Genomic DNA, 72,089 nt, shown 5'->3' with positions numbered 1-72,089 from the left:
AGCATAAGAGTTATGGAGAAGGAATGTACACGTGACTACTGTGGGGTCTGCTACTCCTTCATTGTGGCCAATAGCAAGTAGTCTCCCTGTTTCTCCCGCATTCCCAGCTTTTGGGTAGTTTTTCTTGAAATGCCCTACCTCGCCACAGCCATAACAGGCCTGGCTTACTCCCGACCCGGGGACCTGAGAAATGGGTTTGGGTTGAGATTTGCAAAACTGGGCGGTATGGCTCTTCCGGTCGCAATTAGTGCAGTGCAATTCACGGCAGGAGCCGTTATGATGGAAGGGGCACTTGGGCAGGTTTCCAGCATAGGATTTTGCTGGTACAGGGGTAGCAGAAGTAGTGGCGGCATGGACAGCCACAGTTTGTTGGTTTTTGGAGGAGGATTGAGTTGACTTGCCTTTCTTTCGGTCCCCCCGCTTCCTCTTGTTGTCGGATGTCTTGGTCGGTGCAGTGGCAGTTGCTGTTGTTGTTGATGGAGTGGAAGGAACTTCATGATCAATCAACCTGTGGGCCAATTCCTTGGCGCTGTCAAAGGTCGCAGGGTGTGATGATAGAACGTTCCCTCGATACGGGGGCACTAAACCCCAGATGTAACGTTCAATTTTCTTGCTTTCAAAAGGGATCATGTTGGGACATAGGGTTACCAGGTCGCAAAACTTGACTGTATAAGTCACTATGTTTGTCCCTTTCATCTTGAGGTTCCAGAGTTCCTCCTCGAGTTTCTGAACCTCACCCCTAGGACAGTGCTCCCTTCTCAGAAGGTCCTTCAGTGTATCCCAACCCATGGCGTTGGCTGTTACCAAAGAGAGTGAATTGACATGGCCATTCCACCATGTCAGGGCCCTTTCAATGAAGGTGGCAGCAGCGAACTTGATCTTGCTTTCCTCGGGGCACGAGCACATTTCGAAGATGGCTTCAGTTGTTTCGATCCATTGGGGCAGAGCAAGGATCCCTCCGGTCCCATTAAAGAATGCTGGTTTGCAGTTCATGAAGTCCTTATAGGTGTGCCCCTGCGTACGTGCGTGGATTTCACCATGTCTAGATTTGGTGCCCATTTCGGCTCCACTTGCATCGCCAGAATTCATTTGGGCCATAGCTGCAGTCACAGGTGCGGTTACAACTATTTGAAACAACATCGGATCGAACTGCAGAGGAGGAGGTGGTGGAGGTGGAGTTTGAGTCACAGGTCTGCCTCGGTTCGGGCGCTTGTGGGGAGGCATCTTTTACTGAAAGTTTATAGAGATGATGACAACAGTAAGAATCAATTGCAAACATGATGAGAGCGTTTCATGGACTAAATCAACATAGTCCAACTATCAGATAGAGTCATAGCAACATAGTAGGTAACTGCATATATTACTTGTATTAATGATGTAATATGAGTTCGGAAAAGAGACCTAACAGTAGGTCTTACATCAAACCATAAGGGAAAATGTTGGCAATCTAGGAGTCTAGGTAAGGTACTCTTAGAGTGAGAAATGTTTACAGACAAGTGCTCTACCAAGCATAGAAAAGAAAAGGCTATTCCTTAAATAAAAGAGGGAGATAAGTTGACATCTTCTACTGGCGACGAGTATCCCTTGGGCGAACCCTAAGATCAGCCAGTTGGCATACAACTTCTTGAAGACTTCGTTCCTGTGCTCTCTGATGCGCTTGGAGTTCCCTGACTTCGGCTCGGGATGCAACTAGCTGTTGCTGCAGAGCCTCATTGGTCCTCCTAGTCCTATCCATGGCTTCTTCCAGCTGGCAGATACGAACAATGTTAAGGTTAGAGTTGGCATCAATTTCCACAACTCTGCCGATAGTTGCATGACCTTGCTCGATGTTCCTAGAAATCCTCCAGACCATGACGGGTAGGGCTCGATCAGCCGAGCCACCCTCGCTTATGTTGTAAAAGCTTCGGTCTCCGTTGAAAGGTAAGGGCTGACCCTGTTCATCGCTCCATCGATCCAATGTTTTTGCCCACATGGGAGTGGGACCTTGGAATGTTGGACGGGGGTTGGGGTTTGGAGCTACAGGGGGTAGGTTGTTGACTTCTGGTTCGGAGTTGGAGCTATCCGAAAAACCTCCTGCACGATGATCATCCAAAGGGACTCGAGCCATCCTCCAATGCCTTGGTTTGGATAGCGGATCGTCGGGATGGTGGAAGCCAGCCATGCTATCTACACGAGAATGGGGAAAGAAAAGTTAATAAACGTACTAATCTAGGATACTTATAAGATGATCGTTGTTAGTCGACCCAATACTTGCATAATGCATACCAATTACATGTAACCGAGATAGGATAGACCTTCGAATAAGTGATCCTAACTCTAAATCCACAACCAAACAAGGAACATGAAATAAAGCAAAGATCACAGATTCTAAGTCTATAGCGTCTTAATCACATGTAACCGTAGGGTATCCACTTAGCAACTATTGTCCTACACGCAACGACCCTTTTAGTTCTCACATATGAAGTCATAGAATTGCAGAATACTCCTATAGTATTCTCGTTCTAACGTTCTTGTGGTAGTGTGGGTAAGTTTTTAGACTTTTTGCAACACCACAACCATTCTTAGGAACATGCTAGTCACTCCTAGGAAAATGTAGTTGATCAGGCTACATTCACCCAGACTTGACTATATGTCTCTAAGCCTAATTGTGCTGTTCAACAATCTTAATACTTTTGTTATGTTCTAGTATGATACTGATCCTTTGTATTAATGGATGTATATATATACTTAGTTAAATATTTTATTATTTAAAAGTATATATTCTTGTCACACCCCAAAACCGAGAACGACGGAATACGTTCTGGGGTGGAGGACATCATGTACAGTATCATAACAATGCATAATAGTAAAAAGAAGCAACAACTGTAAGGTCAAACCTTGAAATATGATGATGTTTGAAATATATCTTTCAGCATCAGCGTATATCTCAGTATCAGCATCAGCATCTCAGCAGTTCAGTGTGTTTAGTTTATTCAGTGCATTGTAATAGATTTTGTATTTATCTTGTTTCCATAGTTAGCGTAAATTAGTTAGCTGGCATATCCCTGATTTATAGGGATTGACTAGAATAGCAGTATATAATCTTTTGTATAGGTTTGTGAAAGGGTACGCCTTTCACAAACCCTAATAGCTGCTTTGTGCACACGATAATCTCTTTGTGAGATTATCTTTCTTAGTGAAAGTTTTTCTTCGTGAATTCTTCTTATTCTTATTTACTGTTATTGTTTGATAAATTGATTGATCAAAAGGCTTTTTAATTGGTATCAGAGCAGGTTTCTTTTATCAAACAAATGGCTTCATCTTCTTCTTCGTCAAACTCATCAAATCATCCTTCCGCTAAAATTCCTCCTTTTGATGAAACAAAAATTTGCCATGTGGAAAATAAAGGCTCTATATGCTTTGGAGTCAGTGGATGAAGACATGTTGGACATCGTCGAAAAAGGTCCATACGTCCCAATGTATCAGCCTCTGAAAAACAACGTTCCTGATGGTTCTATGAAGAAAACACCTAGAGAAAACTGGACGGCAGATGACAAAAGAAAAAATGGTCTAGATGTTCGTGCTCGTGCTGCAATCAGCTACGCTTTGCCATACAATATTTTCGGGCTGGTTCAAAATTGCATCTTAGCAAAAGAGATGATGGATACTCTGACTGTATCTTTTGAAGGCACTGAAGAAGTCAAGGCTACTCAAATAAATGATCTTAACAGAAGGTATGAACATTTTTTTGCAAAGAAAGGTGAAACTTTGACTCAAACCTTTAACAGATTCAATACTCTCGTTAATGACCTACGAAGATTAGATCAGTTGAAGCATAGAACTGTTCTAATGCAGAAGTTTTTGGATTCTCTGGGTGCAGGTTGGGAGAACCATGTTGATGTGCTGAAAAATAGTGAGAAGATCAACACTATGGACCTTCAAAGTCTCTATGGAAATCTTCGATACTATGAGGAATCCAAGCTTCAAAGAAAGGAGCTTGTGACAACCCGAAATTTCCATTTGTACGAACAATATCTATTCAATAGAAGCCAGTCCAGTTTTAGTATTTTCAGACTTTTCCGAACAAGTTTGTGTACATTAGGGTTTACGTTTAAGGAGATATCAGGAGAGTGGATGCTCCTAGGTTTGTGAAATTTGAACATTCCAAGTTTCATAATGTTATAGTCCAATTTCTCGAATAAAAATATTTTCTGCCAAAATATTTCAGGACTATAAATAGATTTCTGAATTAAATTAATTCATTATTCACAATTCCAACTAGAGAAAAGCCATTTTCTCTCTGACGGATCTTCGGGTTTTCATCCCAGATTGTGAGTCTACTTTCCTAGATGTGTTTTAATACTTGTTATATGCATAATAACATTATTTACATGTCCAAAATACAAGATCCGGGAGCTTACGGCCCAAGAACGTTCTTGGGGTGTAAACTCCAAAACAAGGCCTAAAAGCTACCTAGTCTCATTTCCATGTTAGGTATCTAGTTAGGGACTTTATGTATGAACATTAGAGACTAGAAATCAATCAAGATCATCTAGTTTTAGGAGTTTACGGCCAATGATATGCTCTTGGGCCGTAAACACCTTTTTCAAGGGCTAAGAGTGCCCTAAACACCCCTAAGGCTTTAAGACAATTACCCTTTAATACTTATGACTTGAATGGGGAGTAAATTACATCAAAATCATCCCTTAAAGGGTGTTTACGGCCAAGGAACATCTCTTGGGCCGTAAACTCCAAGTGAAGGCACAAATGTGTGCCTAATGTCCCCTTTAGCCTTAAACAAAAACCTAGAAGCTATCCTTTATGTGCAAGGGACTTAAAAGAATTAAAACCAACACCCCATAGGAGTTTACGGCCGTAAACTCTAGGGGATATGGTATTTAGGCCGTAAAGTCCTCTATGGAGCATTCCAGGGCCTTAAACTACTTCAAGGATTATTCCACAAGTGCTAGGCTTATTCTAGGATTAATATAGCACCTTAAAACACCCAAAACCACCAAGTGTGGAGTTCACGGCCGTAAACTCAAGGGTTTACGACTGCAAACTCCAAAGGTGGGGTTTGTTGGGTGGTGAACTCTTATTCAAGGTCTTTTGGTACATTAAACCCTTTTGCCTTGTCCCGTATCGACTTAGATGCAACCCTTAGGACCTATAACATTTATACAAAGTGTTTTCATGTTCCTGAGTGTCCCAACTTATTTTATTAAGTTATTATTTGGCTAATTAGTTATATATATGCTTATTATATGATAACTAGGCTCGTGCGTGTAAGCAAGTCTCCGTTTGCCACCTGGCACGGTATCCGACACTACAATCCAATCAGCTCACCACAAGTGAGTTCATACCCCTTTAATCAACCTTTGAAATGATTTTAAATGTTTTAAATAATTTATGGGGGGATACAAGTTAAATACTTCTAGTTATTGCTTCAATCACATGTGATTGCATTTAATCACATGTGATTAATAACTAGGAAACCAATGATTTTATCACTGTTCAAACTGTTTATCAAACTGTTTTACTTCAAAATGTTTTACAAACTCTTTTACTTTTCAAACTTATTTACAACTGTGATTCAAACAAATGTTCCTTATACTTAAACTGTTTTATCAAACTTATGCCTTCAAATTGTTTTATAGATTGACATCAAGTCGATCTTTTCTTGAAATAATATTTATGTTTCAAATGTCTTATAAAAACTTATTTAAACTTTGTTTTACTTCTTATAAATTGCATGCCCATATATGTATAGATGTATAAATAATGTTTAAAGGGCTTAGGAAGGCCATCCGCCCTATTTCCTTTTTCTCGATTTGGATGTGGTCTGGTGGGATTTCGGGTGACCATCCGAAGGTCGTTTCAATATTAATTATATATCAAATATACATCTATAGACATAAAAGTACTTCCATATTCATACGTACTAGACACATCATTAGTAAGTTACCATCGGGGTAACACAGGATCATACTATTACAACTGCTAGATCAATGAGTCAGTTCATTCATGAGTCCATATACAACTATACTAGGAAGAGAACACATACAACTATACTATGAGAACATATACAACTATACTATGAGAACATATACAACTATACTATGAGAACATATACAACTATACTAGGAGGAGAACATATACAACTATACTAGAACTAGAAACATTACATTACATATACGAGAATACGTTAACAATTGTGATCCACTGTATCGGAGCATGCCTTAAATGTCATGTCCCGAGTTGTAGCCAGAATTCTCTTGGAGGGAGAGCGTGAGTTTGCGTATAGATCTATGCTGGATTGACAATCCTACACCTTGCTGCTAGCTACAGCCGGACCTGCAGGTCTGCGGGTGCCAAACGTCATTTCGTTATTACGACCATTCATTATGTCGTTGTTACTAGTCGATAGTATGGTGCAATTTATCACATAATGCCTTAATATAAATCCGGTTTAAGGTAGTTAGTACAACAGTAGTTCCTATAATACAAAACTACAGTACTACAATGATTTACCCATTACATATTTTTAGTGATAACCTCACTTAAACATTAATGTACAAACTATATTTTGTTAAATGATAGTTACACTTGGGAAATTACACACTTTTACAACAAACGAGCATACAAAACAGTTAAGCCTTGGTAGAAGGCTACTTTAATAGAAAATATAGGTTTTTCTGAGAGATTCAAACTTTTACAAACACTTACATACATTTTACAACTTATACTTGCGACAGGTTCAAACGTTTTTAATAACAAACATCGACACTAAAACACTTACGAACTCACCAGCTTAATGCTGATAAACTCTTTCAAAATAACTTGTATTCTCAGGTCATCAGTAGACAGGTACCGATGCCAGCTTTTGAGAAGATGGAGCGCATTCAAGACTCATCATATTATTTTGATTCACATTATATTTTTGGTGTCTAAAACTGTACATAACACGCTTGTATTAAAATTATTTATTTAATGCAATGGATGGTGTTGTTTGCTTATTTACATTTAGTGTGTTGTGATACTGTACATGACGTCCTCCGCCCCAGAACGTTTCCTCCGTTCTTGGTTTTGGGGTGTGACAGAGCTGATGAAAGATTCTCAGCGTGAATCATCTGTAGCTTTGTTCTCAAACAAAAAGCTAGTGTCAGATTCAGACACTGAAAGCCATTCAGACACTGATTCCTCTAAAACTGACACTGATGATCTTGAAAAGGTTGTGGCTAGTGCAGCTTTGATTGTGAAGACTTTTGAGAAATCAGGCCGAAGCTTCTCAAAGTTTCAGAAGAAGATGGGTGGAAAGTTTTCAAAAAGATCAGAAGCCGATAAAAAGCATGGTACTGATAAGAAAGGGAAAGCTCAGTGCTTTAACTGTGGAAGTACTGATCATTTTGCAAAAGAATGTAAACAAAGATCCCAAGGCTCGGATGAATACTGGAAGCAGAAGTACAACAAGCTGATTGAGAAACTGAAAGCAGAGAACTTGGAACATAAAGTTCTTGTTGCTGAAGAAGAAAAATGGAAGACTGATGAGGAGTCATCAGATGATGAAGTCAAGTGTCTAATGGTAAAGATAGAAGACACGGATGTCCCTGAAAAAGGCACAAGTACATTTGATGCTGATATGTATGATGCAATGGAAAATTTAAGGAAGCACAACACTGACTCTCCTTCAATGTATCAGGTTAAAAACTTTGTTTCCTATTCAATGAATGAAAAAAATTAAAATGTTTGAGTATTTGGGTGTTATTAATTCTAAGAAGAATCAAACAATAAGGGATTTGCAAAATCAACTTGATCTTCTTAAAACTGAAATATCCATGAAAAATAACATTATTGATTCCACTCAGGAAAATCTTAGAATCACTAGTTTGTCAAACTCATCTCTGTCTGCTGAAATTGATAATGTTAAAGATCTTTTGATAAAAGAACAAACTGTGCTTCATACTTGGGCCAAATCTCACAAAAATGCTAATTATATTATTTCTGCTCAAATTCCACATTAATGTGAGAAAATTCTTGGGGTGATTTTGCAGAAGCTGAAAAAGTTTTTAAATCACAGGAAAAAGAATCTGAATTTTATTCCATGAATGAGATGAAAAACAATTTCAAAAATAAGTTTGTCAGTAACTCTTTTATTAATCAGAGTCTAATTGATGAATACTGTGTTACTAACTCTAATGGTGTTACTGAGTGTAATGTTGAAATTACCGGAATTGATCCAACCTCTTACCCTACACACCTTGTAAGACCAACTCCTCTCACTGAAAATATTATTGCCTTCCCTATCTCAAATGGAGTGTTTCATGCTGTTCATGAACAACTTAAGCATTTTCCTAATTGCAATGCATTTGTGAATAAGTCCAAATCAGACATTGATGATAGCTCATCATCTATCAGTGATCATAATTTGTCTGACACTGAATTCAGTTGTGATTCAATGATAAACAAAAGGACACAAAGCTCTCTTGGTGAATCTTACAAGTCGAAATGTGTTAAGTCCAAAAATTTGCTCACCAAGAAGAACTTTGGTACTAGAGTTTGTTACAGATGTGGTGATACATCTCATAAGATCAGTGAATGTTCATTTGATAAATTATCTTTAAGAGCCGATAATATTAAAGTTAGAAATGAAAAATGGACTCTTAAGTCAAATTCTTTAAACTGTCTTCCTAAGGAGTGTTATAATCTATTATCAAATAACTTTGTGAATGACCCATCCTCGAATGGGTCAGTGTGTTCTAACTAGTTTCTCAGCACTGCAGGGTCAGGAGCATCTTTGGTACTTAGATAGTGGTTGCTCAAGACATATGACAGGATCCAAGTCTCTCCTGGAAGATTATGTCAAGAAAACTGGTCCTGCAGTTACATACGGAGACAATGGAAAGGGGTTCACTAAAGGATATGGAAATATCAAGTGCAATAACGTAGTTTTTCAAAACGTTTCATATGTAAGGGGTCTCAAATACAATCTAATCTCAATCAGTCAATTGTGTGATGCTGACTATGAAGTTCACTTTACAAAGAAGGAAGGAAAAGTTGTCAACACTGACAAGAACATAGTACTTTCAACGAGTAGAAAAGACGATATATATGTTCTTGATATGTTCTCTTGTGACAAGGCGCTGATGCAATGCTTCTTTACAAAGTCTCAAACCAATCTCAGCTGGATTTGGCACAAAAGGTTTTCTCATCTGAACTTCAAGAATCTATCCAAGATATCCAATCAAGATCTAGTTAGAGGTCTCCCAAAATTCAGCGTTGTTAAAGACAAGATGTGCTCAGCTTGTGAACAAGGAAAACAAACCAAGTCATCTTTCAAACCCAAGTCATGTTCCGGTATATCTGTTCCTCTTCATTTACTCCACATGGACTTGTTTGGACCTATTCCTGTCTGTTCTCTAGGTGGAAACAAGTATACACTAGTGGTTGTGGACGAGTTCACTCGATTTACATGGGTGGTTTTTCTTAAGAAGTAGAGTCATGCTGCAAAAGAAATCATTTCACTGATTCGTAAAAATGAGACACTGACAGGTCTCAAAGTTAAGCAACTAAGAAGTGATCATGGTACTGAGTTCCAGAATTCAACTCTTGAAGAATTTTGTGATCATAAAGGCATTGGGCAAAACTTCTCAGCTCCTCGTACTCCTCAACAAAATGGAGTTGCTGAACGAAGAAATAGAATGCTGATTGAGGCAGGAAGGACCTTAATGATTCATGTTGGTCTTCCTATGTCGTTTTGGGCTGAAGCTGTCAATACAGCGTGCTTTACTCAGAATCGATCTCTAATTCACAGGACTCACAAGAAGACACCATATGAAATGCTGAAAAGTCGAAAGCCAGACGTATCCTTCTTTCACGTGTTGGGATGTATTTGTTATATTCTAAATCAGCGTGACCCAAGATCTAAATTTGAACCTAAGGCTGACAAAGGTATTTTTGTCGGGTACTCATCTATTTCAAAGGCTTTTCGTGTTTTTCATGTGAACAGGCAATGCATTGAAGAATCCATTCATGTGAAGTTTGATGAGGAATCATACACTGATGAAAAAGTCACTCATTCTTCCTCTATTTTTAAAGAGCTTCTCTCTTGCCCATTTGACGAAGTTCCTCTTGCTGAAGATGAAGCTGATATTTCTGATTCTATCGTTCCAGTTCCAAGTTCCTTGAATCATGATACTGCAGCCAGATCATCAAATAATTCGTCAGGTGCTGATGAAACCCTTGAAGCTGAAGACTCTCCTGCAACTAATGATTCGTCAGTGTCAAATTCTCTGGAATCAGCATCAGTTTCTGAACATCGATATCACCCTGTTGGTCAAATTATTGGGAATATTCATGATGGTGTCCGAACCAGATCTCGTGTATCTAATAACTTTTGCATGTATGTTAATTTCGTTTCAATGATCTTACCAGACAAGATACACTCAACTCTTCAAGATGCTGACTGGATTAAAGCCATGCAAGAAGAACTGAATGAGTTTGAAAGACACAAGGTTTGGACTCTTGTTCCAAGACCTTCCGGAAAGACCATCACTGGAACTCGCTGGGTCTATCGCAACAAGGTTGATAAAGATGGAATCATTACTCGCAACAAAGCAAGGCTTGTCGCTCAAGGGTTTACTCAAATTGAATCCATCGACTACGGGGAAACCTTTGCTCCAGTTGCTCGCATTGAAGCAATCAGACTGTTTCTCGCATACGCATCCTACATGAATTTCATTGTTTATCAGATGGATGTAAAAACAACATTTCTTCATGGTGTATTAGAAGAAGAAGTATTCCTTAATCAGCCCCTGGCTTCGTTGACAAAGATCACCCGGATTATGTGTACCGTTTAGACAAAGCCGTTTATGGACTGAAGCAAGCACCCAGGGCCTGGTATGAGACGCTGACAACATATCTTGTTGAAAATGGATACAGACGAGGAGCAATCGACAATACTCTCTTCATCAAAAACAAAGGCTCAGACATGATTCTTGTTCAAATCTATGTCGATGACATCATTTTTGGTTCTCCAAATGAGATCCTGAGCAAGGAATTTGCAGAGATCATGTCTCAAAGGTTCGAAATGAGCATGATGGGGAAGATGACCTTTTTCTTAGGTCTTGAAGTTCAGCAACAAAGATCAGGTATTTCTATCTACCAAAGTAAATATATTTCTGACCTGCTAGTTAAGTATTCTCTCAGTGACTGCAAACCAGCCTCTACTCCAGTGTCCAAGACTGATAAGATACACGCTGATCCAACTGGCATTGATGTCAATCACTCGTTGTATCGAGGAATGATTGGATCTCTTTTGTATCTCACGGCAAGTCGTCCAGACATCATGTTTGGAACCATTCTCTGTGCTCGTTTCCAAGCTAATCCCAAGGAATCTCATCTCATGGCAGTCAAACGTATTTTTCGATACTTGAAAGGGACTCAGAACTTAGCACTGTGGTATCCTCGCGACTCAGCATTTGAACTTTTTGGATACACTGATTCAGACTATGCAGGATGCAACTTAGACAAAAAGAGTACGTCAGGAGGATGTCATTTCCTTGGAAATCGTCTCATCAGCTGGTCTAGCAAGAAGCAAACATCAGTAGCCATCTCGACTGTAGAAGCTGAATATGTTGCAGCTGGGAGATGTTGTGCTCAGCTCTTATGGATTCAAAATCAGCTTCTAGACTATGGGATCAAGTTCTCAAAGACTCCCATTTATTGTGATAACACCAGTGCCATTCAAATCACACAAAATCCTGTTCAGCACTCAAAGACGAAGCATATCGAAATCAGACATCACTTCATCAGAGATAATGTTGAGAAGGGAAAGGTTGTTCTTGAACATGTCAAGACTTCAGAGCAACTTGCTGATATCTTCACCAAGGCACTGGATTCTCAAACAACTGCTTACATTATTGGAGAACTTGGAATGATTACTTTGTAATTAATTTTGCTGATTAATTTCGCTAATGTTTGGTATTGTCTTATAAGCTAATGTACATTGTGCTGATGATGACATGCTGGTGATATTTGCATACTGAATACTTGGTTTGATCTCCTATCCTTCTCTCCTCTTCAACTCTTCTAAACTAAAGTTGAATGATTCACTGTATTAAACCAACCTAACTCAAGGAAATTCCATTTTACTTTAATATGTCAATTAACGACGTAAACTAATATTTGCTCCTTCTACTAGCTTAGAATGAAGTGGTTTGAGGAACCTCATGAAAAGCTTTATCAAAGGCATGCTTTTTCTTTTCGTTTATGAGAATTATTCTCATACTACGAATTTAGACAAGATTGACCATCCTAATAACTAATCATTTTAGAGGTTTTTAAGTAGTATATTTTATTGGATAAGATTATAAACATCATTCAATATCAATTTCCATTATAGTTTGTTTTACTAATCCTTAGAAAATAATTACCCTAATTAAATTATTTAAGAAGACTAGGATCCATATTTAGCTTCATGATGTGTCAAGGGATGCCGTAAACACACAATAAAGTTATTTAGGTAGGTAAAGACCTTTGCCAATTGTTAGGTGTGTTAAGCCCAACAAATAAAGGGGTACAAAATGACTCCAAAAACACTACTACTTTGCATTAAAAATATAATACAAGGTAAGCAAGGTCAATCCACAAAGACACATAACAAATGATTATACCTTTTTGCGCAAGGTACAATAATAGTCACAGAAAGAGGGGGGGGGTTATGTGTAATGATTTAAATAAGAAACTAAAGTTATGAGTAAATGATCGATTAAATGAAATAAATTCAAGATTTGTGAGAACTTCAACTGTATTCAAGACAATTTAGCAATGCGATTCCATGGATGAGATGATATTACTTCAAAGTTATAATAATATGGTTGTTGTTGGACAACGCGTGACCACCACCTCTGTGACAACCCAAAATTTTCATTGTATAATTTCTACAGTTAAACACTTCAAATAATGTTCAAAAGCATTCCAATACAATTTTGGCCGGATTTAAACCCATTTGATGTTTTATTTTTATTTATTTTTTTGTCAAATGATTTAAATAAAAGGAAGTGACGTAGTTAGCGACATGTAAAAAACCGAACAACCCGACACCTTAGCTAGGTGTTTACGGCCAAACAAGGGAGTTTGGGCCGTAAACACCCTTCTCCCCAAGAACTCATGCATATAGCATGAGTTTACACCTTTGTCCTCATTTTCCCACTTCCCACTCAAGAACACTAGCTTTTTCTCTCAAGTATCATCACCTTCTTCTTCCAAATCCACCAAAAATGTAAGTTTTTCTTCCTAGATTCTTTCCTACAACACTTAATCTAGTGTTTATACTTCTTTTCATCCACGGATTTCTAATTTTTACATAGATCTTCAAAGGATCTTCAAATCACCAAGAACACCAAGAATACATTTGTGTTTTTGGGTCCTAAAACACCTATACAAGCTTCGTATAAGTAAGTAAACTCTCCCTAACTAGTTATTTACTTGGTGTGCTTGTTAAATCCGTGGAATGAACCTCATAAACCCCAAGAACATGTGTTGACGGTTTGAGGATCTCCCAAAACCGTAAACACCCCAAAGGGTGTTTTGGTGCCCCTAACTCCTTCCCTAGCATGTTTAATGGACTAGAAACTTGTAGGAATGAGCTTAGAACTACAAAACACGAAAGGAATGATGTGGCCAAGGGTTTACAGCCGTAAACTCTAGGGTTTACGACCGTAAACTCCCAAGGAGTGGTCCAAGGACCGCAAACTCCAAGGGAGTACCCTTTTAAACCATAATCACTTCTTAAGCCCTTGATTTGATCTTAGAACCCCTCCTTGTGATGCATGAGACCTTTAAACACCCAAAACAACCATTCCCATGAGTTTACGGCTGTAAACTCATGGGGGAAATGGTCTCTCAACCGTAAACACACCATAGGGTGACCATTTGAAGTGTAAACTCCATAGTGAGGCCATACACTCCTTAGATGCGACCCTTAGCACTCCTTGCACTTGAAGCAAAGTGTTTTCATGCATTAGAGGGTCAATACTTACTTAATTGGTGATAAAATGACTAATTAGGCACCATTATGTGTCACTACATGTTTCATAGGATCTGTGTGTGTGTTTAAGTCCTCACTTGACACCTAGCATCCTACCCGGCATTTTCATCCACTCTACTCACTGCAGGCGAGTTCATACCACTTTATTAACCTTTCAAATGTTTTAAAATGCTTTTATGGGGGGGGGGGAATACAAGTTGAATCCAACAAATTATAGTATCAATCACATGTGATTTGTAACTTGCAATCAAAAAGGACTGCTATACTTTTAACCGCTTTGCCATCAAAACTGTTTTAAATGTTTATCAAACTCATTTTTCATGTTAAAATTGTTATAAAAACTATTTCCAAACTCTTTTTAAACTTCTTATGTTCCCAAATTATATCTACACCAATATATTTATATAAGTAAGACTTGAAGGACTTAGGACTGATAGCTCGCCTTATTTCTGGTTCTTGTTTGATTGTGGTCTTAGGGTATATTGTTATCTGTCCGACTGTCGTTGAATTCTTAGTTATATATTGTATATATTTGTGTTGGATATGAACGTCTTCACTCAGTTTAATACCTTTGTGTATCAAAGACAGGCTACAACATGCTATTTAACTATAATAGGTATAGTTAAGGTTTATCGCTCCTTACTACCATTACTATGATACTTACCATAGTTAGTACTATTACGTGTCTCTACATATCAAGTACTATATAAGAAGAATACTATATACTATACAAGAGAACACTAAATACATGATACTGAGAAGTACAATATACACTAATACAAGAGAACATACTAAAACAAAATGTGACACACTATTCCTCTATACGGCACTTCACTACGCCTTTGTCGTGTAACCATAGTCTCCTGGAGGGAGAGCGGGCACTACGTGTATAGATCTATACAGGTGAGACACTCCCACATCCCGACTGCTAGCTACAGTCGGAGCCGACTAGGCCTAGGGATGACAAAATGTTACCACACTACGTGTGACCTGGAGGGTCATTAGACATCTGTTCGCCTATCCGCATGGTTGCATATGAGTTCACATTCGGATCCCTAAATTAACAAATTAAGAAATAAAGGTAACACAGACTCCCCGAGGTGTATTCTATTTATATCACTACCTAGAGTCTGCAGTTTATTTTTCCCTTCAGCCGGCCGTAACACTGTTGGAATAAAACATTATCTTCTAATTTACTTTACATGAATGAAGTCTAAAACTATATTTTTATAACTAATAGTCTATTTGGGAGAACTTTTACACACTCAAAGGATCAAACCTACAAATAACCAAGTCTTGGCAAAAGACTACTTTTACTGGAAAATATAGGATTTTCTAGAGATTCATACTATTTTCAAACTCGATAACAACTTTTATATTACACGATTGAAAACACTTTTATACAATCAATGACACTAAATGCTTATGAACTCACCAGCTTTATGATGATACTCGTTTTCAAAATAACTTGTGTTCTCAGGTCATCAGTAGACAGGTACAAATGCAGCTTTTGAGAAGACGGAGCACATACAAGACTCCACTTTATTTTGATTATACTTTTTGGTGTCTAATAATCTGTACAAAACACGCTTGTATTACAATTACTATATTAATGCAATGGATGTTGTTGAAAAGCCTTTTGATCAATCAATTTATCAAACAATAACAGTAAATAAGAATAAGAAGAATTCACGAAGAAAAACTTTCACTAAGAAAGATAATCTCACAAAGAGATTATCGTGTGCACAAAGCAGCTATTAGGGTTTGTGAAAGGCGTACCCTTTCATAAACCTATACAAAAGATTATATACTGCTATTCTAGTCAATCCCTATAAATCAGGGATATGCCAGCTAACTAATTCACGCTAACTATGGAAACAAGATAAATACAAAATCTGTTACAATGCACTGAATAAACTAAACACACTGAACTGCTAAGATGCTGATGTTGATACTGAGATATACGCTGATGCTGAAAGATATATTTCAAACATCATCATATTTCAAGGTTTGACCTTACAGTTGTTGCTTCTTTTTACTATTATGCATTGTTATGATATTGTACATGACGTCCTCCACCCCAGAACGTATTCCGCCGTTCTCGGTTTTGGGGTGTGACAAGAATATATACTTTTAAATAATAAAATATTTAACTAAGTATATATATATATATATATATATATATATATATATATATATATATATACATCCATTAATACAAAGGATCAGTATCATACTAGAACATAACAAAAGTATTAAGATTGTTGAACAGCACAATTAGGCTTAGAGACATATAGTCAAGTCTAAGTGAATGTAGCCTGATCAACTACATTTTCCTAGGAGTGACTAGCATGTTCGTAAGAATGTTTGTGGTGTTGCAAAAAGTCTAAAAACTTACGGTTTAGGGAACTCCCAAAACCGTAAACATCCCAAAGGGTGTTTTGGTGCCCCTAACTCCTTCCCTAGCATGTTTAATGGACTAGAAACTTGTAGGAATGAGCTTAGAACTACAAAACACGAAAGGAATGATGTGGCCAAGGGTTTACAGCCATAAACTCTAGGGTTTACGACCGTAAACTCCCAAGGAGTGGTCCGAGGACCGCAAACTCCAAGGGAGTACCCTTTTGAACCATAATCACTTCTTAAGCCCTTGATTTGATCTTAGAACCCCTCCTTGTGATGCATGAAACCTTTAAACACCCAAAACAACCATTCCCATGAGTTTACGGCCGTAAACTCATGGGGGAAATGGTCTCTCAACCGTAAACACACCATAGGGTGACCATTTGAAGTGTAAACTCCATAGTGAGGCCATACACTCCTTAGATGCGACCCTTAGCACTCCTTGCACTTTAAGCAAAGTGTTTTCATGCATTAGAGGGTCAATACTTACTTAGTTGGTGATAAAATGACTAATTAGGCACCATTATGTGTCACTACATGTTTCATAGGATCCGTGTGTGTGTTTAAGTCCTCACTTGACACCTAGCATCCTACCCGGCATTTTCATCCACTCTACTCACTGCAGGCGAGTTCATACCCCTTTATTAACCTTTCAAATGTTTTTAAATGCTTTTATGGGGGGAATACAAGTTGAATCCAACAAATTATAGTATCAATCACATGTGATTTGTAACTTGCAATCAAAAAGGACTTCTATACTTTTAACCGCTTTGCCATGAAAACTGCTTTAAATGTTTATCAAACTCATTTTTCGTGTAAAAATGTTATAAAAACTATTTCCAAACTCTTTTTAAACTTCTTATGTTCCCAAATTATATCTACATCAATATATTTATATAAGTAAGACTTGAAGGACTTAGGACTGATAGCTCGCCTTATTTCTGGTTCTTGTTTGATTGTGGTCTTAGGGTATATTGTTATCTGTCCGACTGTCGTTGAATTCTTAGTTATATATTGTATATATTTGTGTTGGATATGAATGTCTTCACTCAGTTTAATAGCTTTGTGTATCAAAGACAAGCTACAACATGCTATTTAACTATAATAGGTATAGTTAAGGTTTACCGCTCCTTACTACCATTACTATGATACTTACCATAGTTAGTACTATTACGAGTCTCTACATATCAAGTACTATATAAGAAGAATACTATATACTATACAAGAGAACACTAAATACATGATACTGAGAAGTACACTATACACTAATACAAGAGAACATACTAAAACAGAATGTGACACACTATTCCTCTATACGGCACTTCACTACGCCTTTGTCGTGTAACCATAGTCTCCTGGAGGGAGAGCGGGCACTACGTGTATAGATCTATACAGGTGAGACACTCCCACATCCCGACTGCTAGCTACAGTCCGAGCCGACTAGGCCTACGGATGACAAAATGTTACCACACTATGTGTGACCTGGAGGGTCATTAGACATCCGTTCGCCTATCCGCATGGTTACATATGAGTTGACATTCGGATCCCTAAATTAACAAATTAAGAAATAAAGGTAAGACAGATCCCCGAGGTGTATTATATATTTATCACTACCTAGAGTCTGCAGTTTATTTTTCCATTCAGCTGGCAGTAACACTGCTGGAATAAAACATTATCTTCTCATTTACTTTACATGAATGAAGTCTAAAACTATATTTTTATAACTAATAGTCTCTTTGGGAAAACTTTTACACACTCAAAGGATCAAACCTACAAATAACCAAGTCTTGGCAGAAGACTACTTTTACTGGAAAATATAGGATTTTCTAGAGATTCATACTATTTTCAAACTCGATAGAAATTTTATATTACACGATTGAAAACACTTTTATACAAGCAATGGCACTAAATGCTTATGAACTCACCAGCTTTATGCTGATACTCGTTTTCAAAATAACTTGTGTTCTCAGGTCATCAGTAGACAGGTACAGATGTAGCTTTTGAGAAGACGGAGCACACACAAGACTCCTCTTTATTTTGATTATACTTTTTGGTGTCTAATAATCTGTACAAAACACGCTTGTATTACAATTACTATATTAATGCAATGGATGTTGTTGAAAAGCCTTTTGATCAATCAATTTATCAAACAATAACAGTAAATAAGAATAAGAAGAATTCACGAAGAAAAACTTTCACTAAGAAAGATAATCTCACAAAGAGATTATCGTGTGCACAAAGCAGCTATTAGGGTTTGTGAAAGGCGTACCCTTTCACAAACCTATACAAAAGATTATATACTGCTATTCTAGTCAATCCCTATAAATCAGGGATATGCCAGCTAACTAATTTACGCTAACTATCGAAACAAGATAAATACAAAATCTGTTACAATGCACTGAATAAACTAAACACACTGAACTGCTGAGATGCTGATGTTGATACTGAGATATACGCTGATGCTGAAAGATATATTTCAAACATCATCATATTTCAAGGTTTGACCTTACAGTTGTTGCTTCTTTTTACTATTATGCATTGTTATGATATTGTACATGACGTCCTCCACCCCAGAACGTATTCTGCCGTTCTCGGTTTTGGGGTGTGACAAGAATATATACTTTTAAATAATAAAATATTTAACTAAGTATATATATATATATATATATATATATATATATGTATACATCCATTAATACAAAGGATCAGTATCATACTAGAACATAACAAAAGTATTAAGATTGTTGAACAGCACAATTAGGCTTAGAGACATATAGTCAAGTCTGGGTGAATGTAGCCTGATCAACTACATTTTCCTAGGAGTGACTAGCATGTTCCTAAGAATGGTTGTGGTGTTGCAAAAAGTCTAAAAACTTACCCACACTACCACAAGAACGTTAGAACGAGAATACTATAGGAGTATTCTGCAATTCTATGACTTACATATGTGAGAAATAAAAGGGTCGTTGCGTGTAGGACAATAGTTGCTAAGTGGATACCCTACGGTTACATGTGATTAAGACGCTATAGACTTAGAATCTGTGATCTTTGCTTTATTTCATGTTCCTTGTTTGGTTGTGGATTTAGAGATAGGATCACTTATTCGAAGGTCTATCCTATCTTGGTTACATGTAATTGGTATGCATTATGCAAGTATTGGGTCAACTAACAACGATCATCTTATAATTATCCTAGATTAGTACGTTTATTAACTTTTCTTTCCCCATTCTCGTGTAGATAGCTTGGCTGGCTTCCACCATCTCGACGATCCGCTATCCAAACCAAGGCATTGGAGGATGGCTCGAGTCCCTTTGGATGATCATCGTGCAAGAGGTTTTTCGGATAGCTCCTGCTCCAAACCAGAAGTCAACAACCTACCCCCTGTAGCTCCAAACCCCAACCCCCGTCCAGCATTCCCCGCAAGCGCCCAAACCGAGGCAGACCTATGACTCAAACTCCACCTCCACCACCTCCTCCTCTGCAGTTCGATCCGATGTTGTTTCAAATAGTTGTAACCGCACCTGTGACTGCAGCTATGGCCCAAATGAATTCTGGCGATGCAAGTGGAGCCGAAATAGGCACCAAATCTAAACATGGTGAAATCCACGCACGTACGCAGGGGCACACCTATAAGGACTTCATGAACTGCAAACCAGCATTCTTTAATGGGACCGGAGGGATCCTTGCTCTGCCCCAATGGATCAAAACAACTGAAGCTGTCTTCGAAATATGCTCGTGCCCTGAGGAAAGCAAGATCAAGTTCGCTGCTGCCACCTTCATTGAAAGGGCCCTGACATGGTGGAATAGCCATGTCAATTCACTCTCTTTGGTAACAGCCAACGCCATGGGTTGGGATACACTGAAGGACCTTCTGAGAAGGGAGCACTGTCCTAGGGGTGAGGTTCAGAAACTCGAGGAGGAACTCTAGAACCTCAAGATGAAAGGGACAAACATAGTGACTTATACAGCCAAGTTTTGCGACCTGGTAACCCTATGTCCCAACATGATCCCTTCTGAAAGCAAGAAAATTGAACGTTACATCTGGGGTTTAGTGCCCCTGTATCGAGGGAACGTTCTATCATCACACCCTGCGACCTTTGACAGCGCCAAGGAATTGGCTCTACAGTCAATGATGAAAACATGATCCCTTCGGTGTCTCTCTCATTTGGATCATTATCAGCATTATCATCATCAACAACATTATCATCAGCATCATCATCATCATCAGTATCTCCCCCTTTTTGAGCATCATCAGTTTGGGGGCTAGGGGAAGGAGTATGTAAGAGAACTTCCTTTAGCTGATGAACATCAGCCTCAATGCGTAGAAGACGCTGACTCATGTCCCGAGTCAGTGTCATAAATTCATTAAATGATGAGGCCGGAATTTGAAGGAATGAAGTACCTGGAGCTGCTTGTGAGCGTGGAGGCATCCCCGGAGAAGATTGGTCCCCCTGGGGTGGATTCTCCCCCTGTGAGCGATGCTCCCCCTGAGATGGGTGCTCCCCCTGAATCAGTGAATCCTTTTGAGTTGAGGGAACTTTCTCAGTAACAGAGACGACATGATGAGAAAGTTGAGGAGAGAAATGATCACCATCATGTGGTTCATCCTCTTGACCGGCATGATCTTCATGGTTACCATCAGCTCCTTCATCAGTATCAGCGGTGAGTGAAGGAACAGTGTATGGATTTGCAATCCATTCTCTCATCCTATCAGAGATTCCAATGTCAGTATCCAGTGGATAATCTTGATACATTCGAATTGACATGCGAGGGCATTGGATGGGATTTCTAGAGTGTGAGAAGTAATCTGCAGCAAAAAATTATCGAGCACAAGGGCAATCCAGCGTGGTAAGGGAACGTGATCAGCGCGTACATTTACATGAAGAAGCTGAACAAGTTGATCAAAGAATAAGGCCCTATAATCAAGTCTTTTATTGAGAAGAAGTGAGCAGACGACTTGTTGCTCATAAGAGCTCAGTTGATCACCACTTCGAGACTTGTGACCCACACATTTGCACAGAGCACCGGTGAAGAATTTCCATCCCGGGGTCATACATTGGCGCAGAATAAGAGCTGATCGAGCACCAGCCTTTGAGTGATCATATCCCAGTTGATCGAATAGACGTCGACATTGTTCAATAGAAGGAAGTTCAGAGAATGGTTCAAAGATAGGTAACCTGAGTGCAGCACTGAGGAGTTCTGCGGTAATAAAGACAGAATGTCTTCCACGGCCAATGGTCCCGGTGATGACATTGTTTTCATCATTGACTGTTGCGGTGTAATAGAACTCATAGACTTGTTCAGGGAAGAACTCTGATGGAATGTCACTGATGGCGTATCGTAGGCGGCAGGAGGCTAAGAAGTTAACAAAATCATCAAGTCCAAGACCTCGATGAACATCTGGAATATCAGGGTTGAAAACAATGTTGGTGGCTTTGATGTATATTGGGAGAGGATGAGAGTTTGGGGCAGGGATTACCCTTTGTGAAGTAGAGGAGAAAGTGAACAAAGAAGCTGCCATTAGAGAGTTTTTAGGGTTCTGGGGTTTTGAATATAAGTGAAGGAAGTTTAGATTGAGGAAGGAAAGTTTGAAATTAGGGTGGAAAGAGGTTTAAATATGGAATTAAACGGGCCTTTAAAAAGGTAATGTTTATCTTCTTCAAAAATAACGACGTATCGTAACAACCTGTCAGATCAAAAAAATAGCCGTTGGGTAAAAGAGCCGTTGACTGAAGATGAAACGTCAATCAGTGTTTGCGGAAGCGCTGACATCAGTGTCATAAAAGTTACATGCTGAAGATAATTCTCCGTCAATTCAAGGTACAACTTGCTTGATTAGGGCTGGCAAGGAGATTGGTACGTGTGATAGATACTAGTTTCATTATCTAACCATCGGCACAGAGTGTTGTGTCTTTATCAGTGAGTGGTTTATCTTACTGAATCATTAGACACTGAATGAGAAGAAGGTAAGGAAAGGATTGTTGCGTGTGATAAACCTTGGTGTTTTGGTCTAACCATCGGCAAAGATTTTTAGATTCTCATCAGTGTATGTGTTGTCACACTGAATCACGGAATCAGTGTAAGATTGGTAAGAAGAGATAGTTGCGTGTGATAGATCTTGGTGTTTTGATCTATCCATCGGCAAAGATTTTTAGATTCTCATCAGTGTGTGTTTTGTCACACTGAATCACGGAATCAGTGTAAGATTGGTAAGAAGAGATAGTTGCGTGTGATTGATCTTGGTGTTTTGATCTAACCATCGGCAAAGAGTTTCAAGTTGTTATCAGTGTATGGTTTAATACAGTGAATCATTCAACTTTAGTTTAGAAGAGTTAAAGAGGAGAGAAGGATAGGAGATCAAACCAAGTATTCAGTATGCAAATATCACCAGCATATCATCATCAGCACAATGTACATTAGCTTATAAGACAATACCAAACATTAGCGAAATTAATCAGCAAAATTAATTACAAAGTAATCATTCCAAGTTCTCCAATAATGTAAGCAGTTGTTTGAGAATCCAGTTCCTTGGTGAAGATATCAGCAAGTTGCTCTGAAGTCTTGACATGTTCAAGAACAACCTTTCCCTTCTCAACATTATCTCTAATGAAGTGATGTCTGATTTCGATATGCTTCGTCTTTGAGTGCTGAACAGGATTTTGTGTGATTTGAATGGCACTGGTGTTATCACAATAAATGGGAGTCTTTGAGAACTTGATCCCATAGTCTAGAAGCTGATTTTGAATCCATAAGAGTTGAGCACAACATCTCCCAGCTGCAACATATTCAGCTTCTACAGTCGAGATGGCTACTGATGTTTGCTTCTTGCTAGACCAGCTGATGAGACGATTTCCAAGGAAATGACATCCTCCTGACGTACTCTTTTTGTCTAAGTTGCATCCTGCATAGTCTGAATCAGTGTATCCAAAAAGTTCAAATGCTGAGTCGCGAGGATACCACAGTGCTAAGTTCTGAGTCCCTTTCAAGTATCGAAAAATACGTTTGACTGCCATGAGATGAGATTCCTTGGGATTAGCTTGGAAACGAGCACAGAGAATGGTTCCAAACATGATGTCTGGACGACTTGCCGTGAGATACAAAAGAGATCCAATCATTCCTCGATACAGCGAGTGATTGACATCAGTGCCAGTTGGATCAGCGTGTATCTTATCAGTTTTGGACACTGGAGTAGAGGCTGGTTTGCAGTCACTGAGAGAATACTTAACTAGCAGGTCAGAAATATATTTACTTTGGCAGATAGAAATACCTGATCTTTGTTGTTGAACTTCAAGACCTAAGAAAAAGGTCATCTTCCCCATCATGCTCATTTCGAACCTTTGAGACATGATCTCTGCAAATTCCTTGCTCAGGATCTCATTTGGAGAACCAAAAATGATGTCATCGACATAGATTTGAACAAGAATCATGTCTGAGCCTTTGTTTTTGATGAAGAGAGTATTGTCGATTGCTCCTCGTCTGTATCCATTTTCAACAAGATATGTTGTCAGCGTCTCATACCAGGCCCTGGGTGCTTGCTTCAGTCCATAAACGGCTTTGTCTAAACGGTACACATAATCCGGGTGATCTTTGTCAACGAAGCCAGGGGGCTGATTAAGGAATACTTCTTCTTCTAATACACCATGAAGAAATGTTGTTTTTACATCCATCTGATAAACAATGAAATTCATGTAGGATGCGTATGCGAGAAACAGTCTGATTGCTTCAATGCGAGCAACTGGAGCAAAGGTTTCCCCGTAGTCGATGGATTCAATTTGAGTAAACCCTTGAGCGACAAGCCTTGCTTTGTTGCGAGTAATGATTCCATCTTTATCAACCTTGTTGCGATAGACCCAGCGAGTTCCAGTGATGGTCTTTCCGGAAGGTCTTGGAACAAGAGTCCAAACCTTGTGTCTTTCAAACTCATTCAGTTCTTCTTGCATGGCTTTAATCCAGTCAGCATCTTGAAGAGCTGAGTGTATCTTGTCTGGTAAGATCATTGAAATGAAATTAACATACATGCAAAAGTTATTAGATACACGAGATCTGGTTCGGACACCATCATGAATATTCCCAATAATTTGACCAACAGGGTGATATCGATGTTCAGAAACTGATGCTGATTCCAGAGAATTTGACACTGACGAATCATCAGTTGCAGGAGAGTCTTCAGCTTCAAGGGTTTCATCAGCACCTGACGAATTATTTGATGATCTGGCTGCAGTATCATGATTCAAGGAACTTGGAACTGGAACGATAGAATCAGAAATATCAGCTTCATCTTCAGCAAGAGGAACTTCGTCAAATGGGCAAGAGAGAAGCTCTTTAAAAATAGAGGAAGAATGAGTGACTTTTTCATCAGTGTATGATTCCTCATCAAACTTCACATGAATGGATTCTTCAATGCATTGCCTGTTCACATGAAAAACACGAAAAGCCTTTGAAATAGATGAGTACCCGACAAAAATACCTTTGTCAGCCTTAGGTTCAAATTTAGATCTTGGGTCACGCTGATTTAGAATATAACAAATACATCCAAACACGTGAAAGAAGGATACGTCTGGCTTTCGACTTTTCAGCATTTCATATGGTGTCTTCTTGTGAGTCCTGTGAATTAGAGATCGATTCTGAGTAAAGCACGCTGTATTGACAGCTTCAGCCCAAAACGACATAGGAAGACCAGCATGAATCATTAAGGTCCTTCCTGCCTCAATCAGCATTCTATTTCTTCGTTCAGCAACTCCATTTTGTTGAGGAGTACGAGGAGCTGAGAAGTTTTGCCCAATGCCTTTATGATCACAAAATTCTTCAAGAGTTGAATTCCGGAACTCAGTACCATGATCACTTCTTAGTTGCTTAACTTTGAGACCTGTCAGTGTCTCATTTTTACGAATCAGTGAAATGATTTCTTTTGCAGCATGACTCTACTTCTTAAGAAAAACCACCCATGTAAATCGAGTGAACTCGTCCACAACCACTAGTGTATACTTGTTTCCACCTAGAGAACGGACAAGAATAGGTCCAAACAAGTCCATGTGGAGTAAATGAAGAGGAACAGATATACCGGAACATGACTTGGGTTTGAAAGATGACTTGGTTTGGTTTCCTTGTTCACAAGCTGAGCACATCTTGTCTTTAACAACGCTGAATTTTGGGAGACCTCTAACTAGATCTTGATTGGATATCTTGGATAGATTCTTGAAGTTCAGATGAGAAAACCTTTTGTGCCAAATCCAGCTGAGATTGGTTTGAGACTTTGTAAAGAAGCATTGCATCAGCGCCTTGTCACAAGAGAACATATCAAGAACATATATATCATCTTTTCTACTCGCTAAAAGTACTATGTTCTTGTCAGTGTTGACAACTTTTCCTTCCTTCTTTGTAAAGTGAACTTCATAGTCAGCATCACACAATTGACTGATTGAGATTAGATTGTATTTGAGACCCCTTACATATGAAACGTTTTGAAAAACTACGTTATTGCACTTGATATTTCCAGATCCTTTAGTGAACCCCTTTCCATTGTCTCCGTATGTAACTGCAGGACCAGTTTTCTTGACATAATCTTCCAGGAGAGACTTGGATCCTGTCATATGTCTTGAGCAACCACTATCTAAGTACCAAAGATGCTCCTGACCCTGCAGTGCTGAGAAACTAGTTAGAACACACTGACCCATTCGAGGATGGGTCATTCACAAAGTTATTTGATAATAGATTATAACACTCCTTAGGAAGACAGTTTAAAGAATTTGACTTAAGAGTCCATTTTTCATTTCTAACTTTAATATTATCGGCTCTTAAAGATAATTTATCAAATGAACATTCACTGATCTTATGAGATGTATCACCACATCTGTAACAAACTCTAGTACCAAAGTTCTTCTTGGTGAGCAAATTTTTGGACTTAACACATTTCGACTTGTAAGATTCACCAAGAGAGCTTTGTGTCCTTTTGTTTATCATTGAATCACAACTGAATTCAATGTCAGACAAATTATGATCACTGATAGATGATGAGCTATCATCAATGTCTGATTTGGACTTATTCACAAATGCATTGCAATTAGGAAAATGCTTAAGTTGTTCATGAACAGCATGAAACACTCCATTTGAGATAGGGAAGGCAATAATATTTTCAGTGAGAGGAGTTGGTCTTACAAGGTGTGTAGGGCAAGAGGTTGGATCAATTCCGGTAATTTCAACATTACACTCAGTAACACCATTAGAGTTAGTAACACAGTATTCATCAATTAGACTCTGATTAATAAAAGAGTTACTGACAAACTTATTTTTGAAATTGTTTTTCATCTCATTCATGGAATAAAATTCAGATTCTTTTTCCTGTGATTTAAAAACTTTTTCAGCTTCTGCAAAATCACCCCAAGAATTTTCTCACATTAATGTGGAATTTGAGCAGAAATAATATAATTAGCATTTTTGTGAGATTTGGCCCAAGTATGAAGCACAGTTTGTTCTTTTATCAAAAGATCTTTAACATTATCAATTTCAGCAGACAGAGATGAGTTTGACAAACTAGTGATTCTAAGATTTTCCTGAGTGGAATCAATAATGTTATTTTTCATGGATATTTCAGTTTTAAGAAGATCAAGTTGATTTTGCAAATCCCTTATTGTTTGATTCTTCTTAGAATTAATAACACCCAAATACTCAAACATTTTAATTTTTTTCATTCATTGAATAGGAAACAAAGTTTTTAACCTGATACATTGAAGGAGAGTCAGTGTTGTGCTTCCTTAAATTTTCCATTGCATCATACATATCAGCATCAAATGTACTTGTGCCTTTTTCAGGGACATCCGTGTCTTCTATCTTTACCATTAGACACTTGACTTCATCATCTGATGACTCCTCATCAGTCTTCCATTTTTCTTCTTCAGCAACAAGAACTTTATGTTCCAAGTTCTCTGCTTTCAGTTTCTCAATCAGCTTGTTGTACTTCTGCTTCCAGTATTCATCCGAGCCTTGGGATCTTTGTTTACATTCTTTTGCAAAATGATCAGTACTTCCACAGTTAAAGCACTGAGCTTTCCCTTTCTTATCAGTACCATGCTTTTTATCGGCTTCTGATCTTTTTGAAAACTTTCCACCCATCTTCTTCTGAAACTTTGAGAAGCTTCGGCCTGATTTCTCAAAAGTCTTCACAATCAAAGCTGCACTAGCCACAACCTTTTCAAGATCATCAGTGTCAGTTTTAGAGGAATCAGTGTCTGAATGGCTTTCAGTGTCTGAATCTGACACTAGCTTTTTGTTTGAGAACAAAGCTACAGATGATTCACGCTGAGAATCTTTCATCAGCTCTGTCACACCCCAAAACCAAGAACGGAGGAAACGTTCTGGGGCGGAGGACGTCATGTACAGTATCACAACACACTAAATGTAAATAAGCAAACAACACCATCCATTGCATTAAATAAATAATTTTAATACAAGCGTGTTATGTACAGTTTTAGACACCAAAAATATAATGTGAATCAAAATAATATGATGAGTCTTGAATGCGCTCCATCTTCTCAAAAGCTGGCATCGGTACCTGTCTACTGATGACCTGAGAATACAAGTTATTTTGAAAGAGTTTATCAGCATTAAGCTGGTGAGTTCGTAAGTGTTTTAGTGTCGATGTTTGTTATTAAAAACGTTTGAACCTGTCGCAAGTATAAGTTGTAAAATGTATGTAAGTGTTTGTAAAAGTTTGAATCTCTCAGAAAAACCTATATTTTCTATTAAAGTAGCCTTCTACCAAGGCTTAACTGTTTTGTATGCTCGTTTGTTGTAAAAGTGTGTAATTTCCCAAGTGTAACTATCATTTAACAAAATATAGTTTGTACATTAATGTTTAAGTGAGGTTATCACTAAAAATATGTAATGGGTAAATCATTGTAGTACTGTAGTTTTGTATTATAGGAACTACTGTTGTACTAACTACCTTAAACCGGATTTATATTAAGGCATTATGTGATAAATTGCACCATACTATCGACTAGTAACAACGACATAATGAATGGTCGTAATAACGAAATGACGTTTGGCACCCGCAGACCTGCAGGTCCGGCTGTAGCTAGCAGCAAGGTGTAGGATTGTCAATCCAGCATAGATCTATACGCAAACTCACGCTCTCCCTCCAAGAGAATTCTGGCTACAACTCGGGACATGACATTTAAGGCATGCTCCGATACAGTGGATCACAATTGTTAACGTATTCTCGTATATGTAATGTAATGTTTCTAGTTCTAGTATAGTTGTATATGTTCTCCTCCTAGTATAGTTGTATATGTTCTCATAGTATAGTTGTATATGTTCTCATAGTATAGTTGTATATGTTCTCATAGTATAGTTGTATGTGTTCTCTTCCTAGTATAGTTGTATATGGACTCATGAATGAACTGACTCATTGATCTAGCAGTTGTAATAGTATGATCCTGTGTTACCCCGATGGTAACTTACTAATGATGTGTCTAGTACGTATGAATATGGAAGTACTTTTATGTCTATAGATGTATATTTGATATATAATTAATATTGAAACGACCTTCGGATGGTCACCCGAAATCCCACCAGACCACATCCAAATCGAGAAAAAGGAAATAGGGCGGATGGCCTTCCTAAGCCCTTTAAACATTATTTATACATCTATACATATATGGGCATGCAATTTATAAGAAGTAAAACAAAGTTTAAATAAGTTTTTATAAGACATTTGAAACATAAATATTATTTCAAGAAAAGATCGACTTGATGTCAATCTATAAAACAATTTGAAGGCATAAGTTTGATAAAACAGTTTAAGTATAAGGAACATTTGTTTGAATCACAGTTGTAAATAAGTTTGAAAAGTAAAAGAGTTTGTAAAACATTTTGAAGTAAAACAGTTTGATAAACAGTTTGAACAGTGATAAAATCATTGGTTTCCTAGTTATTAATCACATGTGATTAAATGCAATCACATGTGATTGAAGCAATAACTAGAAGTATTTAACTTGTATCCCCCCATAAATTATTTAAAACATTTAAAATCATTTCAAAGGTTGATTAAAGGGGTATGAACTCACTTGTGGTGAGCTGATTGGATTGTAGTGTCGGATACCGTGCCAGGTGGCAAACGGAGACTTGCTTACACGCACGAGCCTAGTTATCATATAATAAGCATATATATAACTAATTAGCCAAATAATAACTTAATAAAATAAGTTGGGACACTCAGGAACATGAAAACACTTTGTATAAATGTTATAGGTCCTAAGGGTTGCATCTAAGTCGATACGGGACAAGGCAAAAGGGTTTAATGTACCAAAAGACCTTGAATAAGAGTTCACCACCCAACAAACCCCACCTTTGGAGTTTGCAGTCGTAAACCCTTGAGTTTACGGCCGTGAACTCCACACTTGGTGGTTTTGGGTGTTTTAAGGTGCTATATTAATCCTAGAATAAGCCTAGCACTTGTGGAATAATCCTTGAAGTAGTTTAAGGCCCTGGAATGCTCCATAGAGGACTTTACGGCCTAAAGACCATATCCCCTAGAGTTTACGGCCGTAAACTCCTATGGGGTGTTGGTTTTAATTCTTTTAAGTCCCTTGCACATAAAGGATAGCTTCTAGGTTTTTGTTTAAGGCTAAAGGGGACATTAGGCACACATTTGTGCCTTCACTTGGAGTTTACGGCCCAAGAGATGTTCATTGGCCGTAAACTCCCTTTAAGGGATGATTTTGATGTAATTTACTCCCCATTCAAGTCATAAGTATTAAAGGGTAATTGTCTTAAAGCCTTAGGGGTGTTTAGGGCACTCTTAGCCCTTGAAAAAGGTGTTTACGGCCCAAGAGCATATCATTGGCCGTAAACTCCTAAAACTAGATGATCTTGATTGATTTCTAGTCTCTAATGTTCATACATAAAGTCCCTAACTAGATACCTAACATGGAAATGAGACTAGGTATCTTTTAGGCCTTGTTTTGGAGTTTACACCCCAAGAACGTTCTTGGGCCGTAAGCTCCTGGATCTTGTATTTTGGACATGTAAATAATGTTATTAAGCATATAACAAGTATTAAAACACATCTAGGAAAGTAGACTCACAATCTGGGATGAAAACCCGAAGATCCGTCAGAGAGAAAATGGCTTTTCTCTAGTTGGAATTGTGAATAATGAATTAATTTAATTCAGAAATCTATTTATAGTCCTGAAATATTTTGGCAGAAAATATTTTTATTCGAGAAATTGGACTATAACATTATGAAACTTGGAATGTTCAAATTTCACAAACCTAGGAGCATCCACTCTCCTGATATCTCCTTAAACGTAAACCCTAATGTACACAAACTTGTTCGGAAAAGTCTGAAAATACTAAAACTGGACTGGCTTCTATTGAATAGATATTGTTCGTACAAATGGAAATTTCGGGTTGTCACAAGCTCCTTTCTTTGAAGCTTGGATTCCTCATAGTATCGAAGATTTCCATAGAGACTTTGAAGGTCCATAGTGTTGATCTTCTCACTATTTTTCAGCACATCAACATGGTTCTCCCAACCTGCACCCAGAGAATCCAAAAACTTCTGCATTAGAACAGTTCTATGCTTCAACTGATCTAATCTTCGTAGGTCATTAACGAGAGTATTGAATCTGTTAAAGGTTTGAGTCAAAGTTTCACCTTTCTTTGCAAAAAAATGTTCATACCTTCTGTTAAGATCATTTATTTGAGTAGCCTTGACTTCTTCAGTGCCTTCAAAAGATACAGTCAGAGTATCCATCATCTCTTTTGCTAAGATGCAATTTTGAACCAGCCCGAAAATATTGTATGGCAAAGCGTAGCTGATTGTAGCACGAGCACGAACATCTAGACCATTTTTTCTTTTGTCATCTGTCGTCCAGTTTTCTCTAGGTGTTTTCTTCATAGCACCATCAGGAACGTTGTTTTTCAGAGGCTGATACATTGGGACGTATGGACCTTTTTCGACGATGTCCAACATGTCTTCATCCACTGACTCCAAAGCATACAGAGCCTTTATTTTCCACATGGCAAAATTTGTTTCATCAAAAGGAGGAATTTTAGCGGAAGGATGATTTGATGAGTTTGACGAAGAAGAAGATGAAGCCATTTGTTTGATAAAAGAAACCTGCTCTGATACCAATTAAAAAGCCTTTTGATCAATCAATTTATCAAACAATAACAGTAAATAAGAATAAGAAGAATTCACGAAGAAAAACTTTCACTAAGAAAGATAATCTCACAAAGAGATTATCGTGTGCACAAAGCAGCTATTAGGGTTTGTGAAAGGCGTACCCTTTCACAAACCTATACAAAAGATTATATACTGCTATTCTAGTCAATCCCTATAAATCAGGGATATGCCAGCTAACTAATTTACGCTAACTATGGAAACAAGATAAATACAAAATCTATTACAATGCACTGAATAAACTAAACACACTGAACTGCTGAGATGCTGATGTTGATACTGAGATATACGCTGATGCTGAAAGATATATTTCAAACATCATCATATTTCAAGGTTTGACCTTACAGTTGTTGCTTCTTTTTACTATTATGCATTGTTATGATACTGTACATGACGTCCTCCACCCCAGAACGTATTCCGTCGTTCTCGGTTTTGGGGTGTGACAAGAATATATACTTTTAAATAATAAAATATTCCAAAGTATATATATACTTTGGAATCTCAGCAGTTCGCTGAAAACACATTTTTCTGTTTTTATCGAGATAGAACATCCCGTGTTCAGGAACTGAGATAAATTTATGTTGAACTGGGTCAACACTGATAGGAAGAGAGTTGTTAATCCCACCAGCGCCAAAGTCCAGAACCAACACATCTTCACAATCAACTTGAAATCTGGTTCTTCGAGTTCTAGGAACAGATGACCTTTGGCCTTGATATTGTGGTCGTTCTTTAGGAACAAGGTCCAAACGCTGAACTTTCTTGATCAGCAGATGAAGAGCACAAGTCAGTTCTGAAGAGTGAGTTGAGGTTTGCTTGGATGCTAATTCAAGTGATTCCATCCATTCAGTATATCCATATTTGATCAGCTCATCTCTCTTGACAACTTCAGTGTATGAATGTTGTGGACCTTGACGAGTAATCAGCAACGTAAGAATTTTCTCGCTGCGTGGTTTGGAAGCTTTAACTTTGATGATTTTATCACCACACACTCGTCGTCTAAGAACATCTTCAAACCTCTTTCGATCAATCCTGTCAAGAACACTATCAGACTTAGGCTTACTGCTGCTAGGAGGAGGCTGAGAAGATTGAGATTTGGACTGAAATTCCAAGAATTTCTGCATCTGAGCTTCAAAAGATCCTTTGGCCTGAAGTTTATGCTGAATGAGTGATTCATCAGCTTGAGCAATGTTCTTTAGAAGTTGAGCTTGATTGGCATCATCAAGAATTTGTTTAACTTGATCACGAGACATGTTTCATTCAGTCGCCAAGTTTGATATACTGACAATGGACTTGGGTTTCTTGCAAGACAAAGAAGTATCAGTGTGTGAATGAGCCAAGTCAGTATCTGCTACCTTGCACTTGCGAGATAGAGGATGAGAATCTTCACTAGCAACGTCTGAATCTTCTCCTTGGACCGGAATAATGGGATCAACAGTGGGATCAACGATTTTCATGTCTGGCCTTTGAGATTCATTTGCAAGATCATCTGAATCTTCATCTTGGACTGGAATAAAGGGATCAATGAAGTTCATATCTAGTATTTGACATTCATCATCTGGTTCATCATCATGCTCACTATCTTCAACAAGCTTTTCAGTAGCTGCTGGACTATTAGGCTCCGCAGAGTCAGACTCATGCATCGGCTTTGGTGATTCAGTCTGAACAATGGTGTTGACAATAGGTTCGGTGTCTCTCTCATTTGGATCATTATCAGCATTATCATCATCATCAGCATTATCATCAGCATCATCATCATCATCAGTATCTCCCCCTTTTTGAGCATCATCAGTTTGGGGGCTAGGGGAAGGAGTATGCAAGAGAACTTCCTTTAGCTGATGAACATCAACCTCAATGTGTAGAAGACGCTGACTCATGTCCCGAGTCAGTGTCATAAGTTTATTAAATGCTGAGGCCGGAATTTGAAGGAATGAAGTACCTGGAGCTGCTTGTGAGCGTGGAGGCATCCCCGGAGAAGATTGGTCCCCCTGGGGTGGATTCTCCCCCTGTGAGCGATGCTCCCCCTGAGATGGGTGCTCCCCCTGAATCAGTGAATCCTTTTGATTTGAGGGAACTTTCTCAGTAACAGAGACGACATGATGAGAAAGTTGAGGAGAGAAATGATCACCATCATGTGGTTCATCCTCTTGACCGGCATGATCTTCATGGTTACCATCAGCTCCTTCATCAGTATCAGCGGTGAGTGAAGGAACAGTGTATGGATTTGCAATCCATTCTCTCATCCTATCAGAGATTCCAATGTCAGTATCCAGTGGATCATCTTGATACATTCGAATTGACATGCGAGGGCATTGGATGGGATTTCTAGAGTGTGAGAAGTAATCTGCAGCAAAAAATTATCGAGCACAAGGGCAATCCAGCGTGGGAAGGGAACGTGATCAGCGCGTACATTTACATGAAGAAGCTGAACAAGTTGATCAAAGAATAAGGCCCTATAATCAAGTCTTTTATTGAGAAGAAGTGAGCAGACGACTTGTTGCTCATAAGAGCTCAGTTGATCACCACTTCGAGACTTGTGACCCACACATTTGCACAGAGCACCGGTGAAGAATTTCCATCCTGGGGTCATACATTGGCGCAGAATAAGAGCTGATCGAGCACCAGCCTTTGAGTGATCATATCCCAGTTGATCGAATAGACGTCGACATTGTTCAATAGAAGGAAGTTCAGAGAATGGTTCAAAGATAGGTAACCTGAGTGCAGCACTGAGGAGTTCTGCGGTAATAAAGACAGAATGTCTTCCACGGCCAATGGTCTCGGTGATGACATTGTTTTCATCATTGACTGTTGCGGTGTAATAGAACTCACAGACTTGTACAGGGAAGAACTCTGATGGAATGTCACTGATGGCGTATCGTAGGCGGCAGGAGGCTAAGAAGTTAACAAAATCATCAAGTCCAAGACCTCGATGAACATCTGGAATATCAGGGTTGAAAACAATGTTGGTGGCTTTGATGTATATTGGGAGAGGATGAGAGTTTGAGGCAGGGATTACCCTTTGTGAAGTAGAGGAGAAAGTGAACAAAGAAGCTGCCATTAGAGAGTTTTTAGGGTTCTGGGGTTTTGAATATAAGTGAAGGAAGTTTAGATTGAGGAAGGAAAGTTTGAAATTAGGGTGGAAAGAGGTTTAAATATGGAATTAAACGGGCCTTTAAAAAGGTAATGTTTATCTTCTTCAAAAATAACGACGTATCGTAACAACCTGTCAGATCAAAAAAATAGCCGTTGGGTAAAAGAGCCGTTGACTGAAGATGAAACGTCAATCAGTGTTTGCGGAAGCGCTGACATCAGTGTCATAAAAGTTACATGCTGAAGATAATTCTCCGTCAATTCAAGGTACAACTTGCTTGATTAGGGCTAGCAAGGAGATTGGTACGTGTGATAGATACTAGTTTCATTATCTAACCATCGGCACAGAGTGTTGTGTCTTTATCAGTGAGTGGTTTATCTTACTGAATCATTAGACACTGAATGAGAAGAAGGTAAGGAAAGGATTGTTGCGTGTGATAAACCTTGGTGTTTTGGTCTAACCATCGGCAAAGATTTTTAGATTCTCATCAGTGTATGTGTTGTCACACTGAATCACGGAATCAGTGTAAGATTGGTAAGAAGAGATAGTTGCGTGTGATAGATCTTGGTGTTTTGATCTATCCATCGGCAAAGATTTTTAGATTCTCATCAGTGTGTGTTTTGTCACACTGAATCACGGAATCAGTGTAAGATTAGTAAGAAGAGATAGTTGCGTGTGATTGATCTTGGTGTTTTGATCTAACCATCGGCAAAGAGCTTCAAGTTGTTATCAGTGGTGTTGACTTGGGTTAGTCAACTAGCTGACATGCAAATATAATCAGTTCACTCTGATTTTGATATGAACAACTTGAAATGTTCATGGAGGAGTTACATTGCATGTTGAGGTATCCTTTTGGAACTAACAAGGGTCAATCATAGAAACTCAAACTTCGAACACTCCTATATATATATATATATATATATATATATATATATATATATATATATATATATATATATATATATATATATACTATCATGAATAGGAGTGTCAATAAGAAGAAATTCAGTTGTTCATAGCTAAATATGATTAGTGTTGGTAAACCTAATCCAGGCCTAAACACCAAGGACAAATGAATGCTTATTCTGAGACATGTTCTGATAGATATTCGCTTACATAAAAAGAAATGACTAAGAAAACATACATGCATAATATATATCTGAAGTGAATGGGCTGAAACATGGAGAAAATGATTTTGATCATGGATTACGAGCCCATGATACTATCCATATGATCAAAAGACAACTAGTTCTCCCATGTTTGATGTTTAATTAGATATATGAATTAATAATACTATTGAAATCACTTCTAATCCTTTGCGTATTTTACTAAGGATTAAGTACTGATATTTTCAAGAATCTGTAATGCATAGACTGAAACATGGAGAAGGTTATTTGATCATGAATACTAATCTCTTGCTATTATTCATTGGATCAAAAGAAAACTATTTTCAAAATGTTTAGTTTATGGTCCTATAATTCAAATTGTTAATAGAATGTTTCATAAGATCATTTTTACTTGTTTAAATATAGAACATTTTAACACGTTAAAAGAAAGTCATGAAATCTATGAAGTCAGTACAGTAACAATGATTCAAAGTTGATTCGAATATTTGAATAAGATGTATTATTGTGGAATCATCTTCTTCGACATGCTAATTGAACTACCAAATATCTAATTGGACAGGATTTTGGAATTCATTTGACCATAAGTCTTATGATAAATGTTAGTCTTTTGTTGTAACGCCGCAGATTCGGGCTAGTAAGTTTAGAGACGATAAGCATCAAAAATGAATTTTTTATAGAGGATTATTTAGAATAAATAATATTAACAAAGTTGTAGTATATGTCACAAGGTTTCCGTACATATAAAGAACGCTGAAATCCGAGTTATAACGAAGAAGTTATGACCTGTCGAAGTTTCACGACAAAACCGGCACGACACCGGGAATCGTAAAAAGTGAGTTTATGATAAACTACTTTTTATCCTTAGGGGTCTAAAGGAAAGTTGTAGAGTATGTCTTCACCTACGTGTGGATATAAAGAACGTAAAAATGGAACTCGTATGCAAAAGTTATGATGTTCCGAAGATACAGCTATCTGAGAGCATGACACGTGCCAGAAACCTTAATTTGACTAGACTCACGACGTGATATAACCATGGATCATGACGTGAGAGGCCAAACATCATCCTATAAATACCCATTTCTACCCTAAGCTTCCTTACACCAAATTCTTTTCTCTTTCTCTCGTTTGTTGAAGGCGTTCCACGTCCCGAGCCTGACGATCATGAACCGCTAACCGTTTCTAGTTAGATTCTATCAACTCATGCTACTAAGGTGAGTGCATAGTTACTCTCATCTTACACATAGATATGAAATATTTAATATAAATTATGTGCTATGTGTGCATATTATCTGTGTTCTTGATATCTATGCTGGATGAACAAAAATATATATGTTTTATTTATCTTAAACTGTATATGTATTTTATACATATAATTATGATGGGTAGAAGATGGATAGATTAAAGATGAGATAAATGATGAGAGATGATATATGAGTGGTAAAATATGGTGAGAAGTGATGAGCCAAGCGATGACCCAAGTGATGACCCCGTCATCTAGCAGAGTATAGATGACAACCACGAACTATTCTAGACAGTCCAGTGGAACACCAGCAGACTCGCAACCTGCAAGTATTGTGAACGATATGTTCACCCGGTGTACTCTAAAAACCCATTGACATGTATTGCAGGTGGACTCCCGCAAATAATACTGTCGATAAATGAGAGCTATGGACTTAGCACCCGTTGGATGAGCCCTGACAACTATGGATATAGTGCCTGTTGTATAAACTCTGGCGACGATAGACTTCGTGCCTACGCCTTAGGAAGAATCCTTAGGAATGAGTGATAGATGATTCTTAGGGTAGATCTTTAAGAAACAAAGAAGATAATGAGGATAGGTAATTTCGTTAATTGTTTGATGATGAAACATAATAACAATATTATTGTAGGTTGAAAACCCTATGTACTTACCAGGTTTCCCAACCTAACCTACTCAGTTTATTTGTATCACAGGTGTCGATATGAAACTACTTTACACTGAGAGATTTAAAGGAGATGTAAATCACTAGTGTAAATAAATGTAAGGTCTGTTTATGCTTATGTTTCAGTATTGACGATGACATCCCAAAGTTTTAATATGAACATGCAAAATACATTTCTTCGGAAATGCTTTGATAATATATTTATCATATTTTTCTGGGAATAAATTCTACAACACTTTTCTTTAAAATGATACTCTGATTTTTAAAATTAAGCATAAACAAATCGGTCAGATTGACCATAATGTTTGCTAATTCAAATACATCCAAAAGGGTTTGGGTGAAACGTAATTTTAGAAACATAGTCTTGGATACATAAATGGGAAATGCATTACCAAATATCCAGTTAGATTGAATTTTGGATATCATTTGATCACAAGTCTTATGATAAATGTAAATCTTGTTTATCACGATAGATGATGATTATATCACTAGGTGATGTGAATATCTCTTAGAATTAGTTACACTAATAGACTGTTCAAATTAACCATGATACATAGTAAGGCCAACTTCGTATGGACACGAGTCGGGAACCTTTCAGGTGTCGATTCGTATATGGATCATTGGGAACCTGGAAAGAGGGTGAAATTCAATTCACATATTCCTCGATTTAAAATTATATTATATATTTTAGTTTCTAAGTTTGATTTTATTATAGATTTTTGGTTTTTGTTCCATAAAATAAAAGTATTAATAAACTCATTTGTTATTTTGTATGTTACTTTTCTATTTAGGATCAATATGTAGGTTATTTTGACCTACTTAATGTGTCGGTTATAAATAATCTCATTTATTATTGTAACGATTTTGAGGTTATTAGTCTCGTATATAAGAAGATTAGATTGTAATGTTAAAGAGATCAAAATATTATAATAAAAAGTTTCTCCCGTTTTGGGTTCTCTTTATTTGTTTTCTTGAAAATATCTAGCTTTTATCGCTTCCATATTGCATGAGACGTGAAGGTTTGCAAAACCCGTCCTGCGTCACATTGATTTGAATTGTTCGATAACTTTTTCAAACTTGTAAGTTGTAATCCTCGATAAATATGATATCATACCATAATCCAACTTTAACAAAAGTTAAATAACCATACAGATACAAATATGGTGACACTAATTTATTGTTCAAAAGCTCCATTAGCTCAATAGCCTCCATTTCAATTGCTTTCAACTCCTTTTTTCTTCCCTATCATTAAAATTTTGGCTGCTTCAAGCCTCAAACTCACTGCTTCCCAAGACACAAGCTTATCCAAGAACACCGATACATAATCAGGCCTGCGGTTCTGTAAATAAAACAAATTCAGTTCACTGATAAACCCTTCATATATCATCCGATTAAGCGACTAAAAGGGACAAGTTCTTACCTGAAAGTCGAGGTAGTATGCATGCTGCAAGTAACAAGTAACACCATATTAGATTCAAAGTGAACGTGTCATAAAGATAGTTTTGTTTCTTTATGGGTTAATGACGTGCAATTGGTCCTTGTTGTTTTAATTTAATTTTACATAATGGATCCTTCAACTCGATATTTCTTTATAAAAAAACAAAATAATGATAACTATTATGCAAACATCGAGTTTAAGGATCCATTGTGTAAAATTAAAACAACAATAGACATGACTATGGGATATAAAAAGGGCGAAGCATGAAGCAGAATTCTACCATGTTTCTCATATATTAACTAACTCGTTGTAAGACTCGTGCACTACACGAGTTTATTAACAAAAGTTAAATATGAAGGTATAAACATTTAAGAGTTTGAATTTATAAAAAAAATAAGAATAATATTGAATTATTGAAATTTAAATGCTTATTTCTTTTTTAATTTAAACAAATATACTAAATAAACAAACAAAGGAAATAATTGCGCTTTAATTTAGAAAATTTGAAATTAGAAGGAAAGTTGTATTAATGAAATCGATATACATTTATTATAATTATTATATTTAAATACTATGTGAAATTAAAAAAAAAAAAAAAAAAACTCATAAAATGACATGTGGAAAAGGTTTATTTTAAAATAACCACAAAGTTACATGTGATAAAATGAATGAAAATGCGACATGTGACAAAAAAATTTATTTATTAGAGTAGATAATAAAAGACTATTTTTAAAGAATGGATCCACATTTGAATCTAAAATGGTCCATATGTGAATACAAATATACCCGACAATTTTATACACGAAATGGTTAACACGATATGTGTTTTAGAAATTCGTGTTAATACATATTTTGAAATTCATGTTTCGTGTTTTACACGTTCCAAACATGAATTTACATGTTCAAACATGTATAAGACATGAACCAAATTTGTGTCGACATGTGATACGTATAAACAAATTCATGCTGACATGTGACACGTATAAACAAATCTGTGTCTTACAAGTGAAACATCTATATTCATGTAAATTTGAGTCTTTTCGTGTTTTCGTGTAAAACAGTTAAAAACATATCTATTTGTGTCTTGTTAAGTGTCACACGAATTTGTTATGTGTCGTACACAAGAGACAAGAGACGTTTTACAATACATGTCGTGTAAATTCGTGTTTGACACGTATCCACAACACATATTGTCAGGTCTACAAGAAGCATTGTATGTGCATTTACATGTTGGTTAAATGTGAATCCATATTAAAAAAGGTCGAATCTTCTTCTTTCCCTTTATCTTTATTGAATTTCATTCTTCAATTATCTCGGATTGATTAAGTTAATAATTTTTTAGTAAAATGTTTTGATTTTAATTATATTTGTTAATATTTTTATGTGCTAACTTAATATTGATTTTATTTCTATTTAATTATATTGATGCTTTTTAAGGTAACTTATATTTATAATATCATATTAATTTTATTTCTAGTTTATAACATTGTTATTGCTCAGTTCCTAAATAAAAATTGGGTTTTAATAAATTTAGCAAAAACATTGTTTACATTCATTTATATTTTAAATGCTTAGTAAACAATCGAATAACTATTTTTATTGTTTACACAATAGACCCAGCCTTGGCCTTTAACTCTTTTTAGTTTTTTTAAAAAGAAGACGACTATTATGGGTTTAAGCAATAATGGTGTTTTTTACAAAAATATTAAGTTTTAGGGATCTATTAATTTCAAAGCAAACGACAAACGAAAATGACCAATTGTGTACATGGGCATAAATTTCATTTCTTTATAATGAAAGGGAAATAGGGAATCATGTGTTACCTCCCAAACATCAATGGTGAGAAGAGGCTACAAAATAGAAAAAAAAGAAACCAATTTATATTAGTTAATCCATGGTTACAAAAAAAAACAATAAAAATATAGTAATTATTATCTTTAGTTTTTAACTCACATGGTAGTCCAAAACAAGAGGATTAATTGCATTTGGGCTATTCACGACAACAAGCTTCTTCTCCTCCTCTTTGTCTAGAAAGAAACACAAGGGTAGAAATGTCAAAACTCATCAAAATTAACATGGATGCATTTTATTTTATTTTATTTCAACCTTTTTAGCTTTAACCTAACAAACCCTTACATACAAGCCAAGCCCAACCAGAACCGAACTGAGTAGTGGCAGCTGATTTCAACTCAGTGAGTACACTCTCAAACGAACCAAAGTCTCTGTTTATCAGGCCATCCCCAATGGAGATTTAATGGTGAGTTTAATGGGGAAAAAAGGAGTTCAATACATAAACCCACCATTGTGGGTGGAGTTCAATGAAGTGGGGTTTAATCCCCATTGAACGGTGGTATGCAATTTCCTTTTTTTTTTCTTTTTCTTTTTTAAACCATTTAACCAATAAAATTTTGTATTTAAATAATTACACCCTACATATATACACAATGTATATGTCATTATTTTCTTATTTATAATATTTGTAATTTACTTTAAGTTATATTGAATAATTTAAATCATCAAGGTAATTTATATTATAATATTCTAAAAAAAATATTTAAATCTTAAAAATATTTTAAAACAATAACATATACAACAATCGTTAATTAATAATTTACAATTTGTAACTTTTAATTTCTAATTAATGTAATATTATAGTTTTACAATATTATTTATAAAAAGATATAATTAAATGTTGATGTGGAAATTCATTAAACTCTTAAGAGTTTAATGTAGTGTAGAGTTTAATGGATAAAATGATATAGTTAGTGGAATGCTGATGTGGCAATCCATTAAACTCTTAAGAGTTCAATGCATTGGAGATGACCTCAGTTCTAAAAGTTCTCCAGATGGCTTTCCACCTCTATTAGGCTTCATAGTCTCCCAGAAAAATTCATGGTTCCATATCTGAAGAGTTTTAACAATTAATGGATTTACATTAAAAAATCTGACACCACTAAAAAAAATCAACAAATGGCATATACGACATACAATACTTGTGCAGCATTGTTGAAGGTTGGAAGAATATCACCTTTGTTGTATGAAGTCAAAATTATGCTTTCTAATGTCATTTTATTCAGTTCAGTTCCTTCTATTTGCTTGTTTAGGTTGTTCACATAAGATCTGTGGTGCTTTCCCCAATGATACTCTAATGTCTCTTTGCTCATATGTGGCTCAAGGGCATCCTACCACAGATGTATCATTATGTAACGCAGGAAATATATATATATATATATATATATATATATATATATATATATATATATATATATATATATATATATACAGGCGTACATATGTACCAGTGCAAAAGGAAGAGGCTTCAAATCCATGTTGGTTGTCGGCTGATATCGTCAGATGAACAGTGCAAAAGGAAGAGGCTTCAAATCCATGTTGGTTGTCGGCTGATATCGTCAGATGAACAGATCAACGTCTCTGTAACACAAATATTGTAGTTTTTCTTCAAACAGTTAGAAGATGAAGAAGATATATAACACTTAACAGAAAACTTGCATCTTTATTTGGAGCCAAAAAACGTTGGGACACGTGTAAACAAAAGTAATAAGTATCTGAAAGAGGTTGCTAGGGTTTTATCTGGATAATCCGTATGAAATCACAAACAAACCAGATAAAAATGATTTACTGACAAATATATTTCATCCAAACCCATGGTTACTTCCCCATAAACCCAAGAAATTTGAAATTTTATCCATGTTCAATCGTTTGATGCAGTTAGAATAACGAATTTGGAAGAAAAAGTCAAAGTCCCACAGTGACAACTTACATGCTCCTGTGGTCTTTATAAAAGTTCTGTGACAATCCACCAAATTCTACAATTTATGATATATATATATATATATATATATATATATATATATATATATATATATATATATATATATATATAGATGACTATGAGAAGATGTTGAAATGTCTCGGATGGGGGGTTGGTTGAGTTTTGTACTACATTAGTACAATGAGGCTAGTACGTACTATCAAAAAGCTTGTACCGGTCTATATATATATTTATCAATTTTACGTGTGTGGGCCCACATATGAGTGTGAATTGTCTTCAAAAATTGGTTATTGAATGTCGATTTCTTTCCAAAAAAATAGAAAATAAATATATTTTTAAGGTGGGTGTAAATTGGAATCTGATGCTACTTAAAGGTAACTACCTGGTTCATAACATATGAGCCATACAAATGGAGAGAGAATGGGATAGGAAGAGGATCCAACATGTTCATTCGTAACTTCCAGCATGCATGATTGTGGAAAAACTATACTTTGTGGGAAGCATGTCTTAAAGTGGGACACATTATTGAACAAGGAAGAAGGTTTGCCTTGGTTCACTGCGGGAAGATGCATTACATTGAAAATCTTTCAAGTCGATTAATTAAACATTTTCATGGCGCTTCAAGAATCGCAATTCAAAAATCCAAGTAACCTACCTTCACAAAACATATGGAGTGGTAATGATTTTGATTGTGAAATTGTAGAACGTAGATGCATCTAGAAGATCAGGGGGCTTAATGATTAATCTCACTTTGGGATACTCGTAGTTTTCAAAAAATTAGAGTTGTCAAAGATATGAATTTTGTAGCAGTTACATGTATAAAGGTATGGAAATATGAATCTCTGTATGCCAATTGCTTGTGTAACATTACAAATGAGAGCCTCTTATATCCAGAATATAATCACAGCTGTAGGTACTAAACTAGGAAAGGATACAGGTAAAATACAAGTGTATATGACCAATTATTTACAATATGAATCACAGTACATATATGAAAGATACGTGATATCTCATTCCTTAATACGCCCCCGCAAGATGGAGGATCCATCGGAGACTCCAATCTTGGAACGAAGTCTTAGAAAGGGAGCACGAGTGAGTGGTTTCGTTAAAGCATCAACCAGTTGGTCAAAGGTGTTGATGTGGCGAACAAGCAGGGATCCATCTGTGACTCTTTCTCGAACAAAATGATAGTCAAGTGCTACATGCATCATATGGGAGTGATAAATCGGGTTGGCATAGGAATAGGTAGCGCCAGTATTATCACAGTATAGAGTGGGCGAACACTTGGACTGAAGACCCAATTCGGATAGCAGATTTTGAACCCAGGCAATCTCAGAGGTTGCATTAGCAAGAGCTTTGTATTTTGCTTCGGTGGAGAAACGAGAGACAGATTTTTGACGAGCGGATCTCCACGAAATAATGTTGGAACCGAGGTAGAGAAGATAGACAGTAATTGATCGACCTCCACATTCAATACCTCCCCAGTCAGAGTCAGAGAATGTAGTGAGATCCATAGATGACCTGCGTTTGAGAAACAAACAATGGTGTATCGTACCTTTCAAGTACCTTAGAACACGTTTTAGGGAATGCCAATGAATCTCAGAAGGTGAATGCATGAATTTGGACAATTTGTTGACCGCAAAGGAAATATGCGGTCATGTAAACGTTAATTATTGCAGAGAGCCAACTAACCTTCGATTGATGGGTTTGAGCCATAAGAACTTTCCTATGTGCACATGCAAACCCTAATGCTTGGATCTAGGTTTCTCTAATTGAACATGCAATGTATCTAAGGCTTACAAAATAGATATAGTGTAAACAATTAAATCATATCATACGAAATCAGATCTAGAAGAATACCTTAAGTTGCTTGCTTGAAACTTCTTGTTCTTGGAGCTTAGAGTCACAATAAACACCAACTAGCAAGAGGATGATCTTGAGAGAGAGAGAGGAGGTGAGAAAGTCGGCTCTAGGGTTTCTTCCTTGCAAGAATGGCCGATTTCCCTCACTCATGGGGTCTATTTATACTATGAGCTACTAGGGTTACACCCTTAACCCTAATTGAATAACTTAGGCCCTAAGCAATCCAAAGATCCTCCTAGATATGATGCTTGGACAATTTTAAGATATCCAAACCCTAAAATCCGTCCACCCTAATATCAATAATGATACATAGCCCAAAACACAACTATCATACATTTGATAGTTTATGCCCCTTTATTCAATTAACCTCTTTAAGTCACCAAATTAATTCTCAAATAATTTATGACTTATATAAATCAAATAATATTATTATTCCTTTAATATATTACTCTCATAATATATTAACAATAATATCTCTTCTCTCTTTACAAATCGCCCTGTCAAGTTGCTATTGTGAAGGCAACCCAAAAGGACCATGCACAACCGGGTCAAGTACTTACCAAATATAGTTACAGCCTTAGACACTAATCCAACATCAATATGGTGTGGGATCAACTCTAGCAGAGCCGTCTTGTAGCTTGAGAGAGACTGAAGGGTTGAGAGGGGTGGCTACTTCTTTTGCTCCATCCATGTGAAATAGAGTTAAGAGGTTCTGGATATGGCGATGTTGAGACAAGAAAAGGCCGGTGTTAGTAGGTATGACTTCGACTCCAAGAAAATGGTGGAGGGGACCAAGGTCTTTGATAGAGAACCAGTTGGCTAGGTTGGTAACAAAGGTATCTAGAAAGGAAGGGTTATTGCCCATAAGAACAAAGTCATCAACATACACAAGAAGGTAACTGAGGATCTTATTGTGATTGTAGATAAAAAGGGACGGGTCTACTTCAGATCCGCGATAGCCAACAGAGAGTAGAAAGGTGGTGAGTTCATTGTACCAGGCTCTTGGCGCTTGTTTGAGGCCATACAATGATTTTTTGAGTTTGCAGATGTGATTGGGGAATTGCGGATGGATAAAGCCCGGGGGTTGTGACATGAAGACTTCTTCTTGAAGAGTGCCATTGAGAAATGCATTGTTGATGTCCAATTGACGGAGTGGCCAATTTTGAGAGAGAGAGAGCAATGCATAATACTGTACGAATGGTGACTGGCTTGGTGACAAGGCTGAAGGTATCGAAGCAATCTTTTCCATATTGTTGGTGAAAGCCTTTTGCGACTAGGCGAGCTTTATATTTGGCAATGGTTGTTGGGTTTTGAGCATTCTAACACTCCTAAGTGTACATGCAACCCTAAATACCTTGGATCTATGTTTTCTCTATTATACATGCAAATAAGAACTTCCAAGGTATTATCCTAATCTAGCATACAAAAACAATGAATGTAACAAGATAGAATACATACCTCTTGATGTAGAAAGTCTTCATGAAGCTTGAGTGCCTAGCCCCAATAGTGTGGAAGCCTCAAATGGAATCACAATCACCAAAACACTTAGAATAACTTGAGAGAATTCTACAACTCATGAAATCGGCTAGCCCTTTTACTTCACACACTAGTGACCGATTTTAGTCAAGAATAAGATGCTTATATAGTTAGGGTTACACCATGTAAACCCTAATTGACATGGCCTTTCATTTCCATGATCCATGGGTACAAATACACCATGGAGCATCCATGGACCATCCTATGGGTTTTAGCCCAACTTGATTATCCATGGAGCATTAGCCCACTATACAAGTATGGATGATTTACACAATCAACCCATATATTTAATTAGTCTTCTTTTGATCACTTAATTAATCCTAGATTAATTCTTGATCAATACTAATTAAATAATCTTATTATTCTTATTATTAATATACTAGAACTTATAATATATTAATAACCATAAGTGTCTTATTTCTCTCATTATAGTCTATCCAAGTGCATGATGGTATGCAACCCAAATGGACCATGCCGGGTCGGGTCAAGTATTACCAATTATAGTTATGGACTTAGACATTAATCCAACAGTCTCCCACTTGGATAAGTCTAAAACTATTATTGCGTATGACTTCAGGAACCAACTGGCAATCGTAGCTCTCAAAAGCTTCTGTCGAACTCTGACCTTGTAGATGAACTCTGACCTTTGTCAATGACTTGTCCATTAGATAAGGGATCATATATTCCTCCATTCTAGATATCATATGGACTGAGACATGGATTATAATCATTCTCTCTGTCTATTTGTTGTTTCCCGATTTCCGATTTATGACGACTGACTAATTGAACAAATCAAATCAGTCCTGGCCCGGCCGAGCACTTCCATTTGTCATCATCAAATCATCGAGGGGCCCACAGATATTGCTTTTATCCCGAAGGTAAAAGGAATGGATAAACTTCGACTCATATGGCTTGTTCTACTACTTGTTGAATCATACACAAAGGCACGTTTTATAGCACCGAGTTACCAAATGCGTTTTCGTGCAATCAAGGTACAACCAACTCATAGTAACAACTCATATCTCTAGGTTTGAAGAATATAAGATATTATCGTCTCATGATCACTCGTGATAAAATCCATGAAGTGATTCCAATGAGCGCAGGTTGAATCCAATACTCAGAACTTATGAGCACTCATGAGTGTTGTAGCCCTTTGTCCAACACCTTAGACCTCTACAAGCCAACCCATGACAGTCTTAATTCATATCTACTTCCAACATATGACCGACTGTGGATGGTTTGAATAACTTAGTCATTCCGGAAGAATAACCCAGTTTATTCGGGAAGTCAAAACATGCAAAGTGAAACACAATAATAATTGAATCCAATATGGTATCAAAACCTATGAACATAAATAAAACACCTTTTATTTATCACCATATGATTGCACATTATTCATTGTATACTGTTTCAGCTATTAACTTTATTCTTGAATTTAAAACAATAGTTGTCCCATGCTCCAAGCATGTACACTATGTTTTTCTAAACACTAGTCATGCCACAAACCAAGTATGCATACTATGTTTGTCTATGATCTTTACCTTGTGAACTAGATCAATTGAACATAACTTCAATGATTCTCTTTTCACACTCCCAAATCCTTACTGCAAATGCAAGAATTCCAAATTCATGTCATTTACTGAAATCTGTTAGATTCTAAACTTATATGCATTGAACCTCTTGTAATGATTATGCACAAAGTCATAAGGACTTGACAACAACCATTACAGACCATTCCAAAGGAGATCAGCTCCTTGGGAACATCCTTCTTGCATTAAGTTTCCTAATCTTAAACAGATTGAAAAATTCTAACTTTGAAACATTTCCAGATTCCATTTTGACTATCACTTCTGAACAAGATTTGCCTCCTTACAGATTATGTCAATATGGTCCTTCCAGAATTATCACTATACTTCCAACTGTCCTTGAGCAACCAATCTTTGGTAAACCTTAGATTGTCCTCGACAATTGTTTAATCCTTTTAGTCATATCCAGTTCTAAACCTTTTCCCTTCTTAATGCCCCAGGAATTTGGAAATTTTTAGAAAGGATGAATATAGCACATGTAATCGATCCTATATCCGAAGTATATGGGAATCGATTCATGATGTCTCACATAAAGACTAAACCAGTCTTTTGCTATAACATTTCCATTTCAATTTGCCAAGTTCTCATAATTCAGATTATGAAAAGGGATGTCGTAATCATAATCGAATTTTAGAACGCAAATAATGGACTCATATACAAAATTTCCTTATGTTGAGCCATTCCAACATGAAATTCATATATATCCTTGACTAAATGATTAAAACCTCACGATCTAAGCTTATAGATTTGAGATGAAGTATAATTTTCTCTCCCTTAATTATAGCAAAACAACTTTTTCCCAATTGAAACTTTTGTTTTCTATAATTAACATTGCTAACTTGCAATACTTATCATAATTATCATGCTCCCACTAACATGATGATTATTAGCATAACACTTATGCTCCCACTAGCTTTGACATGTACTCAGAAATCAGCTGACTTTCTTACCAAAGTTCATATTTCTGATACTAGATTGTTTTGATAAAACTTAATCAAAAGCATACACCTTCCCTTAGATATCACACTTGTGTGTCTAAACAATTATGAAGAGGGATGCCGTAATCATAATGGTTAGACCTTTTTGCTACTTCTCACAAGTCCAGGTTAGTATGCCGGTAAACCACACACGCTCCACTAACGACTTTGAGAATGCAAATATCACAATTGCTATCTAGCTAAATCTACTTAGTGAAAGTGTTTCCTCGCCATCATTTTCATGAATCGGAGAGAAACCTTATGACACTTAGATGTAATGGTGTATGTGTTCTTATCCATGTGAATTGTCAAAACCATAGACACAAGACAAGGATAATGACAAATACAAATTCATATGGACTGAACTCAATCTGCCATTGCTTCCAAGAAGTTGTGCAACAAATTGAGAACTCTAAGAACTCATATGCAAAGCCAACTTCAACTGGAATGGGCACAGAATATGTCAACACGATAGATTATAAACCTCAAGTCGTGTGCTAGTGAAGAACTTCAGGTTTATTCTTGATTAGTTCTTGAGACTTTCAAGACCTTTAAGACTCCCACTGTCCTCTTGACATATAAGACTCCCTTGTCAAACATCCAAGAGATAGTGCGGATTCTAATCAAGACAAACACTTCACACAATTGGCCTTAGTTGGTCTTTGTTTTATCCAAAACATCACAACTTACCAATTTCAAATGTACAAGAGTTTTAAACCTTCTTTAAGACATGTCACTCAAGTTACAATCTTAGAGTATAACTCTAAGAATTGTTTTTGGAACGAAGTATGAATCATCTTCTTGATTTAACCACTTCAACAATTCAAGTTCCTCTTCTTAGCTATAAGAAGGCTCTTAGAGGATGAATTGTGATAAGGTCTCTAAATCATTAAGATGATCACAAAACTGATACGAAAGTACTCTCCCGTCTTTTTAGATTTGAGAAATTTTTATCCTTCTGCCTAATTTGATTCTTCTTATTCGCTCTGCCATACATTGGAACTTTTCCAATGTCTCAGAATTACACTTAAGCTTGTAAGTATAACCATATTTACTGAGCTATAGTAAATTATGACGAATAATCTTATCGATCTTTTGTGGTGGACTTAATCAGTGCACAAGACTGTGTACTCGATCCCTTAGTCCTTCACTTGACTCACACATCCATGTGAACAAGTAATTAGTCTTAATTTTCCAATACTTGAAAGTTCTCATTCATCATGCTATATAACTTGCATGATTCCAAGTTCCGGTCCAATTGAAACTTAGGTGATGAGAATCTTTCCTTATTTGGTAAATTTAGACATTACCACAAATGAAAGAATCAATTTCATACTTCCACTCTTGCTATTAATGGAATCTTATAAGCAACAAAAATTTCCACAGATGCCATTGTAAGGATATTTTAAAATAAATAAAATCAAAAACTTTCCTTTTATTTTAAAAACTTTGCGGAAGAACTTGTCCTTACAATCCATATGAAAACTTGTTGTTATCTATTCCTAAGAAATATCTCATAACTCCTAAGAAGTAGCTCAAGAATCCGATCTTCAAACTATGCGATAGAAATCCATCTACGCCATCAGATTCAACATATTCTTTCTTTAAGTTTCTTCACTTTTCTTTGATTCTTAAAACATCACCATGTGACCCAGTCACATCATGTATCAGGAATCTCAGAATAGAAACTTAGCAGAGTTAGATAGTGGAATTTACCTGAAGTAGAGTCAAACTTATTGACGTTAACATCCTTAGGTAAATTTGGCAGCTTCGCAACCAATGCCCCTTCCTTTGGCAATATAAACATATGGACCCTTTGATAATGGTACAAGGGACTATCACAGACTTAGCTTTTCTCTTTACCATTTGGTCAACCGAGTTGACTCTGGCCGATCCCTTTACCATTGGGAAGAGAATGCTTTTCTGGATTTCCTGTGTCACTATTGTCAATGTCCATCAAGTTTTAAGGAAGTTGATCTTAACAAATAGATAATATCATTAAGGGTCTTGTCATAGTCTGTTTCATAAGTGTCCCAAAGGAACTCACTATGTGACTTAGAAAGTGATTGAACCACCAACTTTCTCAAGACTTTGACACCCAACTCTCCCGGCTTGTCAATATGTGACTACATCTCCAAGATGTGATCACACCTAGACCTTGCCTTGCCAATAGGGCTTGAGTGACCTTGAACTTGTGGGTTAAAGAGAATAATTGGATGAGGTGAAAGAAGTATGATTTCCATGGGACATCATCTTCATTTAGGAAAGCTTGTTTCAAGAGATTTAGGAAGATCATAAATGTCTAAACCAGACATCTTTTGGGAGATATTCAAGATAGTTGATCTTAAGTCCTTAATATAACACCCAATATGAAATATTAAGGCTAGGACCCAACAAACTATTTTATAACTTAGAAGAGGTATGCCGTAATCCAAGCTATAAAGTATTTGAAGGTAGGTGAATGACGATTCACCAATTTCCACCAAGATAAACGAAATGTATTATTAGGTTTTAATTGGTTTTGAAACTCCTAGATCTTTGAGATTCATTGAACTGTTCAATGGCATGTTTCAATCTCGAGTGTGCCCTTCAGGTTTTGTGACTGGGATGCCGAGGATCACAAAACAAGGTGTGAAGTAACCATGCAAATTACTTGGTACCCTTAAGTGTTTACCCCTTAATCGATGTGCCGGTTAACCACACACACTCCATCGATACTATGATAAACATTAAGTTACCCTTTACCTACCTTGTTAAATACGAGTTAGTGTGCCGGTTAACCACACACGCTCCACTAACCGACTTAAACAAAGTGCAAAGTGTAATTTCATGGATTAGCACCTTATTCACATTTTCCTAAGTAACTAAGATTGGGTATTATTAAGAGTTTAGTTACTTAGTATTTATCATTAATACTTTTAATGAAGGGAGAATTATAGTCTTGTCAAACCCGTTCGGCTAACGACCCTCCACCGGCCAAGCAAGTGGTGGGTGAGAGTGAACACCCATTAAGTTGCCATTTTATAGGCAACAACCTTATACCCACCTTATAGACCGGCTTCGTGAATGAGGCGTACTAGCGGTAAGACTGACTTTACTCTTATACATACACACACACACACACACACACACATATATATATATATATATATATATATATATTATTAACTTATAATATTATAAAGTATAAGGGTTGAATTTTAACTTTTAAAATTCTAAGGGCTAACTTGGAATTAAAGTATTCATAAGTGAAAACTTTTCAAATTCCAAAACTTGAGGGCAAGTTTTGAAACTATTCAAAACTAATTAATTCCATAACTTATGTGTTTAAAGTAGTTTTAATCCAAAAACTCTTCAAGTTCCATAACTTGAGGACAAGTTATGGAAGACTTTAAACTAATAAAAGAATTAACTTTTCTTTATTTTATAACTTATAGAATTAATTAAGGTTACACCTTTATTTTATTTTATTTTATTTTATTAAATGAAGAGACTCTTGGTCCTCCATAACTTGAGGACAAGTTATGGAGTCATAAAACCATTTAATTAGAACTAGACTCTTCATTTTTGTAACCTTTGCCAATTTTTATGAGTTTTATGATTCTTAAATGTGACTTTTCATATAACTTGAGGACAAGTTACAAAAACACATTTTAGAATCAATTCTTAGATTAATTTGGATTAAAACCAACTATTTCACTCAATTTTTCTATTAATCTAAGCAACTCATAAAACAAGGTAACACAAATTTTTTTTGGTGATCCATAACTTATTCTTAAGTTATGGAATCCTTTAAAACATTAACACCAAATTTTGTAACTCCATAAAAACTTTGAATCAATTTTTTTTTAAAACCTTTTCATATCCATAACTTATGGAGGTTTCAAAAAATAAAACTCTTTAGATCAAACTTTTAAAACTAATAAAATAATCATATCATTTTATCTTTTATTAAATTTGACCTAATTCAACTCATAAAGCAAATTATTCAAATTTTACAAATAATTAGTTTTTCACAAGAACAAGTAATTATCTTAAAATTTGACAAACTTCATGCTTTTTTTTTCAACTTTGAAAATAAAATATTTGCATCAATATAACAGAAAACAACCCGTGGCTCTGATACCACTGTTGGGTTTTGAGCATTCTAACACTCCTAAGTGTACATGCAACCCTAAATACCTTGGATCTATGTTTTCTCTATTATACATGCAAATAAGAACTTCCAAGGTATTATCCTAATCTAGCATACAAAAACAATGAATGTAACAAGATAGAATACATACCTCTTGATGTAGAAAGTCTTCATGAAGCTTGAGTGCCTAGCCCCAATAGTGTGGAAGCCTTAAATGGAATCACAATCACCAAAACACTTAGAATAACTTGAGAGAATTCTACAACTCATGAAATCGGCTAGCCCTTTTACTTCACACACTAGTGACCGATTTTAGTCAAGAATAAGATGCTTATATAGTTAGGGTTACACCATGTAAACCCTAATTGACATGGCCTTTCATTTCCATGATCCATGGGTACAAATACACCATGGAGCATCCATGGACCATCCTATGGGTTTTAGCCCAACTTGATTATCCATGGAGCATTAGCCCACTATACAAGTATGGATGATTTACACAATCAACCCATATATTTAATTAGTCTTCTTTTGATCACTTAATTAATCCTAGATTAATTCTTGATCAATACTAATTAAATAATCTTATTATTCTTATTATTAATATACTAGAACTTATAATATATTAATAACCATAAGTGTCTTATTTCTCTCATTATAGTCTATCCAAGTGCATGATGGTATGCAACCCAAATGGACCATGTCGGGTCGGGTCAAGTCTTACCAATTATAGTTATGGACTTAGACATTAATCCAACAATGGTACCATCAGGGTTTCGTTGATGTGAAAGATCTATTTGCATCCAATGGGTGAGTGAGTAGCCTTAGGAACGAGTTCCCAAGTGCCATTAGTGAGTAAGGCATTGAATTCTTTGTCCGTTGCTTGACGCCAATGAGGGTGTTTGAGAGCCTGATGGTGAGTTGTTGGTTCAATGGTGGGAGGTAATGGGTGTAGTGTGGTTGTGTTTACAAATGAGGAGTTGTAGTATTTGGGGTTTTGTTTGCGTGGGCGAGTTGGAGGGAGTGGAGGCGGTGGTGGTGGTGGTGGTGAGGGTGTAACTTGCGGTGATTGTGGAGATTATGGGGGGGGGGGGTGGAAGGCGATGGTATAGTTGAAGAGGTGGTAGATTGTGGAGATTGTGCGGAGGGTGATGAGTGTTGGGTGTCATGGGATGATGTGGACAGTGGTTCGGCGGGTTGTGGTTGCGGGATAATTGGTGGAGGTGGCATAGCTGATGTGTTGAAGGTGGTTGATGGAGGTGGAGTGTTTGTGACAATCAAAGTTAGTGGTGATGGGGTAAGGAATATGTCTGGTGTGGGTAGGGGGTTTTCACATTGTAGTTGATGAGAGGGAAATTGGTCTGGAATAAACTCCACATGACAAGAGTGATACATGCACTTTGTTTCGAGGTCATAGCATTTGAATGCCGACTTTGAAGATAAGTAACCAAGAAATAGGCATGGTGTAGACTTGGGTTGGATTTTGGATGTGGTGTAGGGCTTCAACCATGGATAACAGAGACATCCAAAGGGTTTTAACTTTGTGTAGTTTGGTGGCTGATGGAATAGGCATTTATAGGGGGATTTATCATTGAGTATGGGAGTAGGAAGGCGATTGATAAGGTAGAATGCAGTTTGAAATGCATGAGACCAGTATGTGAGAGGTAGATTGGCATAATGAAGGAGAACTAGGCCAGTCTCAACAATATGTATGTGTCTACGTTCAGCTATACCATTTTGTTCTGGGGTATGTGGTGGGGTGGTGTAGTGTGATATGCCATGAGCTTGAAGAATGGGGAGAAGACCTAGATATTCACCGTCATTGTCACTAAACAGAGAAACTATAGGTTGTGGGAAGTATTTTTTGACAAGAAGTTTGAATAGAGGGAATAATTGGACTACATCACTTTTTCGTTTCATGGGGTATATCCAAACATATTTCGTGAAATAGTCGACAAAAATAACATAATAAGTGAAACCATCAATTGATTTTTGAACTGGTCCCCAAACATCAAAGTAAATAAGTTGAAGCGGATGAGTAGCACTAAAGGAGTTTGGACCAAAGGGTAATTTATGGCTTTTATTAATAGAACAAGACGGACAATGAACATTTGGTGCAATTTTTGAACCTAAGCCTAACTTTGAAACAATAGACTTGAAAACTTTAGCAGATGGATGACCAAGTTTGTGGTGGAGACTAAGACGAGTGTGCTTGAAGGTGGCATGAACTTGAAGTCTAGGCGACGGACGAGTGTGGTATACCCCTTCAGTTCTCTCTCCTCGCATTAGACGTGCCCCTGTGCATAGATCCTTCACAAAAAAGTGAGATGGAAAGAATTCCACCGAAACATGGTTAGTATCACATAAGTGGCCAACTGAAACAAGATTTCGATGTAATCGTGGGACATGTAAAACATTAGATAGTAATAGTTGTTTGTGAGCAATGTTGATATATGTGTTATAAATGTTAGAGATGGGTAGTATTGTACCATCCCCAAGAACAATTTCATTTAGGCCACCGTATTCGGATACACTGTGAAGATTGTGGCGATCGGATGTGACATGATTAGAGGCCCCTGTGTCAAATAACCAGGATGGTGATGCTGGAGAGGAGGTGGTCACGTTTGCTACTGGTGTGGAGTTTTTTTCTTGATGGACATTGTTTTCTTTTAGGAAGCGAGCTAGCTTGCGACAGTCACGTGCTAGATGACCCGGTATGTTGCAGTACTGGCATAATTCATTAGTTTTGTTGGTGCGGTTGTTGTTAGTGTTTGACCATTGGGATTAGTTTCGGTGAGCACCTATGTGGGTCCCTGATTGATAGGGTCTGTTGTTGTTTCTGGTGAATGAGTTTGGATTGCGATTGGTGGACCCATGTTGGCGAGTTGTGAAGTTCATGGTTGTGGGGATGGATTCAAGAGTGGGTGATGTTTTTTTAATGGTTCGACAGTTCGTTCGTTCATAGTCTGTGAGTTTGTCAAATAGTTCAGGGTAAGAGATGGGATTTTCTCGCACCTTGAGAGCTACAGTAATAGTGTTGTAATCATCTCCCAGTTGGGAGAGAATGTGAATCATAAGATCTTCCTCTGAGATTGGACTTTGAGCAAGGGCTAGGGCATCAACAATAGATCGCATTTCATGTAGAAATTCAGTGACAGATCGAGTACCTTTAGGGTTTGTAGCGAGTTTTGATTTCAGAGAGATGATGCGAGACCTTGAGGCGGAGGCAAAACTTGAGTGAAGTCGTTCCCATGCTTGACGTGCTGTAGATGCAGAGGAGATGATGGGTTTGATGGAATCAGAGAAGCTTCATAAGATTGCACTGAAGATCATTTAATCTTGACGATACCAGGGACGGTATTCTGGATTGGGAATGGGTTTGCCCTCTTTGTCCTTGATTGTTTCTGAGGGTTTGTTGGATTTGCCAATGATATGGTCTTCAAGATCAAGACTGATGAGTGTTGATTCGACTTGTTTGCACCACACTGGGTAATTATTGGGGGTAAGTTTTGTGGTTAAGTGAGTGGCAGCAGTGATTTGTGATTGTTTGTTGGCCATTGAAGAACCCTAATTGGGATGAAGAAGAGTGGTTGGATCGAAGGACTCGTGAGAGCTAGGAATGCTCTGATACCATATAAAGGTATGAAAATATGAATCTCTGTATACCAATTGTTTGTGTAACATTACAAATGAGAGCCTCTTATATCCAGAATATAATCACAGCTCTAGGTACTTGTCACACCCCAAAACCAAGAACGGCGGAAACGTTCTGGGGCGGAGGACGTCTTGTACAGTATCACAACAATGTAAAGTAGTAAACAAGCAACAACGTCATCCATTGCATTAATAATATAATTATTATACAAGTGTGTTCTGACAAATTTTGATAAACACTAAAGCATAAATCAAAATGAAAGATGAGTCTTGAACAAGCTCCATCTTCCCTAATCCTTGCATCAGTACCTGTCTATGATGACCTGAGGATACAAGTAATTTTGAAAGCGAGTATCAGCTTTAAAGCTGGTGAGATCATAAGTATTTTAGTGGCTTAATTTGTATGTAAGAATTTGTAAGTTTATGAACTGTAAGTATGGAAAATGTATATGAACTGTAAGTATAAAAATGTTTGTAAAACAACTGTAAACGTTTAAAAACCCTAGAAATCCCTATGATTCCTACTTTATATAAAGGTGTCTTCTACCAAGACTTAACTGTTCTAAATGTTCGTTTCTTGTAAATGTGTGTAATTTTCCCAAGTGTAACTATCATTATCAAAATATAGTTTTTACATTAAATGTTTAAGTGAAATGATCACTAAATATATGAAAAGGGGAAATTAATGTAGTACTGTAGTGTTGTATTATAGGAACTACTGCTGTACTAACTACCTTAAACCGGATTTATATTAAGGCATCATGTGATTGATTGCACCATACTATTGACTGGTAACAACGACATACGAATGGTCGTAAAACGGAATGACGTTTGGCACCCGCAGACCTACAGGTCCGGCTGTAGCTAGCAGCAAGGTGTAGGATAGTCAATCCAGTATAGATCTATACGCAAACTCACGCTCTCCCTTCAAGAGACCCTGGCTACAACTCGGGCCATGACATTTAAGTCATGCTCCGATTCATATCACAATAATTAACGTATTCATGTATATGTAATGTAATGAACTGTTCTAGTATAGTTGTAAATGTTCTCTCTCTAGTATAGTAATGTACTGTAATGTACTAGCTGTAATGTACGTGCTCTCTACCTAGCAAGTATAGTAATGTATTGTAATGTACTAGCTGAAATGTACGTGCTCTCTACCTAGCAAGTATAGAATCATGAATGAACTGACTCATTGTATGATATCGCATTCTAGTAATAGTTCTAGTATCTTCCTAAACTACCCATATGGTAGTTTACTAGTAATCTAACTGGTACGTATGGACATGGATGTATACCCTTGCTACCCAAGGGCATTGGATGAACTGGAAGGACCTTTTATGACTATATATGTACACATGATATATAACTAATATTTAAACGACCTTCAGACGAGTACCCGATATCCTATCAGACCACATCCAAATCGAGGAAAACGAAACAAGGTGGATAGCCTTCCTAAGTCTTTTAAACATTACTTATATAACTATACATATAGAGGCATGCAATTTATAATATAAAAGTATAAAATAAGTTTTGTAAAACCTATGAACATAATCATTATCTAAGAAAAGATCGACTTGATGTCGATCTATAAAACGGTTTGAAGGCATGGGTTTGATAAAATAGTTTAAGTATAATGAAACATTTGTTTGAAACACAATTGTAAATAAGTTTGAAATAAAACATACAGAGTAAAATGTACAGTGTAATAAGGAGTTTTAAACATATAAAATGTTTATGAACATCATTTGAAGGAAATTGTTTAGTAAAACGACTAATGAGTGGTAAATCATTTAAATGCTGCTTATTAATCACATGTGATTGATATAATAAGTAGCATGATTCTACTTGTATCCCCCCCATAAAACATTTAAAAATAGTTTATGAACATCATTTGAAGGAAACTGTTCTGACAAATTTGAAGGAAACTGTTCTGACAAATTTTGATAAACACATCCAAATCGAGGAAAACTCACCTGTTGTGGGTGATACGGATGAACTGAAGAGGTAGGACTGCTAGGTGTCAAGTGGAAACTTTAGACACACACAATGATCCTAATTACATATGAAGACATATGTATATAAACAATTAGTGATTAAAACACTAATTATACAAGTATAAGCATTTTAATGCGAGGAAAACACTTTTGGTCAAGTGCTAGGAGGCTAATGGGTTGCGACAAAGGAGTGCAAGACCTCGAATGGGAGTTTATGGTCAAATGACCACATGTTTTGGAGTTTACGTCCCAGAGGAATAAACTCCTGGCCGTAAACTCACAATAAGGTCTCTAAATGAAGCTTAGAATTAATACAACTCTAGTGGTGAATTGTTCCAAGGCTTAAACAATTGATTGGGCTTCCTATTGACTCCATTGAGGAGTTCACGGCCCTGGGACCATATCCCATGGAGATTACGGCCGTAATATCCCTTGGGGGAAGGTTTATGGTGTTTTCAAGTCCCTAAATTATCAAGGAATGCATTAAGGCAATTGTCCAAGGCTTTAGGAGGATTTATGGCACCATTTGGCACCATTTATTGGAGTTCACGGCCCTGGAACGTCTTGGGCCGTGAACACCCTTTTCTTAGTGTTTTAATGGTGTTTGCTAATCCTAAACTCATTAGGGTACATGTCTAAATTCAAGCCTAAGCCTTAGGAAGTGTTTGTGGCATCAAAACACCACTAACTAAAGTTTTCGGCCCATGAACCTTTTGGCCATGTGTTTGCAGCCGTGAACACCCATAGGTGTTGGTATTTTGATTGTTTTGGGTCCTAGATACATTACGGTAATGTGCTATGCTAGTCTCTTGGCTTAATGAAGGTATTTAGGGCATTTTTGCAACCTAAAATGGAGTTCACGGCCAAAGAACCTCCTTGGCCGTGAACTCACTTTCACCCTTGATTTTTAATTGTTTTGTGGACTAAACATTGTAATAAAGGCTTCTAGTTTGAGTTCTAAGGTTTTGGGGGTCATTGGGACACTTTTGGCCCTTAAAATGGAGTTTACTCCCCAAGTGTTCTTGGGCGGTAAACTCCTAAATCTTGGGTTTTGGCATGATTTTGTTGTTATAAACTACAATCTAAGCTATATAATATAACTAGATAGAAGTACTCACGATTTGGGATAAAAACCCGAAGATCTGTGAGAGAGAATTCGGCTTTTCTCTAGTTGGAAATGTAACTAATGAACTATTTTGGTTCAGATTTCTATATATAGTCCTGGGATTTTTGACAGAAAATATTTTTATTCCCGGAATGAACTCTAATATCCTAGAGTATTGGAATAATAGTGTTGCACAAAACCCTAGTGCATCCACTCTCCTGATATCTCCTTAAGTGTAAATCCTGAAAAACTGTCAAACTTATACCCCAAGTCTGGAATTTCACTGTAACTGTTCTACTTCTATTGGCTTCAAATGGTTTGTACAGAATGGAAATTTTGGGTTGTCTTATCATTCCCCTGTTAAAGGGAATTTCGTCCCGAAATTAGAATTTAGATAAGGAAGTAGGTACGAATGATCGAGTCGTGAGGAGGAAACTTCCTAATCGATTGGTTCTAGCGCACCTAAGTGAAATCTGGTTCTTGGTTGGCATTCCAACGAACCTTCACTAACTGGCGACGACGTTGCTTCGTCCGCTTGACCTCTCGGTCGAGGGTCACGTTAAGTTATAAAGAAAAGATTGATGCCATGGAGTTCATTGCTAATTATAAGTTATAACATATCACTTACTTCCCAAGAACTAGACGATAGGTGTGCATGTTAATTTGGAAACAAAGACAAATAGATATATAAATAGCTAACAGGGTATAATATCCAATAACAACACTACTATATACACTAAAATATAATTCACTTAAAGTAGGGTTATAATTCATATAGATACAGTTTAACAGTCTTATACCTTTTGCTTATGTAACTTTGAGATTTAAATGAGAAACAAGTAAGTAAAAAGGAAGGGTTTGTGTTTAAGAACGTTAGAGACATATAATGAAAACAAGAATTAACAATCAACGGTGAACTGGATCCGGTTTCAAATTCTTTCTATCTATTATGTAAAAAAACTTGGAGCGATATGGAATTCAATTAGTGGTGTAAGTTGTTACTAAAAGATATTAATCAGATCTAATACCTTTTTTACTTGCCAAGATGTTTATTTAAAACAATCAATCTCTTTAATTAAACCTAATCTTACTAAGTAATTTAAAGAAACTCTTAAATCGAACTGAAAGATTGCATACAATTTCATGGAAGTATACCAAACAATGCTCATTTCTTTTCACAAGCTTGATAGTTTGAAAACAAGTAATTCATGTTTGCAATGACAACTATTCCTAACCTAGAACCATTTTATTGTTTGTTATCAGTTTTAACTCCTAAAAGAATTCAAGGTTTCAATAATTGAATAATAACACTAGAATTTAAGTAATTTAAATGGCCAGAATAAACTAAATAAAAATTCAAAATCTTTGAATCAAGAAAAATATGCATTACTAGACCATAAACATTTCCAAAACTAATTTGAAAGGTTTAACTACAACAAAGATGAAATACGCACTTTAAAACTGGAAATTAGGGTTTTTAGTCGATAATAGCTACAAGTGTTATAAGAATCAAATTGTAGAAAAAAGTTAATCTGACATAGAAATGACGAACAAAGTGCTTTGGAATGATTCCTAATGCCTAACATAAGATGAAAATCACATTCTTCACTCTCTCCGGTTGTATGTCCCGAAAAATAAGGCCTAACCTCCTATTTGTTGAATTTTGGAATGTGCCAAAAGGACTACCATAGGCGAAACACATATGACATGGCAAAAACCAAGGCCCATGTAATCTTTAAAGTACGCAACCTATTTTTGCTATATGGCCACTATGAAACCAATACTTAATTTTACACGACTCGGATATATAATCTTTTGTCTTTACCTGCCAAATATGAAATTTCCAACATTTTTGTTCCTTTACTGATTGTTTTGAACTGAAGCTTTCCAACATAATCCCAAACATGTTCCATGATTCCAGTGTCTCTACAACACATCAAGTGTCTCTACAACACATCAAAGTCCGCACAAATAATTGAATTTCATAAGACAAAATGACCCATAAATGATAAAAACGCATAAATAAAATACAATTACATGAAATAAACATGCATGAAATACATCCAACATTCCATTTCATTATAGTTTTATAAGTCATCTTAAAGCCAATTCAACTATCTAAAACTTTTATATATCCCAAATATAACAAGAACATTTACAAAACTTATTTATGTGTTCAAACATATTTAATTTATATAATTTTTGTACGTTTTATATAAATCGATATATTTCGAAATTAAAGTAATATAAATAAATATCATATTATAGAGAAATATTACTAATTTCATTGTGTGTTTATTACTTCATATTTATACCAAGAAAATATGTATATATGTTTAATTACTACCAAAGCTTAGTTTTATTAAATTTATGTATTCCTAAATGTTATAAAAAGTATTTTTTATGCGCTTTTCAATGTACAATAGATCAAATTAATTTAAATAAACGTTGGATCATTTTATTTAGCAAAATGATTGAAAATCTAAACTCAATCTGATATATCTTTTAAATGGGTTGAAATTGGATTTATCTTGCTTAATAAACATATTAAATTCGAATTGACCATTTTACATTTCAAATAAAAGTAATGATAATAATTAATCTTATATTTAATTAAATATGTTACATAACCTAATAATTCTTCAAATATAAAGAAAAAAAACTTTAATAATTATTCAAATTTCAAAAAAATACAACTACAACCACATATACAAAAATAAAAAATACAACTACAAAGTACAACCACAAATTAATACAAAAATAAAACCATTATTCAAAAGAAACGAAATTCCCTATGTATTGGATTGGGTTGAATCGTTTTTTTACTCTACTACAAGGGCTAAAATATCGTTTATGGGATACTACAGGGGCCATTTAGGCAATACCTCTAAAGTGCAAAACCCTGGTGTTGATAATCTCGTCTTCTGTAATACAGAACAACAGCAAGCATTTCTTTTAACCCTCTTCTCTTCCAATTGTGTTTGTTAGGGTTTCTCTTCACGTCCCAATATCCATCATAATTTGCTCTGTTACATACTATTTGAAGTAACAAATATCTTGTAGCTAAAGGTAGGTAAGATCCAAAACCCATGTTCTTATCCTTGTTAATTTGAGTTTCAATTTTGGTTTCCTGCCATTTGATTTTGTATACATTTCCTCCCTCATTCCGAGAAAACTGATTTGTTATGTCAATCAATACCAGTTGAAGTCCGTATCAAATTTGAAGTTACAAATCAATCAATTTCAAATCCGAATCGAGCTGTAATTTATTTCAAACTATGGGAGTAATCTTCAAGTTTTTCTAGCTTTGTTTCCGTTCACTAATGCATAAGCCCTGCTTGACGAAATTTACATGAACTTACTTGGTTATTAAGTTTTCTACATGTTTCGAAATTTCAATTCTGTTGTCATGAGTAAAAATTAGGTTACATTATAGTTTAATCGTATCGTTTTACGAACTTTCAGGTTCGATGGCCCGTGAATGGACAGGAATTCAACTGTTTCCTCTTGCAACCCAGACCAAGTTGTTGGAACTACTGGGAGATTTAAAGACCAAGGTGTATATCAATCCCTAATTGTTATCTTTACTTTCGTTTAACGTCATTATAAACCCTAATTTACATGGTTTAAGTCGATTCAATTGAGAATTCCTGAGAACCTTGTTGTAAAAGAAGCATTATTTGCTATTAAAATTGCGATCCTTGTAATATCACAGGAGAGGGACAGTTTGACTATCCTTGTAATGGGAAAGGGAGGTGTTGGGAAATCTTCAACCATAAACTCCATTCTTGGTGAAAGAGCAGTTGCAGTCAGTGCCTTTCAGGTATCTCATACACCCTTATAGCTTCATAGTAAGTAATTCCAGTTTATAACTTTTATCTCAATTATATAATTTTTTTTCAGTCAGATGTCCCAAGACCTGTGATGGTTTCCCGTGAAAGATCTGGGTTCACATTGAACATCATTGACACACCAGGGATTGTTGAAGGAGGTTATGTCAATGACCAGGCCCTTGACCTCATCAAAAGGTGTGTAAAATCTAGATTGAATAATACCAGTATTGTTTATGAATTATGTCTGAATGGGTTGGTTTGTGATTTTGCAGGTTTCTTTTGAACAAAACAATAGATGTTTTGTTATATGTGGACAGATTGGATGCGTATAGAGTGGATAACTTGGATAAACAGATTGTGAAGGCAATAACAGAGAGTTTTGGTAAAGAAATATGGCATAAAGGAGTGGTAGTGCTAACACATGCTCAGCTTACACCACCAGATTGTCTTGGTTATGATGATTTCTTTGGAAAAAGATCGGAGGCTCTTCTAAAAGTTGTAGAATCTGGAGGTCGTTTCAGGAAACGTGAAATTCAGGTACTCAATCTCTTTTTATTTATTTATTTATAATTTCTTTAATCTGATTGTTGTGGATATTTTCTTGTAGGGGCACTCAATTCCAGTTGTCTTGGTTGAAAATAGTAGCAGGTGTAATAAAAATGAACGTGAGGAGAAGGTTAGTGGTTATTGCTATATCATGTTTTGCCCTTGATTGATTGATTGATTTTTTTTTTTTGGAATCAGATTCTTCCAAATGGAAGTGCTTGGATTCCTAATATAGTTGAAGTGATTACAAAAGTTGCTACGAATGAAAGCAGTAGCATTTTGGTTGACCAAAAGTTGATTGATGGTCCAAATGCAAATGAAAGAGGGAAAATCTTCATTCCTCTCATCATGGCATTTCAAGTAAGTTGCTTTTCTTGAACTTTTCTGCTTGTGGGTCCCTTTCCCTTTCTCCCTTTGTTTGATTGTTTTTTTTTTTTTTGCAGTACTTCTTTGTTGTGAAACAAGTTAAAAAATGGATCAAGGATGATATTGCTAAACAACCCAAGTCTTCATGGGAATGAGCCCTTTTTGCTCTTTTGTGGTTGATGTTATGTCGAGTTAGTGACAGTTGTTTGTTGGCGGGTTTTTTTTTTATCAAGTATTGTGTAACTTTGGAAAATGACTTGGTGTTATTATATTAGACGAATTTTGACAAATTTTTAATGATTTTCTCGTGTTGCGTGTTGTGGTTCTAACAAACATTTCGAGTTGAAAAATTAAAAAGATTAAGAAAACCACTTTGGTTTTAACCGGATCAAAACAAGAATTGAGTCTAAGTTTTGATTTCTTGTTGTCGACGCTGAAATAAATATTATTTAAAATTCAGTGTTATAGTTTTTGTTCAGAAGAATAAAATATTAGGGTGAAATATGTATTTAAGCCATAGTAGGAGGGCTTGTTGGCAAGACTATATAATTGATATGTTAGATAAGTTTTTATTATTAATATTAATATATTTTTTTTAAAGCTGAGGGATATATTCCCATCCACACCTGGTCCTTTGATATGTTAGATTAAGTGTTGTCAAATTTTCAAGTTTCTTCTTCTATCTCTTCTGTTGCCCAGAGAATTCATGTATAAAAGTAAAATAGAGTGAGATAATGCATTTTAGGGCTTGTGTTTTATCAGATATTTGAAGTGTTTTCACAAAATTTGTTGAGGGTTGTAAAGGGATCAGCATCCTTGGAGCATGGATCGAGTTTTCGAGTCCTTATCGGAAGTATATGATGTCGTAGCTCTAACTGTTAGCATTTAATGAAACTTGAATGCAATGGGATGTTTGGATTTCTTAGTCATAAATACTTGGAAGTTATTAAATGTAACTGTATTTATGGTGCACTTTTTATACTACAAAAAATAACTATCTAAAATTTTATTTTATCTACTCTAATAAATGAAAATGACTTTGCCACTTGTCATTCTCTCATAAGATTAGCCACATGTCATTTTGTCATAATTTGAAATATATTTATTTTCCACTTGTCATTATTTTAATTTTCATTTTCAATATATCATTAATTACTTTCCATAAATTAAACCTACCATAATGACTATCAAATTTTAAATTTTAAATTTCAAATTTCAAATTCAATTCCAAATAAATTTACAGTTTAAACCTTTATGTTTAATATTTTGTTATAATTAATCCGTTTAGTACACACTAAACACATAATTTTAATTAATTTATTCTTTGCATGTTTTTTTCTCATTATTTTCACTTATTTCAATTTCAAATTCAAATAAAATTTCTATTTAATCGTTCGTACTTAATATTTTGTTTTAATCAACCCGTATATTATACGGGTCTCACAACTAGTATAATAACAAACAAAAATTAAACAACTTCCACATATATTAATGAACAATATTGGAGGGGCTATCCGAAATGCTCCCGTCTCCATCTAACTCTAACTTCAATTTTTAGGATTTCCACATATTATTGATGTTAAATACCGAAATTAAATAAATTCAATAGAGTATAAAAAATTAATTAAAAAAACCCATCAAAAATTATAGATTCTTCCATCTTTTTTTTTGAACGACAAATATAAATATATACTAAACAACTCTTAAATTATTCCACCTACGTCCATAATGAGACTTAAACACTCGACCTCAATTAGGGATGACAACACCGGATACTGTTGAGTTACAACCCTTTGGTTATAGATTCTTCCATCTAAGCTATATCCACTACGAAAACACTTACCGATCATTTTCTACATCAAACAATGTCGACTTAGAAATGGACAAATTTCTCATTGTGTAAAATGATCATTTCTGACACTAAGGCTTGAGGGTGTGGCCTCGCCACCCTTCTCGCCAAGAAGCTCGCTAAGAGTTCCCACATCACCTCCTAAGACTTTAAAATAAAACCTATTTAAAATCAAACACTACCTACTCCTTATATTTTTTGTGCTACACATGTTAAGCCTACATGGCATAAACAAATAAAATAAAATCCTACGTGCCAATATGCTATGAGTGTTATCACTCTCTATAACTAAGAAGTAAGAAGTGACATTTTCCAAACAAAAAAATGTATTAAAAGATCAAATTTTCCTCACTAAGAAATGGTTAATTCCCATTAAAACCATTATCTCTATAATACCAAATTTAAACTTAAATCCATGTATGAAAGTAGGCTTGAGAGAAATTTCAATATATTGTAACACCTCAAATTTTAGACCAAAATTTTTATTTTTAAACTTCCAAAACATAGTTTCACAACCAGATCAATTACAAATCATTTCAAAACTCCAGTGTCATAGTTATTAGAGTACATAAAGATCATGTCCCAATAGTAAATTCTCAGTGCGTGTGTACAGTTAGATATTCGCTTTCTTGCGGTCTTGAGAAGTACCTGCCACATACAAATCAACAATTGTAAGCACAAAGCTAAGTGAGTTCCCCAAAATACCACAAAAAACACAACATAAGTAAACAATCATGGGTTATCTGCAACCATGGGACTATCAACAATCCCGATGAGCTAACAGCATGCTCGTGAGGTTATCCGTAACCCTCGGTGAAATGACCCAAAAATCACGACTAAAAATTTCTTTTAAAACATTACTAAAACTAGATTTATAACAACGTATCATAAGTCAAACATAACTTTCAAGTATTAAATCAAAACATAATATCATTATCAGAGTCAAACATTCCCAGGCCAACTGACTATGGTGTGTGCTCTGCAATCTTCTCGAGCTCCTCTTTTGAAAACCGAGTACCTGAAACCAAAACTGAAAACCGTAAGCATGAAGCTTAGTGAGCTCCCCCAAGCTACCACATACCATGCAATAACATATAAAGCACATACTGGGCCTTGCCCACTGCATCGGACCGAAGTCCGGGCTATCTGGCGCCTTGCCCCCTGCATCGGACCGAAGTCCGGAAACTGACTGGGACCTTGTCCCCTGCATCGAACCGAAGTCCAGACTAACTGGGGCCTTGCCCCCTACATCGGACCAAAGTCCGGAAGCTGACTGGGACCTTGTCCCCTGCATCGGACCGAAGTCCGGACTAACTAGGGCCTTGCCCCCTACATCGGACCGAAGTCCGGAAGCTGACTGGGACCTTGTCCCCTGCATCGGACCGAAGTCCGGACTAACTGGACAAAACATAGCATAAACATATCAACTAGCATGAACACACCTAAACTGCATACTACATCGGGCCATAGCCCGGAACACATAACACATAGATCATGTCTGAGCCACGAAGACATCAAACATGCTAGCTACTACATCAGATCAAATCCGGAAACTACTGCTAGCTAAACGGGCTGGCATTGTGGCCTTAGACCCGTTCCTACTGAAGGGAAACTCACCTGAACTGCTGAGCTCTGCTGATAAACCTCTGGCTGCTACTCGACAATCCCCTGAACCGCTGCTCCTCTAGCTCTCCGGGCTATCAATATACATATAACACTTAGTCTGACAGTCAACTAAATCAACTTTGGTCAAAGTCAACCTTCCAGGTCAACCCTACTCGCCGAGTCCTCATAATGACTCGCCGAGTTCATAAGCTCAGGGTCTTTCTATTCGCGACTCGACTCGCCGAGTCCAACTAGTTCCAAGTCCGGTCCTGTCCAACTCGCTGAGTCACCACCCGACTCACTGATTCGAGTCTCAACTCGAAGGGTTTGAGGTTTCGCGACCTGACTCGCCGAGTCCACTAATAGACTCGCCGAGTCCAAGGCAATCTTCAACAAACTCGTCGAGTTGTTCTTCCAACTCGCCGAGTTGATGCCCAACTTCATCCGACTCGACGAGCTGTTCATCCCACTCGTCGAGTTCCTCCTCATCTTCAAGATACTCGCCGAGTCCACTCGAAGGACTCGCCGAGTCTATTCAGTCCTTAATCCATGCAATGGCTTTTCGAGCCAAGCAGGGCTTCCAACTCATAGATCCATACTTCTAAGGCCTATCCCCCACGTAAAGTGGCAAACTTTACGTGTAGATCAAGAGATCTAGGCTTAAAACACATTCAAACTAGGGTTTATGGCAACATACTTCTTCAACATACCAAGGGCTGATACATTAGGGAATTCTAGACCAAAACAAACATGGATCTGAGGTAGCAACCTCAGATCTGGACCTCTAACTTGAAATGGTTACTTATTGTCACAACTAGCATTTTTAGCTAGGAAATTCTATCCTCATATAAACATCATCCATTGTAAAAGCATGTACTCTAAGTGAATACAATACTCTATCCTCGATCAAAATACACCTCATATGTTCAACTAAGGGTTGGAAACCTTAGCAATCCCGGTCCAAGTTCCTTATGAACTAAAATTATCCTATTGGGCCTAGAAGCCCTAAGTGGGCTCTAAATAAACCACATTCATAAAACTTTAGTATTTGGGCCATGTGGACCTAAAATAATCCATCTTATCTCTAATGAGCCTTGTTGGGCCATAAAAGATTTCATTTTCCCCAATGGGCCGAAAATTTATTTTTTTGGGCTTCATAAATTCGAGTATGGGCCCAAGATGATTCCTTTCCTCTCTCCTTAGCCCAAATAGGCCCATGTTAATAAAAAAAAAAAAGAAAGAAGAAAAGAGATAAGAATGGTGAAGGAAATAAAAACAAAAATTGGAAATTATGGGAAAATTTGTGAGGATGCCACCTACTTATTGCATGGTGGATATCCATGCAATGTCACCTCACTTCTCTTCTCTCTCTCTCCCTTCTAAATCTCGGCCTAAGGCCATTTTCCCTCACCAAAAATCATTCATGTTTCCTTTCACTCTCAAAAACCCCAAGAACTCTTCCATTTTCTCCTTAAACCCGTGAGTGGGTGTGTGTGCACAAGAAAGTTCATCAAACTCACATACTAGGTAAGTTACTTCACCCTCAAGTTGTATAAATTCATCTATGATCAAATCCTCCTAGAAACATCACAAATCTCTTGATTATCCTACTAGAAACATCATAGTTTTGAGGATCCTCTCAAGAAGCAAGTTAGGCCGAAATCTCTCACTTTCTTCATCAAAAACCGAAACCTTCACCCAAGGTTAGCTTCATACCCCCTATTTTCTGTTTTTATGAGTTTTGTGGGGGGGGGGGGGAATACAAGTGAAAGTGTAGATCTATATGTGTTTTGTATGCCTTGTATGATTTCCATGCTTATATGTATGCTTTTATGTGTTTTAATGTTGGATCTAGCCATTAAACCCCTCAAAACCGAGACATAACTTATGTTTTATGATTTTAGCTTCAAATATATTTCTACATATAAAGTGATACAAGAAAAATAGCTAAGTGGTTAGCAACAATTTTCTTTAAGCTAAAAACACACATTTTGGGCCAAAAATATGAAAAATACAAAATTAAGGGCCCAAATTGACATTTCACAGATTCTGATGGATGAAATGTGCCAAAACAGTTTCCATAAAACTATTTCTGGAATTATATTCAAATAGAGGATTAAAAACATAAATTTCAAGCTTATTGGGCTAAAAATGAAAATTTCGGCCCAAGGAGGCCCATTATGCGAATTTTTCTGTTTTGGAGGACCAAACTGTGAATTTCTGTAAAACAGTGGACTATAAGTGTCCCAAATCCTTTTCAAAGGTTTAAAATGCTTTTTAAATTTAAAAAGGACCAAAGTTGCAAAAATTTTCCAATTTGGGCCAAAATTGTCAAAATTGCGAAAAGAAGGGCTAAAACCGAGAAAAACTGCATTTTCGGGACTTAAACTGTTTTCTATGAAAAATATGCTGGAAAATATTAATTTCAATAATTTTTGGTGTTAAAATGTCAAGAAAAATAGTTTAAGGACCAAACCGGGAAATATTACATAAAAAGGGTTGAAAATGTAAATTTTACAAATAATGAGGGGCTGAAAACAGAAATATTTCAAGGCTGATTCAATATGTACAATTTGATCAAATAATGACACCGCGACTATCGACGAAATACAACTCATTACAATACCAAAAGTCGTTGTTAAACGAATTGGCTCGGTCTCGAGCCAATGGAAATCTACAACTACTAACTCTTCGATACTACGATTCATACAAATAACGTTTGGTAATACATATACATACGAGTGTGCACAGACGTCTACGCACCATCTTCGGGCCCCAAAAGTGTAAAATCTTGCTTGTTGGGCCTAGCTAGCCCAATGACCTGATCTTAAGGCCCGAAGACACATATTTTCTACGAAGTGTTGAGTTTCACCGACTTGGCACAACGTAGAGTGACTTTCAATGGCTTGTACCACTGGTCCCCAAGGGTCCTTGGTATTGCTAGAAGAGTCTGCATATTTTACGAGGCGGGTCGGGGACCCCTCGCACGCATATTTTCCCCAACCGGTTAATGGAGTCACCGGGGTCTTCGTGACCTCTTTCTCTTCGGATGTGGGACTACACCTTGTCCGGGCGATTGGATAACGCGATTAGTACTGACGACGCCTTCGGGAATCGTTAGTATATCTACAAACTGGGCGTTTGCGTAACGCGGGTTTGTAGTAAATAATCCTGCTCGAGAACCTTCCAACGTCGCCTGGGACTGACACTGCTATCTTCGTAATGGTTTCAACGCAACTTAATGGATTCCAAAGGAACTAGGGGAACATCGGGTTTTCCTAGGGTTTTCAATACGTACAGATTTGAAATGCATACATTTTCAATGAACATTTTTTTTTACAAGTATAGAAACAAACAAGCATACCTACGGATCTTCACAAATGTTTTCAAAAGCTTACCTTTTCAGAAAATATCGGATTTTCTGGTGGTTTTTCAAACAGTACAAACATTGGATTTCAAACACTACTTATGAACTCACCAACATTTCATATGTTGACGTTTTTCAAAAATACTTGTATTCTCAGGTAACAGATAAAGTGAAGGATGAATTGTACTCTATGACGTTTTGCTGTCGTTTAACTAGTATCGAACAATCACTTTCGAGAATTGTAATGTTTTGAGACAATGTAATGAATGTAAACACTATCAGTTGTAATATTCAAATGTTGGTGATGAATGATGTTATGTTTCATGTATATTCATTGTGATGGTATTCAATTGAGTCACGACAGCCCTCGGACGTTTCCGCCGTCTGGTTCGGGGGTGTGACAGGTTGGTATCAGAGCTTTGTTTATAGTGAACTAGCATGTCGAACCACACATTGATATGCAACTATAAACCAAAAAGAGGGACTAACATAACTCTGAACAAAACAAAGTAAATAAAACACCCTTGCTTGCATTAAGAATAGGAACCTAACACCGAACCAAACAATATAATGCTAGTATCTCGGTTAATTCAGGACTGTTCTTAGTTGTATCAAGGAGCGGATGTAGCCTGATCAACTACATTCCCTCCAAGGTACAACCATCACATGTCGTGAAGAGATCG

At 36.6% G+C, this 72,089-nt stretch overlaps 2 protein-coding genes across 4 annotated transcripts; one reads left to right on the top strand and one right to left on the bottom strand.

Moving 5' to 3' along the window:
• Positions 1–38,789: 38,789 nt before the first annotated feature.
• LOC111905886 (superoxide dismutase [Fe], chloroplastic) lies at positions 38,790–43,018 on the bottom strand. Of its 2 annotated transcripts, XM_042897282.2 has the most exons (7): positions 42,970–43,018; positions 42,488–42,620; positions 42,217–42,370; positions 41,142–41,215; positions 41,012–41,038; positions 39,171–39,194; positions 38,790–39,089 (listed from the first exon to the last, which is right to left on the bottom strand). In XM_042897282.2, the coding sequence occupies exons 2-7, from the start codon at positions 42,515–42,517 to the stop codon at positions 38,964–38,966; spliced, it is 435 nt and encodes a 144-aa protein (XP_042753216.1). In that variant the 5' UTR covers positions 42,518–42,620; positions 42,970–43,018; the 3' UTR covers positions 38,790–38,963. The 2 variants fall into 2 exon arrangements, with proteins under 2 accessions (XP_042753216.1, XP_042753217.1); XM_042897283.2 differs by lacking the exon at positions 42,970–43,018 and having other exon boundaries at positions 42,488–42,885.
• Positions 43,019–62,752: 19,734 nt separating this feature from the next.
• LOC111905873 (translocase of chloroplast 34) lies at positions 62,753–64,893 on the top strand. Of its 2 annotated transcripts, none has more exons than XM_023901611.3 (8): positions 62,753–62,909; positions 63,306–63,397; positions 63,556–63,663; positions 63,744–63,868; positions 63,946–64,210; positions 64,281–64,349; positions 64,418–64,579; positions 64,663–64,893. In XM_023901611.3, exons 2-8 carry the CDS (start codon positions 63,311–63,313, stop codon positions 64,738–64,740), a joined length of 894 nt encoding a protein of 297 aa, XP_023757379.1. In that variant the 5' UTR covers positions 62,753–62,909; positions 63,306–63,310; the 3' UTR covers positions 64,741–64,893. The 2 variants fall into 2 exon arrangements, with proteins under 2 accessions (XP_023757379.1, XP_023757378.1); XM_023901610.3 differs by having other exon boundaries at positions 62,758–62,913.
• The last annotated feature ends 7,196 nt before the right edge of the window (positions 64,894–72,089 follow it).

The sequence above is a fragment of the Lactuca sativa genome, chromosome 8 (assembly GCF_002870075.4).
Source record: "Lactuca sativa cultivar Salinas chromosome 8, Lsat_Salinas_v11, whole genome shotgun sequence".
Classification (NCBI taxonomy): domain Eukaryota; kingdom Viridiplantae; phylum Streptophyta; class Magnoliopsida; order Asterales; family Asteraceae; genus Lactuca; species Lactuca sativa.
Note: the sequence above shows the minus strand (reverse complement) of the source record. Positions and strands in the feature narration are given on the sequence as shown.

Excerpts from the sequence above, each read along its gene's own strand:
- LOC111905886 (XM_042897282.2), bottom strand. The coding sequence starts at position 42,517 with ATGGATTTGAAGCCTCTTCCTTTTGCACTG. Across the intron at positions 41,216-42,216 it reads TTTGACTTCATACAACAAAG|ACAAAGAGGAGGAGAAGAAG; the intron begins GTGATATTCTTC and ends GTTTCTTTCTAG. Across the intron at positions 39,195-41,011 it reads TCACCATTGATGTTTGGGAG|CATGCATACTACCTCGACTT; the intron begins GTAACACATGAT and ends TGTTACTTGCAG.
- LOC111905873 (XM_023901611.3), top strand. The coding sequence starts at position 63,311 with ATGGCCCGTGAATGGACAGGAATTCAACTGTTTCCTCTTGCAACCCAG. Across the intron at positions 63,664-63,743 it reads TTGCAGTCAGTGCCTTTCAG|TCAGATGTCCCAAGACCTGT; the intron begins GTATCTCATACA and ends ATTTTTTTTCAG. Across the intron at positions 64,350-64,417 it reads AAAATGAACGTGAGGAGAAG|ATTCTTCCAAATGGAAGTGC; the intron begins GTTAGTGGTTAT and ends TTTTGGAATCAG.